The sequence below is a fragment of the Beta vulgaris genome, chromosome 4, assembly GCF_026745355.1.
Source record: "Beta vulgaris subsp. vulgaris cultivar EL10 chromosome 4, EL10.2, whole genome shotgun sequence".
Lineage (NCBI taxonomy): Eukaryota > Viridiplantae > Streptophyta > Magnoliopsida > Caryophyllales > Amaranthaceae > Beta > Beta vulgaris.
In genome coordinates this window covers 31964147-32036235 of record NC_079205.1, presented here as the reverse complement: position 1 = coordinate 32036235, position 72089 = coordinate 31964147, and the positions used below count along the sequence as shown (strand labels likewise).

The 72089-nt window shown below is 37.1% G+C and overlaps 1 protein-coding gene and 1 pseudogene across 1 annotated transcript; one reads left to right on the top strand and one right to left on the bottom strand.

The window, feature by feature from the left end:
- The first annotated feature begins 17435 nt into the window (after positions 1-17435).
- LOC130591115 (uncharacterized) lies at positions 17436-23970 on the top strand (annotated as a pseudogene).
- A 17443-nt stretch (positions 23971-41413) lies between these two features.
- On the bottom strand, positions 41414-49000 carry LOC104907805 (vacuolar protein sorting-associated protein 60.2). Its single transcript, XM_010696801.4, has 7 exons — positions 48657-49000; positions 46014-46165; positions 43627-43720; positions 42658-42729; positions 42449-42560; positions 42200-42348; positions 41414-41737 (listed from the first exon to the last, which is right to left on the bottom strand). Exons 1-7 carry the CDS (start codon positions 48723-48725, stop codon positions 41684-41686), a joined length of 702 nt encoding a protein of 233 aa, XP_010695103.1. The 5' UTR covers positions 48726-49000; the 3' UTR covers positions 41414-41683.
- Positions 49001-72089: the final 23089 nt, after the last annotated feature.

Sequence of the window (72089 nt, the reverse complement as noted above, 5' to 3'; positions counted from 1 at the left end):
ATACTTATGAATTAGCAAAGAACCACAATCACAATCATTCATGTAAAGACATCATTTGACCTTCTAAAATCCACCAGGGAGACTTTTAACTTATGAAGGAGATCAAATCATTAACACCTCAAGGCACAATGCCGAGCAAATCATTGACTCACTTCAAGTTATTGGTGAGTCCTTCATCATATGGATTAGGGAGTGATTTAAAAAACAGGAGGACTCAATATAGAACAACAAACCAATGAACAACAAAAGTGCTTTCTCTATTCATAAGTCATCATTCATCAATTTGACATCACCCTTAAACTCTAGGTCAAGCTCAACAGAACCAATAATCAACCAACACAACCAACAACTCCCAAGAACACAAGCATCAAACACAATCCAAGCTTATCCAACAGCAAGCCAAACATTGAACATCACCAACAGAAACATTCAACATCACCAATCAGATTCAAGATCACCAACACAAGCGGAATATACATAAGCATTAAAACAGAAGAACACAAACTAACAACAGCAAATATTAACATGCGAAAAAACGCAAGTAAATAAGGATAACAAAGGGACAGTAGTCAAACCTCCCTTACAAGAGTTTTTGTTCAAATCAGTACCACCAATCACTATCCCCCTCCTCTTTGAACCAGATTTCATGACCGATTTACTCCACTTTCTTTAAAAGAACCCACCTTAGCCTTTCCTTTTCGGCTGTATGAATAGTAATTCATCTCAGAGTCCATACAAGGAAGAGCACAAACAGTAATGCGTTCATAATTAGGTTTTTTTGAGACAGAGAGTGGGGGTAAAGTGGGAGTTTTGAAAACCACTTTTTCTTTTACATCTTCCTCGGAACTCACCAGATCTATAACTTCGTCTTTCACAATTTCATCTTCTTCAGAGGACTCACTTGGTAAACTATCAGGAAACCAAGGTTCCTTCATGTCCTTGATATTTTCAAGAACAGCACCCAAAGCTTTGCAAGCAGTTGGACCCATACACTTCTCAGCAGCCCCTGATTCGTAAAGTCTACGGGGCCAAGGAGAACCATTTTCAATTGATTTCATGACGTCATAGATGAACATCGCCTCTCCCTCATCCGTAGTTTCAAAATGTGCATCAATCAAAGGTTCTAAATTGATTGAATAAACCATTTTTAAGGACAGAGAAAATGATTTTGAAGGAAGATTTCGAAGAACAGAAAGAAAAACGAAGATGAGGAGAGAGAGAGAGAGCGAAAATCTGAAGAGTTGGTGTTTCAGGAGAGAGAGTAGTACTGAAAAACTTAGAGAGAGAACAGAGGGAGAAGAGCAGTTATGAGGGAGATGAGCAGTTACGAGGGAGATTAATGATGATGAAGAACCCTAGGTTAGATGGAGTTGGTGGGGTGGGAATTTAAGTGGGCTAGTTGGGGGGTCATAAAAATGGGTGGGAATCATTAGTTTTAGGTTAGATTATGTTACGATTAATCAGATTATTAGAAGTAGATTAATCTACATAACACAAGTTAGTAAGGGTAAAATGGTAAAAGTGTAAGGCAAAAGTTACTAAATAAGGAAAAAAAACAATGTTGCATCTATTTTGAAACACCCATAAATAGACAATGTAGCATCTATTTTGAAACGGAGGAAGTATAATTTTCAAAAACAAAACTTGAATAGAACTTGAATCTTTGAAGATATTGCAAGAAGAAGAACTAGTGTTTGAGAGAGGAAGAAACCCTTCTTACTCCTTTTTGAAGAAGGTGGCTAGTAAAAATGATGGAGAAGGATGGGGAAACTAGGGTTTCCTTTTTTATAGTGGTAGTTATTTGGTCAAAAGACTAAAATACCCTTACTCATCAAATTGCCAAAATACATTTGATGATAAAATTGCCAAAATAATCTTCCTATTAATATTACTAAAATACTTGCTAAAATACTTCTTTGTGAAAATAATCAAATATATTTTTGGTGAAATGACCAAAATAATCTTCTGCTCTCAAATACTTAGATTAAAGAGCTTTAATAATTCAAAAATGATTAAAACTATTTAATTAAATATCTTTAAAATATGGGGATTACAGATGTTCATTAGCAATCAAGATTACTGAGTTCCTAGCAGGTTGTCCATGTAATATGATTTAGTTAGAACATTTATTTAGGTCTTGATTAACAAAAATAACATCTGGGTGATAAATATTATAATCAGTCATAAAAGAATAATGTTCATGGAAAAGAAAGAAAAATAAGAAAAGAACATATCGCAGGGAGTTAGTATAATATACAATTATTACAACCGCACGAATGAATTAACAATCTACATCACACATAGAATGTTAGTAACTTTAAGAAAAATAGCAATAATAAAAACGAATTAGTTCCTCCGTTTCAAAGTAGTTGTGACACTTTTACTTTTCACGCATGCTAAGGCAAAACTTTTGATGAAATATATCTCTATTTTAGTATTTGTAAAAAATATAGAAGGTACATAATAAAAAATAGACATGTTAGGATGAATCGAACAAGATCCCACATGACTATATTTTTATTCACGTATAAATTACAAACGGTGGTCAAAGTGGAATTTGTGAATAGTGTAAAATTTCAAAGTGTCATGTTTAATTTGAAATAGGTGAAGTAAATAAAATAAAGGTTGTTAATTTAGTTGACCCTCATAAAATATACCATCGTCTAGGGTCATTGATTTGTACGGATCTTGGATCGAAATGGTTGAACGAGCCTTGGAAATGGTTGGTTTGATTAAATGTACGTCTTTATTATCGCCTTTGTACAGTTGTACTAGGCGTAAAGTATTAGTTATGTATTAGGTTATGCTGGTGATGGTGATGCATGTGATAATGATCATCAATTGTAGAGTATTAGTTATGAGGTAGTATATGAATTTATGTACGAGTGCCGAAAGAATTTTGAGGGGAGCAGTAGGTTTTTGTTGCAGGTCCCGAACGGGCTCCTTTTGTCCGTTCGTAATTCGTTGTTCAATCCCGATCGGGTGGGTCGGGCCGATTTCATCAAGCGTGCTTGTGTGTGTTATTGTGCTCGCTGATGAAAGATGTTGGGCAACCTGATTGCATCGGACGTGTTGCATTTTTGGGCGGAGATAAATCGTTTAGCCTTATTCCATCGGGCTTGTGTGGCATGATCGGGCGACTGACCCGACACGCGTGTTTTAATGATTTGCGGGCTATTTTTGTATTACTTTTTCTTTATGTTTTAGGTTTAGTGTAAATAGGAGAATTAGAACATTACTAAGAGATCTTTGATTCTTATTTTGTTTAGCACTTGTTTTTAATAGTTTTTTGTAGAGATTTATTTAAGAATCCTAGTTTATTGCTTTTCTCTTTGGATTGAAGATCAAACGTTTGGATTATTCGCAAGTTTAATATAGTTCTTCAGTTTGGTAATCTTCTTAATTATTTTCTCTATTATTGATTAGATTCATCTCTTAGTTATTTGTAGCTATTTGAAGTATGAATTATTACATTGACTTTATTATTGTTTTCATAAACATGAGTGAGTAGTTTTATCTATAGGATTGTGGTGATCGATGTATGCAATGAATGATTGATGGATTAGTCTGATTACTTTATATTTCAATTGTTTCCTGTCGTTGCATCGTTCATACTAGATTTATGAATTAGGCCTGATTTGTATTTCTACTATCGGAATACTGAATCTGCTTTAAGAGGAGAGATCTCATATAGGCTCTCAATCATTAGGCAGAGTGATGCTTGACTATGCGAGAGCGACTAGGTGATCTTTGAGGAAGATAATGTTCGGATAAATTACATGGGACCTAGATAAATTGGATTGTCAGGTAGTTGTCATTCATCCCTGATTTTCAGAATTGTATGCATAGTGATCCATAATCCTAGTTCTTTATCAATTGATCCATTCCCTCGTATTTAATTCTGTTATTCGTTTAGTTCTGTAAATCAACCATTTTCATCTGATTTAGTTAGTATAATATTAGAGTTCAGAAAAAAATAGTATAACTTTCTCCCTCTAAATTCGATCCTGACTTCCCTGACTACTAGTTAGTGGACTTTAGGTTATTTTTTATAAGGTGATACGATATTAGCCTGTCAACCGGGATGGCAGTCCGACATGGATTTTTTTTCAAAATTATTGAATAATTGAAATTATTCATTATTGCTACATAAAACCTTTGAAACTAATTAAAACATACATCCTCCGTTTCAAAATAAGTGAAAACACTTTTCTCTTTTATGTGAGAACTTTATGAGAGAAATGTTTCACTTATTTCGGAACAGAGTAAGTATATATTTATTAATATTAATGTCTAATTTCATTATTTTTGAATTTGATTGAATTATAATATATTTAATTTGATTAAATATATATAATTTGATTAAAATATACATAATTTGGTTGAATAATTAGTTGGGCTGGGCTTGTCCAGTTCATGGGCAGGGTTGGACCAATTCTGTTGATCGGGGTGGGGGTTTTATAGCAGACATTCGTGGGTTGGGCTCAAAGAACTCGACCCAGGAGATGGACTAGGCTAGATTGGCCCGTACTGCTGGCCATCTCTAGAATTAGATGTGTCATTCTGCTGGCTCATCCTATGCGGTATGTACAATAGTTTACATATCATACCTTGCAAGTTGCATCTTCTTCTCGTCGTCCTTTAATGGCTGCTATCCTCTTTCCACCATCTACCACTCTTTTCTCACTCTCCCATCTGTGAGCTTCTGCTTGTATGCTCTGTAAATTATGATCAAAGAAAAATTTGGCAACATAAAATTAAAAGGTCATAAGTGGCCGAATTTAGTATCATAAATTATATATTAATTGACTTTAAAGCTCAATCTTACTTTACAAAATTCTGTCATTTGGATTTTTTAATTTATGAAAGAGCAAGTTTTACCTCATTGATCTTTCAATGTGTTTCTATGGTACTTGAATGTAGTTGTTAACTGAAAAGATTGTTGTAAAACTTGAAATTTCGAAGTTTGGAAAATATAACGAACTGGGTTATGAAAATTATTAATAATGAGTAACCTGGAAAATATCAATTTTGTTGTGTGTGATAGTGCTACTGTCAATTGGTGCTATCTGAATTATTCTTCTACAATCTTTTACCTAGGTGTCATCTAGTACCAATCATTAGCTAATCATGAGCTGTCTATTTATTACTGTTATTTTGTCCTTATTAGTCCTGAGTAACTTGTCCTGTAGTAGCTCTATATATAAGGGAAGGTGTAATCAATATTCTGCAAGGATATTATACAATCTATCTATCATTCCCCCATATTATTCTCTATTCTTCTTTTCCTCTTCAACGATTCTTTTCTCTCTTCTCTAGCTATTCATTTAATCACTGATGGTGCATCTGTGTTGATCCTGCATTACTAAAGAATTTATTATGGTATCAGAGCCACAGATGCAAACCACAGCAAGAGAACAACCATAAAAAACATGAGTTAACATCCTTCAAAATCCCAAAAAAAAAAACTTCAAAGACCAAACCTTTCATTATTCTATTCTTCTTCCTTCTCTCTTCTGTCTTCTTTTCATATTCAAATCTGATATCCTCCTTCAAAAATGTCTAGACTTACATTCGTAGACATCCGAAACCCTCTATTTCTACATCCTTCAGACGGAGCTACTTCCATTTCAGTTGACAAACTGGAGGGAGAAACAGATTATCGGTCCTGGAGGAGAAGCATGGATATTAACCTTGCATCCAAAAGAAAAATGGGGTTTGTCACTGGGTCTACACTCAAGGACACTCAAGATGAGGTAAAGGCTGAACTTTAGGAAATCTATAATAACATGGTTGTTGCCTGGATACATAACAATGTCTCATCTACTATAAAGAAATAAATCTTGTATGTGAATTAATTCTGCTAGAGATATATGGAATCAGCTAGAATTAAGGTTTTCTTTCACAAATGGATCTAGAAAATATAAGCTAAACAAAGACTTATATGAAACTAAGCAAAAGACTTTCACTGTGAATGAATATTACCCAAATCTAACTAGGATTTGGGAAGAGTTAAAGTGTATGCATTCATTATTTGTTATCAACAACCCCGCTGAAGAGATGAAGAAGTATATTGAAGCCATAAACCTTCAAAAAGAAGAGTCAAGGCTGTTCTAGTTTCTAAATGGACTGGATGCCAAATATGGAGCTCGGAGGAGCCAACTTTTGATGATGACACCACTGCCAATAGTAGAAAAAGCATGCTCTTTCCTACAGCAGGAAGAATCTTAAAGAGAGGTTTTGAAAACTCCTAGGGTAGAGGTTGAAATGTCTGCTATGTTTAGCAAACAGGTGAATGATAGAAATGTAGTGGTATGCAAGGTGTGTAACAAGAAGGGTTATGCACCTGAAAAATGTTGGTATGTTACTGGGAACATTCCAAAATGGCATCCAAAAAGTGGTAAGCAGGTGCAATTTGGTGCTCATAAAGAATAAGGTGGACCTTTTGCTCCTAAATGGACTGGAGAAGAATGAACTATCCTAAATTGGCTTCAAATGCTGCACAGGGGGAGCAGGGATTGTTGTTTAGTCAACAACAAATAGAGCAGTTGACAAAGCTGCTACCTGTGTTGGCAAATCAAATGCAAGTGAAGGGATCAGAGACTGATGAAGAAATATACCTCACTTGTCTAGTATGATAGCTTGTCATCAATTGATGAAAGCCAATGATGAATGGATCATTGACTCAGGAGCCACTAACCACATGATATCATAATCACACAAACTGTGTGAAGTTGAGAGAGCATGTAACTCACCGAAAATCACTCTACCTATAGGAGCAACAACTGAGTTTACACACACTGGAAGTGTAGAAGTGATGCCAGGATTGGTAATAAAAGAAGTTATGTATGTACCTAATTTTCAGCATAACTTATTATCTGTGGAAAAGTTGATTAAAGATAAGAAATGTGAAGTTCAATTCCTACTTGGTCAATGTGTCATCAAAAATAGAACTATGCAACAGGTGTGGGGAATTGGGTGTGAAGGAAATGGTCTATACTACCTGAATTCTAACAACCAAACTACACACAAAACCACTCTTCTAGCCTCTCAAACTCTTGAAACTCCTCAAAATAAGCATGACCAGTATGCTCTATGGCACCATAGATTGGGGCATGCCTCCTTCTCTAAACTACAACACATAGATGTGATGAAACCCTTTCTGAAAATAAAACATAAAATCTGTGTCACCTGTCCCATGGCTAAATTTACCAACCAACCATTCCCTTTAAGCTCTTCTCATGCTCTTGCTCCTTTTGAACTGATACATATGGACATATGGGGCCCATATAGGGTGTGCACAAAGGGGAAATACAGGTATTTCCTCACCATTGTGGATGACAATACAAGATCTACTTGGATCTACTTGCTTGAGTATAAGTCTGAAGCATTAATTAATCTAGAGTCATTCATGCATTATGCTCGAAATCACTTCATGAAATCCATCAAATTTGTGAGATCAGATAATGCTTTAGAGTTTGATGATGAACCATGTAGGGAATTTTTCTCAAAACATGGCATCATACACCAAACTTCCTGTGTGAAAAGACTTGAGCAAAATGCCAGGGTTGAGAGGAAGTACAAGCACATATTGGAAATCTTTAGAGCTTTGAGATTCCAAGGTGCCTTGCCTCTCATCTATTTGGGAGAATGTGTGTTGACTGCAACACACATAATTAACAGACTGCTTATTATTATGCTGAAAAATAAGACTCCCTATGAAATGTTGTGCAAGAAAAAGCCTACTTACAGCCATTTGAAAGTCATGGGATGCCTAGCTTTTGCATCCAACCCCCCCGAACTCCAGTGACAAATTCAACCCTATGGGTGTACATACCTTGGGTTTTTATGGGTATCCACCCACCCAAAAGCGGTACAATCTCATGAATCTTCTCACAAAAAAACATGTTTGTATCAAGAGATGTAATATTCCATGAGAATGTCTTCCCATTTCAAGAAAAAGATGAGCAAACATACATGAAACCCATACCAAATCCCAGCCCACAAAACTCCCATCCTAACTTTGACACTAACTGGTTTGTCCAAGAAGAGCTCACAGAACCTGAATTCTCTCAACATCACCCATCACCACAAACACCAACCCCTCCTAACACCAACCCCAACACTCCTACCCAAACACCAACACCTACAACTGCTACTCCACTTGTTGTTCCTATACCTAGAAGAACTAGAAGACAACTACACCAACCCATTGGATGCAAGACTACCAAATTCACCTTCCTAAAGCTAACCTAGCTGCTATATCTAGTGTGACCACCACAAAAATACAACCTAAATTTCTCTGCCTTATGACAACCTTGAGTGCAACTCATGAACCTACCACCTTCAAGCAAGATGTGACATCCCATCACTTGGTTACAATGAATCATGAGTTAGAAGCGTTAAAAAATAACAACACATGGGAAGTAACAAATCTTCCACCTGGAAAGAGTGTCATTGGCTGTAAATGGCTATAAAAGGTGAAATACAACCCTGATGGGAGTATTGAAACATATAAAGCAAGATTGGTCATCTTAGGATGCAATCAAAAGCTGGGAGTCGACTACAGTGAAACCTTTGCACCAGTAGCAAATATGATAACTGTAAGAACAATGCTAGCTGTAGTAGCAATGGAAGAGTGGTACACTTTTCAGATGGATGTCACTAATGCGTTCCTTCATGGGGAATTGCATGAAAGTGTTTACATGAAGCTCCTTCAAGGATACAGAAAGAAAGGAAGTCGAGTATGCTTGAATGATGAACACAACACTAGCCACTCCTCACAAGTGTGCAAGCTAAAGAAATCTTTATATGGCCTAAAACGTACCCCTAGACAGTGGTTCTCAAAGCTATCTTTGACCCTCCTAGACTTTGGCTTTACTCAGTCCAAAGCTGATTACAAGTTTTTCACTAAAGTGACACAGAACACCATTACTCTGGTGCTTGTATATGTTGATGATTTTCTCATCTCAGGAAATTGCATTGAGCAACTCAACCAATTGAAAGAGATGATGTGTCTCTCTTTTCACATGAAGGATCTAGGTGCAGTGAGCTATTTTCTTAGCCTAGAAATACACAGATCTTCAGCTGCCTTCTTTCTTTCTCAAAAGAAATACACCATGGATCTCATAAAGGAATATGGTATGTTAGATGCGAAACCATTACAATTACATATGGATCCTAATCTGAAACTTACTCCAATTCTTGGTGATCTCTTGCCATCCCCTACTTCATACCAAAGGTTGCTATGTAAATTAATTTACCTCACAATTACAAGGCCTGATATTCCCTTCACAGTACAACTTCTAAGCCAACATATGCAACACCCAACAACCATTCACATGCAATGTGCAAAAAGACTCCTAAGATACCTACTTGGCACTTCATCTCAGGGTATCCTGCTTGCATCTACTTCATCTATTGAGCTCACTGCCTTATGTGACAGTGACTGGGCCAGCTGCCCCATGTCTAGGAGGTCTACATCTGGTTACAGCATTCTTCTTGGTCATTCACCCATATCATGAAAGGCTAAAAAGCAAAGTGTTGTGGCCAGATCTACTGCTGAAGCAGAATACAGATCTATGGCCATCACAACATGAGAAGTAACATGGTTAATTACCCTTCTCAAAGACCTGGGCCTCACAAAATTAACCCCTACCATCCTCACAGACAGTATTTTGGTTAGGACATCAACTAGCTTATCAATCACTAGTACCAATTACCTAGGTGTCATCTAGTACCAATCACTAGTGGAAAAATAAGGAAGGGTTGCGGTCAAAACAACCCTAAGGGTTACGTTTTTGGCCAACAGCCCTTTCCGTAGCAGCCCTTCAATAGAAAAGAAGGGTTGCGGTCAAAAACTGCAGCCCTTCACAATAAAGGGCTGCGGTTTTGGGCCCAAATCGCAGCCCTTCCAATATGGAAGGGTTGGGCTGCGGTTTTAGCCCAAAACCGCAACCCTTTTGAACCCCAAAAAAAATAAATTTTTTTTTTTTTTGCATTTTTATGTCAAATTGACACAAAATCAATTCCAAACTGATAAAATTATAACAAAATCACAAACTGACATTTATATATAAGCATCACAGACACCCTCTTCCAATCAAGTCACTCTCCATTAGAACACATAACAGCAACACCTACACCCATTGCAACAGCAATGAGAACCATGGCTTTCAAACAGCCATGGCTACTTGTCAGCATCCTTGATATTCACAGACTTAATGAACAATATAAGGTCCTCAAAGATCATATGATGTTATGCTTCCCAACACAAAAATAACAAATTTCATAAATATATAAATTGAAATTGCTGGCATGCTTTGGTTCGACCACCATTAAGAGAAGCAAATTTCAACCGTTTTCTCCTTCATATTTACCAGTCAATTACAGCTCCAGGCTCATATCGAGGCAGTGACACGATAATACAAATAACCCTCGAAAATATATAAAAAAAATGGGTCACTCTAGCATAGCTTCATGGTTCGGCTTCAAGGAGCACAGATAAAGCAAAGCATGCCAAACAGAAAACCACCATTTCCACTTAGTCGGTATACTATTAAGTGTCCTCTAACCCAAACAGAAAACCAACATTCCCACTCGAAAAACTCAGAAAGTTCATAAATCAACCCTAAAACCATATAAGGAACACAAAATTACAAAATTACAAAATAAAAAACTTAGAGCAGCGCTTATCCTTTGGTTTCATATAATAACAGATGCAATTATTCAAATCAAACAGCGAAAATTAACAAGAATTTCATATCTAACAAAAACAAATAAATCATTCGCAAAATGTACAAACAATGTTATCTGAAATAAAAATCACAGGAAAATAAAAACTATAAGATTACGAAACAGTTAAACTCAAACGAGAAAACGCACCATTTTGGTGCCATATTCGATGGCTTGTTTAGTGTGGAAGGTGCCATTTTTACCGGTGATACCTTGGCAAATGACGCGAGTGTGCTTATCGACGAAAACAGCCGGTGGAGGGTGACGAGCGACGGTACCAAAATCCCTGATTTTAGGCGAAGATGATGAAATCGACGACGAAGTTGAAGATTTAGGGGAGAGAGAGAGACGCAGGGCGTGCAGCGTGCGGCGGCTTTGGTGCAGCCTATTGTTGCTTGTTGGCAACAAAGGCTGGAAGCAACGACAAGGATTGAGAGAAGGGTAGGAATGCAGGATCGAGATTGGGTGTTCGAAAGGAGAGTGGTGGTGGCGGTGCTTTCAGAAGCAAAGTGGAAAGAGACGATCCAAGAGTGAAGAAAGAGGTTGTTTTTGAGAAGCGAAGAGTGAAGAAAGAGGAGTTAGGGTTAGGTGTTAAGTAGAGTGAGGGGAATGAGGGTTTGTTCGTTGGTTATTCCCTTCATACACGAAGGGCTGCGGTTTTTGGGATAATCGCAGCCCTTCACTAATAGGGCTGCAATTAGTCCAAAAACCGCAACCCTTCTTACAGTACGAAGGGCTGCGTTTTCTTGTTAACCACATCCCTTCATACAAGAAGGGCTGCGTATTAAAGAAAACACAGCCCTTCCTTTTTTTCCCCCTATTGAACAATCTATCTCTATCTCTCTCCCATGACATGGGTCCTAATTTTTCTTTCTCTATATCTCTCTCCAATTCAAAAAAAATTGCCTAGAAAAGCGCGTTTTCGAAATTATAACTTCTATTTTGTTACGGAGAATCATTAGCTAATCATGAGCTGTCTATTTATTACTGTTATTTTGTCCTTGTTAGTCCTGAGTAACTTGTCCTATAGTAGCTCTATATATAAGGAATGGTGTAATCAATATTCTGCAAGGATATTAATACAATCTATCTATCATTCCCCCATATTATTCTCTATTCTTCCTTTCCCTTTCTATGATTCATTGCACTTCGCTAGCTATTCATTCAATCACTGATGGTGCATCTGTGTTGATCCTGCATTACTAAAGAAGTTATTAATTAATAAATATGCTCTAAATTTAGTTTGATTATTAAGCTGAAGTATCGTACGTGAATTTTTATCTGGGTTTTAGTTTTACTATTCCATTGTCATGATGGTTTGATCTTTTATTGATGTGGCTTTTGTTTGGGCTTATTCCCAATGCTAAACCAATTAAAGGAAGATCAAGGCCCAGCAGGCTCCTAAGGCCTCCAGGGGCCCATCTAGGGGGATTTCTTCCAGTTGTCAGTGCCCTCCAGTTGGCTTACAGCTGGGAATCCCAAAGCACTATAAATACCCAGCACCCTCATCAATGAGAAGGTATTGAATTCTTACCTAACAAACCAGAGCATCTCTCTCTAGACTTTATCTCTCTAGCTTGATCACTGACTTGAGCGTCGGAGAGGCGATCCCTGAACCACCTCCGGGGCAGTCAAACCTTACCTTTTGCAGGATTCCGGCGTACGGACTCTTGACTCAGGACATTCAGATCTGACTCGGTATTTCCTTGACAAGGCAGTTAGCATCCTTAATTTATAGACATAAACAGTTTGGCGCTGTCTGTGGGGATAGTACAAAAAGTTACTTCGCCACCACTTATTGAGACTTACCTCAGTAGCTACTCAGCTTCGATCACCAATCTCGAACACTAGTCAGCAATGGCACCAACCAAAAACACCCGCGGCAAGCAAGCCTCCGACCAAATTCCTCGGCCTGAGAGAGGCCACTCACCCCCGCATAATAGGGAGGCTGAACAGGTCCTCTCACCGGGTCGGCGGTCACCCACCGTTCAAACTTTAGACCCCCGGTTAGCCTCTCAGCTGATACAGAATGTTGACCCTCAACCGGTCTTCGTGGCCGACATTTCTCTTATCACTGCCCAGCTCCAAGAAACCTTCCAGAAAGGTATGATGGACATGATCGCCATGCTTCAGCAGAGGCAACACCAGCTCATCCCACTCAATCAACCTGAGCCCAAAGAGCGCACTGTAGCCCGCTCTCAAAGGGATGTCCACTCTCGTTCCAATCGGGATCAGCAGTCTAGCCGGCCACGATTCGAGGCGCGAGAACCCAGTCATCGTGACAAAGAGAAGTCGGCTCGTCAAGGGTCGACCCGTCAGCACGCAGAGACCCACGTATCAAAATCCCCAAGAAGGGGCGTGGGTCGGAATCCCGAGGACGCCCGACACTTTCTTAACAAGAAGCGCCTCAGCCACGGCTACGACACCCGGGAGCTCCTCAACAAAAAGGCGCACCATCGAGAAGGGCAGGGCGAATCGGCCCATTCTCAACCACCTAAGCTAGCTGGAGGAGGGCTCAAGTTCCTGATCCCCTTCAGCTAGGAAATCCTAGGGACCCCAACCCCGGGAAAAATCAAAACCCCACTGATCGAACCATTCGCGGGCCTAACCGACCCCGATGATCATATGGCCAGCTACAAAGCTCAGATGAGCGTTCAGACTAGCTGTGAGGCCACCTGGTGTCGTTTCTTTCCCACCACCCTCAAAGGCCTTGCCCTCAATTGGTTCCAAGAACTCCCAGCCGAAGTCATCACGGACTTCGCCATACTTGAACACCTCTTCATCCACCAGTTCGTAGCTGGAAAGATGCAAAGGAAGACCAGCCTCCACCTCATGGGGGTGAAGCAGGACAAGAATGAACCCCTGGTGGACTACATCAAAAGGTTTAATGAGGAGTCCCTCAAAATCACCAACTTGCTAGATGCGGTGGCTTTTGCTGCCCTCATGTCCGGTCTCCAACCGGGTCGGCTCAGATGGTCCTTGGCTGAGAATGAAGTAAAAACCTTCTCGGAAGCCATGACTAGAGCCCAAAGAAATCTATTTCGACATCAGGAACAAAGCTTGGCTTCCTAAGCCAGCACCCATTCGGACATCATCCTCTCGGAGGGACAAGAGCCTATGGTGTGATTACCACAAAGAATGTGGGCACACCACCAAAGAGTGCAGGGAACTCAAAAAATCCTTGGGCGGTTTAGCCGACCAAGGAAAGCTCAATCACTACCTAAAGCACTCAAGCGAGGAAAAGGGGAAGCAAAAGGTGGGTCAGTCGAACAGCGGAAACACTGAAGGGTTCATTGGTGTCATCGCCGGAGGATTCCCGTCGAGGGGCCTAACCGGCCGGGCCCGCAAAGCCCACCTCCAAAATCTCAAGCATCAGGTGCTTGATGTCCAGCTACCCCGAGCCAGCTGCCCAGTCATGACCTTTGGGGAACCCAGTCGGACGTTGCATACTCCACACGACGACCCCCTGGTTATCGAACTCAAGGTAGCGAATACAAGGGTAAAGAGAGTGTTGGTAGATAGTGGGTCATCCGCTGACATCATTACCCTTGATTGCCTCAAGAAGCTGAAGTACAGCAAGCGGGACGTTACCCCCCTTAATCAGTCGCTCATAGGCTTCGGGAGCAACTCTGTTCACCCGGTCGGTTCAATAAAGCTACCCACTCGGATGGGTGAAAAAGGTAAGGGGAGAAGCCTACCAATCGACTTCTTGGTGGTGGACATCCCTTTGCCATATAACATAATAATGGGAAGACCCACGCTGAACAAGGCTAAGGCCGCCATATCCACCTATCAGCTCCTCATGCAGTTCGAAACTGATGACGGAAAGGTGGGAAAGATACAAGGCGACCCGCAAACAGCAAGAGAGTGCTACGTGAATAGCCTCAAGAATTACGACGTCCAAAAGGACTCGAATAACGACGTCCAAAAGGACTCGAAAAAACGGAAACATGAAGAGGGTCAACCCTCAACCGGCCTCGGGGTATATATAACTCACAACCCCAAACAATACGAACGACCTCAACCAGCTGAGGATGACGAAGAGGTCGCGATCGGACAGGACCCCAGTCGGACTGTGAGGGTAGGCAAAGCCATGGATCTTCAAACAAAGCAAGATATCATCCAAGTGCTCGCAGAGTACCAAGACGTCTTCGCCTACGAGGCCATAGAAATGTCTGGCCTCGACCCGAAAATCATGTGCAATGAGCTTAACATCAAAGAGGTGTTCAGACCGATTAAGCAAAAGCTCAGGCATCAAGGTCTTGAAAGAAATGCTGCAGCGGCCACGGAGGTCAAGAAGCTACTGGAAGCTGGGTTCATTCAAGAGTGTCAGTACTCGAAATTGTTGGCCAACGTGATGTTGGTCAAAAAGCCGAGCGAGGCATGGCGGATGTCCGTAGATATCACAGACCTAAACAAAGCCTGCCTGAAGGACAATCACCCTTTGTCGAAAATCGATAGGCTGGTCGATTCGACGGCGGGGCAGGCCCTTCTCAGCTTCATGGACGCAAATGCCGACTATCATCAAATTCCCATGGCCGAGAAGGATAGGGTTCACACGGCATTCATCACGCCTCAGGGAGTCTACTACTATAAAATGATGCCATTCGGCCTCAAAAACGCGGGAGCTACATATCAACGAACCGTCAACAAAATCTTCAACGACAAACTGGGTCGGAACATCGAGGTATATGTTGATGATATGATAGTCAAAAGAAAAGCTCAGTCGGATCATCCAGTCGATCTGAGGGAAACACTAAGCACCCTGAGAAAGTACCGAATGATGCTTAACCCCAAAAAATGCGTCTTCGGAGTCAAAGGGGAAAAGTGCCTCGAATTCCTAGTGGATGAGAGAGGAATCGAAGCCAATCCGGACAAGATCAAAGCAGTCCTAGAGATGAAGTCCCCTCGAAATGTGAGAGAAGTACAACGCCTAACCGGCTGCCTAGCCGCACTCGGGCGTTTTCTCTCTAGGTCGGCTGATAAAAGCTTGTCATTATTCAAAGCTTTAAAGCGAAAAGAATTCACTAGGGATGACGAGGCTGAACAAGCCTTCACCTCCCTCAAACACCACTTGGCAACCCTGCCTAAACTCATCTCCCCCTTGCCGGGGGAGCCCTGACTATGCTGTTAGCGCAGTTCTTGTAGCCGAGTGAGAAGGAAAGCAACATCCAATCTACTTCATCAGCCACGCCTATAGAGGGGCTGAAGCAAAGTACAGCGATGTCGAGAATATGGTTTTTGCCTTAGTGATGGCGAGTCGGAAGCTCAAGCCTTACTTTCAAGCGCACCCCATCAAAGTCCTAACCGGACAGCCGCTTCGAAAGATCATTGAGAGCAGGAACCATTCGAGTCGAATGACTGATTGGGCGGATCAGTTAACTGACTTCGGGCTAGAATTCGAGCCACGAAGAGTGATCAAGGCCCAAGCCCTTGCCGATTTCATCACCGAATGTGCAACCTGACATCCGGTCGGTTCACAAGAAGAATGGGAATTACTGGTCGATGGGTCCTCCACGAAAAATGGTTGTGGAGCAGGCCTGGTCATAAAACCCCCGGTCGGGGATAAAATTGAATACGCTGTCAAGTTCGAGTTCCTCGGATTAAACAACGAAGCTGAATATGAAGCCCTTATCCTCGGGGTACAACTTTGCATCCTGGCCGGAGCCACGTCGATCAAAGCGAAATCCGACTCACAACTCATTGTGGGCCAGGTTTCAAGAGAATATGAGGCCAAGGAAGATAACATGAGAATGTACTTGGCCAAAGCTCGAGCTGTCATTGGAAAGTTGTCCAGATCCCGGATTATCCATATACCCCGCTCGGAAAATAAGCCTAGGCCCTAAGGAAGCTGGGTTGAAGGGTCAGCATCAAGCTGCTCGGTCACGGCCTCGGCATCAGGCTACTCGGTGCTTCCACCTTCCAGGGCGTTCTCATCATCATCATCATCAGTACCGGCCTCCTGTGCCGTCTTGGCACGAATCTCAGTGGCCTCGGCCTCGGCGAGCTCCTGATAGCGAGACCAAACAGAGTTCCAGTCCGCCTATGGGCACGAGTCGGCCAGAGCGACCTTGAGCTTAAGCAGCGCCTCGTCCTCACCCATCTTGTGAGATACTTGGCCGACATCGGCGCAAAATTTAGGGGGAATTCTTCCAACTGTCAGTGCCCTCCAGTTGGCTTACGGCTGGGAATCCCAAAGCATTATTAATACCCAGCACCCTCATCAATGAGAAGGTATTGAATTCTTACCTAACAAACCAGAGCATCTCTCTCTAGACTTTATCTCTCTAGCTTGATCACTGACTTGAGCGTCGGAGAGGCGATCCCGGAACCACCTCCGAGGCAGTCTAACCTTACATTTTGCAGGATTACGGTGTACGGACTATTGACTTAGGACATTCAGATCTGACCCGGTATTTCCTTGACAAGGCAGTTAGCATCCTTAATTTCTAGACAGAAACAGCTTTTATTTGCATTACTAATTGTTGAACTGTAATAATTGTAAACAGTAAATTTGCTTCAACTATTCGAGATATAGGGTATTATTTCTGCTGAATATGGTTATAATCACATTGTTAGTTCTACCTGACAATCAGGGATTTTGTCATAGTGGGTTTTGGTAACAATTTTATTTTGTTTTGACCTTTCTGTTCTTTACTCAATACCTGAATCTTTGTTATTAATAATCGATTTGATTTTTTTTCTTTCCTAATAATCCTAATTGAATTTATGTTGCTTATGTCATGCCAAATTGCCAAGTAAGTTGTATAAGCTTGCCATAGTTGAGTGTCTTTTTTGAAGAAAATTTATAAAGAAATATAAAATTATAAACCAAAAAAGTAAGGCAGTTATATATACTGATTATTGCCTATTGTTTGTTGTATTGATTACACTGGAGATCCCTTGTGACAGTAAACCCTGAATAATCTGCTGAGTGTTTAATAATTTCATAATGTCGCGAGCTTCCAAACTTCCTCCTCGTTGCCCGTTGCAAAAAAAGAGCTTTTGTACGTCAGACTCTCGAACCTGGCTCGATTAATCATCGTGGAGTTAGTAATTCTAGTACTAGCCGTCATAGATCGTTACCTCAAAGTTCCATGTTTGAGGACAAGCCAGCATGGCTTGATGATTTGCTTAGTGATTCGGACTCAATTCCCAGAGTGATCCATTACTGTCGGTCTGCTAGTGATTCATTTGCCTTTTTTGATGGCCTTGTCACATAAAGCTTTCCTTTTCATAGAAAGCTTTCCTTTTGTATGCAGACCTGTGGAGACTAGAAATTGATCAATCATGGATGAAATTTCTATTTTGAATTGTGACAAATAAATTTTGTATGCATGACACATTATAATTTCAAATGTGATTCTTGTGTCCCCATGCACGTGACTTTGGGAGTTGGTAGCAGATCACTCTGGTTATAGTCAGGTATTTCGAGTCTGTAATGCCTGATTCGTTGCTCGACATAGTACAGCCTACAGCTAATCCTAGATGAACAGATGAAACAAAGAAGCGTGGCATTAGTCTTGACTCCTGCCTATTAGTCCATCTATCTTGACCTTCAGGAATTTGAATTTATTTGTCTAATAGTTGCCTGCTCAGCCCCTCAAAAAACAACAGTTAGTTGCCTGCTTTCTAAGAATCATACTTCTGCTGTATAAAACCTTGTTACTTGAAAGTTAACTCTAAATGATACCCTGCATTCTGGTTCAAATTATAAGCAATTCAGCTGACATTGGATGGTGTCCCTCTGTGTCCAGGCCCACGAGTATCTACCTTGTCTAATGATGGTTCTCTGGTGCAGACATTGGAATCAGAGTTAGAATTTAGGGTTTCTGCTTTGCTTCAGCAAAAAGCTGTTCTGTCTCTGGAGAATAACAAGTTGAAGCAGCAGATGGCGAAGCTACAACAACAGAAGCTGGTAATGGATGGTAAGCCTCTCTTTTATCATATTAGCTTACTGTATCAATTCTCAAGTGCCTTTTTCACTCGAGGCTTTCTTGTACATTGGGGTTCCAATATACAATTGGTTCGGTCTCAAGATAAATGCTTCACATTATGTTTTATGATCCATCATATTTGACAACCAGTTTGTCTTCTAAACTAATGCTATAACAGTCAATCTTGCAAACCCTCAAAATAACGGCCTGATTTGCTGATATAGTAATGATTGGCTTCTCAAATGATCCCTCTTCAATGGTCCAATTAAATACTAGGCTCAACTAGTGATAAAAAAGTAACTGTAATTCTGGCTAAATTTAATAAATCCAAGGACCTAATATAAAGATTCCAACACAATGGTACTTCTCTGACCGACTTTTGTTCAACAAGTTGCTATATTACCACTTGCTTTCCGAATCAAAATAAAATATATATAAGAAAAAGATCCACTTATCTTCACAACAATATGCAGGCATTAAGAAACACAACTGGAACAAGTTGTTATATTTGTAATCTAGTCATCATCTGCTAGTTAAGGTAGTGATGTATGCTTTAGTTAGCATCGCATTGGTTAGAGTTCAACGAATTCGTTATAGAATTGTTGTGAAAGTGCAGGAAGAGTGATCATCTCATCTAGGAGAGTACCACTATTACCTTATTATAATGTCATTGATGGACATGAGAATAGTACTGCTTCTTTATATATGATATCAAGATAAGAAGTAAGAATGCTTTCAAATCTTCAACTCTTCAGCTGTGGCTGATGAAATCATGTAACATTGTGGCTTTAGATATAAGCTTGTCAATAGGTTCATATATTGAAACACAAATTATGACTTGTATACATTGCACCATCATATGTTACTTTCAATCTATGAATAATCTCAATTTTTACTCATCTTCTCACAATAATCTCAACTTTGTAATGGGTTTGTTGGGCAATACTACCTGAAATGTAGCTGAAACTGATAAGGTAGCTGAAACTGATAAGGTATAGCTGAAACTGATAAGGTAACTAATTAGTTTAACTGTTTGGCAGAACTAGTCGCATAAGTTAATTAATTATTTAGATTTTTTAATTCTTTTTTATATATATCTCAACACTAATTTATTTCAATGTATTTAAATAATAAAAAATAATATAAATATTTGAAATCGTAACTCACTTGGACAAAATATATTTCGCTACTACTCCATAAGCAATTATGAAACATATTTCTCTAAATTTATACTATCATATTATGCATAAAAATCGCCATAATACAAAAAAATACGATACTTGCAAAATATAATAACAAATTATTTTCCACTCCATATTTGATTAGCAATACCGTCACGAACCAAATCCATCTCTTTAGTAGTCTCTCTTGATGTTTCGCTACTTCTGTAATTAGCAACATCCGGGATTTCGTCATTTGGCATATAATCCGGATAATTATCAAGCATACTAAACATAAGGTCATTTGTTGAACTTTTTCGTATGTAGTTGTGTAAGGCAAAGGTGGCCATGATGACATCAATTTGAGTATTGATACTAAATTATGGCATTTGCTGTAATATTTTCCATCTTTTTAAAAAAAACTCCAAATGATCTCTCGATACAACTTCGAAGGGAAGAATGAGAACGATTGAAAGCTTCTTTTTCATTAGTTGGTGGCTCATGTTCATATTCATCCTTATGATACCTTGTCTTTGGATAGGGTACCAAATAGCCTTTTCTATCTGGATATCCTTTATCAACCAAATAATACTTACCTGTAATAAATTAATAAAACAATGGGTTCAAAAATATAAAACTTCAAGTAATTATCAGAAGAAGATCCTATATACCTTCGGGTGGTTTTGGAAAGTTTAATTCTGGTGTGTGAAGCGCATGAAGAAAAACATGTGTGTCATGAGTAGATCCTTCCCATCCAACAGAAATGAAAGTGAAACACATATCAAAATCACATGTAGCCATGACATTGAAAGTAGGGATCCCTTTCCGTCCCTATAACGCAGTTGCTCTGCCTCAGGAATGCATGCATCGATATGAGTGTCATCAATGCACCCAATAGCATCCTATTATATTTAGAAATAATGAAAGATAAATAAGCTTAAGTGATTATAATAAAGGGTGTAATATTATTCCAATATTTAATTACATTGTATAATTATAAAATCTCAATCTGAGTTTATGAAGTCATACCATAAAATATGGCATGTATCTTGAGTCATGTTCAATTTGGGATGGTATATCTAGAAAGCTTCTATCCTTTGGTTTTATTATATCACGTGCAAGACTCATATAACCCCTACTTCGGCCACTAATTGCTTCTAGAACTTCTTGAAATGCTCTACTAATAGTCTCACCAGAACGTTGGAATCGTTCTGCTACCTCTCCATTAGATATACCCAATGCAAAAGTATAGATAAATATACCGACTTTTTGAACAACAGTCATTTTCTTACTCTGGTTCCAGTCCATATGTAAGATGTACTTCTTCACACAATTTTCTAAACACACTTGATTCCATCCAAAAAGCATTGATGCATCGTATCTAATGTCCGTTTAAAATGTCATTCATCGAGTCTTCTCCTGTTTGGTTGGAAGTCATGCATGGTTCTTTGTAAATATACTTACAAAAATAGCACATGTATTACATGTCATTAGCACCTAAAATAATTTCTGTCTTTTCTTCTTTCTCCTTTCAATGTCCATCGTGTATACCTAATAACCATATAATAAGACTGCAAAACATTAATCAAACTTAAATATGATTTTATAACACGCAAAAACATAATTCAATTTTTGTCATTCAAATGGCCAATAAAAAAACATATCATACAAACTATCATTTTTACCCTTTAGGTTGGAGGGCTCACTACCCATAGTAGTATCTGAGAATCAACATTTGGAATGTGAGTGTGGGAACCACCACTAACTCCTAAATCAGATGTTTGCGTACCCCAATCCCACTAATAGAATAACTAGGTACTTGGGATGAGACATCTTTCAGTAAATTGCTATAAAAGTTTGGCCCTTGACTATCCACATTATCTAAGTCAGATCCTGAATGCTCTTATCATTTTCATCAACACCCTCATCGTTATCGACCACTTCTTTCATCTTCCACATTAACCACAATCACACTCGACGGGTCAATACTTGTTGACACAACATGTTCACCAGTAGCATATCCATCTTGATACACTCTATTCCATAAATCTTCTATCTCGGGAGTATATATTCCTTTATTTAGGAACTTTTTTACTTCAGGTTTCTCCTACAAAATGCAAAGATAGTATTATAAATTTAACTTATACAAAATAAGTCTATACAAAAAATTAATATGATGTAGTAATATGATACTCACCATAATTTTCTTTTCCCACCATTCAATTGAAGCTTTGATCTTTCCCATAGTAGGGTCCCACCCAAGCCCAATTTCCCCTATTTTTTAGAATTTCCAAAGTTGCCAATCTCGCCTCATCCAATCATACTTATTCTTCATACTTTTTATTGGACATTTCCGCTTAATTCTTTTCTCAAACTCATCATGAACAAATACCCACTTTATTGCACGTCCTTTTACTTTTTCATCAAATGAGGCGATCAAAATGTCACAAAAAGTTATCATGTCATCATCTGTCCATATGAAATTTCCCTCTTTTTTATCATTTGTTGGCGTCATGTCATCTATATATATAAAAAAAAAAACTAAGAACAAAAAATAAAAATTCAAATCTTCCGAAGTAAAGACAATTACATGTAAGGTTCCCAAGTTACAAGCATCGCAAACCACAAAACATTGTATTATATTCACAATGCTTATATATATTGGAAGTCAATTCTTTCTCCCCTTCAAATAGATATTCAAACAATCATACACAAGTGTTATATACTCATACACAGATGACGTGATCAGATGAATAACATAATACCAGTTGAGAAGTCAAAATAAGAACATGAAGGTTGACAACAAAAATAGGAAGATGACACCTTGCAAAGTCATTACTCACACAATCATACGTCACCCTCACCCATGAAACAACTATGGATATAATTTTGATTTTACCAATCTTAGCATCATTGCACTTAATTTAATTATAACATAATGATTTTTTAATTAATAGAATGAAGGATTCCTTCAAATAACATGGCCGGAAGCAGCAGATAACACGCAAATCTGTACATTCAATTGAATGTTGTCTCCTCTCTACATCAAATACATGAGATACAAAGGGAAAATAAAACCAAAATCATTAAAAAAAACCCAGAGAAATAACAACGAGATTTGCATAAAATTGCAAGTAAATTCATCTGGAGATTCAAGGAGATGAAGAAGGAAATTGGATGTACTTGCTACAGAAATTGAGAAGAGATGCAGTAGAATCGAAGACAACGCAGTAGAGAAGACAAGAGAGAATGAGAGAGAATTTGGTTGTGAGTGTAATATTTTCTCTAATAACGTTATATTCCAAGATTTTAGGTACCTGATTTTAGGTACCTGATTTTCAAACGTTATATTTTTTACCTTGTCAAAATTAGTCATCTTAGGAACTGAAATTTTATTTTAGTTATTTCCCAAACACACCTAATTCATTTTAGCCCCTAAAATTTTTAGCAACTTATCATTTTAGGCACCTAAAATGCCTCCCCAAACAGAGCCTGGTAATAAGTTTGCCTTACTATTATATACAAATCATTTCGAGTTTTGGGGGGACCTTCTCATAGTAATCCAAATTGATATTTTCTTGTCTCCTATAATCCTTTTGGGCCAATATTATAATTAAGAGTTGAGTTATTAGGTCATCCCAAACGTGGAATTATTCCAAAAAATAAAAGTTGACATTGTTTAAGGAAGTTGATATTATTTACGTCAACTTTTCCTATATATTATCATTTTTGTGCATTAGTTTTAATGAATTCCAACTAATGGAACTATACACTGATTAGGAAGTCTTGTGTAAGTTTGCCTTACTATTAGTGTAAGACCACCTCACTTTTTGCTCAAAAATGGTGATTGTTTGGTTATAATGTCCACTCACTTTAATATAAGAGGTTAAGGTGATCTCGTCTTACCATAAATCATAAGAGTTTGTATATATAAATATAGTGTTTCATCTCATCACAGTTTGATATTTCCATATCTTGTGACAGGAGAATATTGGACCCTGAGGGAGGAAGCTAAGAGGCTAAAAATCGGCTTGGCAAATTCATCAAGTAGCAAGATTTCCTCATATGTTGGTTCGAACGACTCTGATTCTACAGAATTTACTTGGCAGACTTTGGATTGGACAAAACTTCATATGTGAAGCTAATCTTGAAGGCCAAGTCGTTCCCTTCTAAACGCTGGTCATTTATCCTTCATCAAATATTTGTGATCGAAGATAAATGGATTTATTTTGCACTGCAGCTTCATAAATGAGGACTTGTGCGAATTATTTTCTATTTTTGCTGTTGGGACTCATTTCTTTGTAATCCACCCCCCCCCCCAACCCCCCCCCCCCCAACCCCCCCCCCCCCCCCACCAATGAAGAATCAAAACTAGTAAACACTGGGTAAAGTGTTGGATGAAAGTGTAGGATTGTAAGTACTATAAGCGGAATTTGATGAATCATATTCATAAGCACTTAAAATCGGATCTCATGCATATATATTCAAGGATCACATAATAGTTAAGAATTAACCTTTGATGCGTTATTTCCACAAGACTCTTCGAAATCCGGAGATAGAACCGCAATTGAGATTTCTCTACTAGGTCAACCAATCCAGATTAACGCTCCACCAATGCTAGTTGGAAGTAAGAGAAACTCTTCTATTTCTTTGAGTAGTATTTCGTAGCAGAGAAAATAATGAGAGAAACTGACTGCTTAATTTTCTAATCCCCCCACCTAATTATAGGAACATATTAGGTTAGGAATCCTCTCCTTTTCTTTCTCTTTGGCTGGCCACCCCTAGAGTATTTCACGGGCTCTAGGTCTTTCTTTTGTTGATCCAGATTGTGTAAGTATGACCTTGTAAGATTCATCTAATTGGGCTTCGGGTTTATTAATTACTAAACTTGAAGTTCTATAGCATTCTCTATCAAGACGTATAGACGATCCAATTTAATGAATTTATTATGTCCATAATATGACTCATGTTATATTTAGTAATTGCATTAAAGTCGATAACATAATTCCTTCAATCTCCCACTTGTCTGAGACGAGTGCGGAACATTCAAATTCCTTAAGGGGGTGTTTGGTTCACTAGTTTTAGGTATGAGGTATGGGTTTGGAATGAACAAAACCCATACCTAGTGTTTGTTTAACTTATTTCTAAATTTTAAACCCATACCTCAAACCCATAAGGTATGGGGTTTAGAAACCCATGGGGAGAGGTGGGTATGGCTCATACCTTACCTCTAGGTATCAAATAAAAGAAATTTACACAAGGTATTAAGTATCAAGTTCCAAACCCATACCACCTTGGTTTCATTCCTGATTCCAAACCCATACCATAATATGAACCAAACGCCCCCTAAGTCTCTTAGTGTCTAATTTGATAGTATGACCATATATCTATGTCATCAATACTAGTCTTTAAATTAATCCTTGAAATTTGAGTTGTGAATTGACAAACAAATGATCATCAAATAATTCATTTGAGCACAACCATGCATTTTTCAATTTTTACTCTACAAGGGGCCAAGACACCTATCCCATTTAATATAAGAGGACTTTTCAATCTTGTGTCAACAAAAACTTCCACTCAACTTTTAGCACAACCCAAATGCTGCCTTTGTAGTCCTCTTCTATCGCATGAGGTTTAACAGCATCAAAGTTATACCAATCATTAAGCTAAGTAGTGTTCCACTCATGTCTTAGGAATCTACTAATATAATTATGAAGCTATAAAACTTAAGTAGGTCTTGTTCGATTATGCATCAAGCATACATATCCATATGATTGATTAAATATCTCTATGTTCCTATAGCCCATGAAATGACACTATCAATCAATCTTATATGGTAATTCTTTAATAAGTCATTTATGTCCAATTTAATGACTTAGATTAGGAACTCTAATATTCTATTAATTCTGTTCACTTATGGTGTTTCATTCATCAAATCACATATTTGACAAAACCATTGAATTCAAGATATAATTTCGACATTTTATTTAATACCAAACCAAGATCAAAGAAGACAAGAAATTTATTTCTCATAAACATAAAATAGCAAAACCATATCTCTACATTGTAATAACTTTCTCTAAACCTAGTACAATATAAAGCCACTCCATCATTTGCTGCAAGCCTATAGCCCTAACACGACACTCATGCTTGGCTTGAGGTAGTGGTTTAGTTAGTGGATCAACCACATTCTCATCCATGTGAACTTTGCAGATCCTGACATCCTTCCTGTCAACTATCTCTCGAATGAGGTGAAACTTCCTCATTATATGTTTGGACTTGTTATGTGATGTTGGCTCTTTTGCTTGTACAATAGCACCATTGTTGTCACAGAATAACTCAATCCCTATCTAAACTGCTTTCTTAGCTGCTTCATCCGCTGTAAAATATTCTGATTATGTCGTAGAGTCTGTTACAGTGCTTTGCTTTGAGCTCTTCCAGCTCACTGCTCCTCCATTTAGATGAAAGACATACCCTGATTGAGAATTATAATCATCTCTGTGTTTGGAAGCTCGCATCAGTACAACCTTCAACAACCAACTCATTTTGTCCTCCATAGGATAAGAACAAGCCTTTATTCCTCCTTAAGTACTTAAGGATGCTCTTAGTTACATTCCAGTGTGCTTCTCCTGGGTTTGCTTGGAACCTGCTACACATGCTCAAGGCATATGCAACATCTGGTCAAGTACTAATCATGGCATACATGATAGATCCTATAACCGAAGCATAAGGGATGCTACTCATTCTCTTTAACTCATCAGGCTCAATGGGGCACTGACTTTTGCTAAGCGATATGCCATGTGACATGAGAACGACTCCTATCTTCGAGTTTTCCATGTTGAATATTGTAAGGACTTTATCAATATAAGTTTCTTGACTTACCCCAATAATCCTTAGAGACCTATCTCTATGGATTTTAATTCCCAGTATGTACTCACCTTCTCCAAGGTCATTCATAAAACTTTTCAACCATTTCTTGACTGACTCAAGCATTGGTATGTCATTTTCCCTGAGTAGTATGTAATCTACATACAAAACCAAGAAGATCACTACGCTGCTCCAACTAAACTTTATGTAAACACAAGATTCTTCTTCGCTTTTGAGGAAACCAAATTGTTTGATTGCCTCATCAAATCTAATATTCCAACTCTGAGATGCTTGCTTCAATTCATAAATGGATATCTGAAGCTTGCAAACCAATTTAGAATTTTTTGGATCCTCAAAACCCTCAGGTTGTGTCATGTACACATTTTCATTCAAGAACCCATTCAAGATTGCAGTTTTGACATCCATTTGCCAAATTTTCGTAATCGTAAATTGTACCAATCGCTAAAAGTATCTGAATTGAGTTAAGCATTGCCACTGGAGAAAAGGTCTCATCATACTCTATACCATGAATTTTCCTGAATCCTTTTGCAACCAATCTTCCTTTGTAGACATAGACATTTCCATCTTTATCTGTTTTCAATTTGAACACCCACTTGCATCCAATAGGATTAACCCCATCAGGCAAGTCGACCATGGTCTAGACTTCATTCTCAGACATGGAGTCTAACTCGGACTTCATGGCCTCAAGCCATTTCTCAGAGTCTGGGATCTTCAAAGCTTGTTTGTAAGTAGTCGGTTCTGAATTCTCCAAAATCATAATTTTAGAGATTGCAGTTAACAGGAAATCAACCAACCTTTTGTTTGGAATCCTTAGTCTACTTGGCCTACGCGGGGGCCTGAGCATCAAGAGAAATGTTTTCTTCAACTTCTTGAAGTTTTTCGCTTGAATTAGATTCAAGTAGGATTGTAGGAGGTTCACGCGTTGAATACATCATCTCCTGACCATGACTTTCATCTTGTCGAGCCGTCTCTGACATGGTGTGAACCCCAGTTGTTGCTCATCTCGAATTTCTTCGAGTAATATTTTACTCCCACTTTTCTAGAAACAAATTCCTTCTCAAGAAAGACACCATCACGAGTAACAAACACTTTTTTCTCTTGACAGTTATAGAAATAATAACCCATTGTCTCTTTTGGCTATCCCACAAAGAGACATTTATCTGACTTGGGTGCAAGTTTGTCTGATAGTAACCGCTTTACATAGACCTCACATCCCCATATCTTAAGAAAAGACAAGTTTGGAGTTTTTCCATTCCATAACTCATATGGAGTCTTTTCTATAGCCTTTGACGGGCTCTTATTCAGTGTACGTCCAGCTATTTCGAGAGCATGTACCCAAAAGGAAATCGGAAAATCAGCAAGACTCATTATTAATCGAACCATATCTAGCAAGGTTCGATTCCTCCTTTCGGATGCACCATTTAACTGAGGTGTTCCTGGTGGAGTCAATTGTGAAATAATTTCACAATCCTTTAAATGATCATCAAATTCTTGGCTCAAATACTCGTCACCACGATCGGATCGCAGTGTTTTTATCGTCTTACCAAGTTGATTATGTACTTCATTTTTGAACTCTTTGAATTTGTCAAAAGATTTCGACTTATATTTCATTAAGCAGACATATCCATATCTACTCAAATCGTCAGTAAAGGTAATGAAGTAATACCCTCCCCTTGCCTTTGTGCTCATATCACCACAAACATCTATATGTATGAGGCCCAAGAGATCGCTACCTTTTCACCCTTTCCAGTAAATGGTGTTTTTGTCATCTTACCCATTAAGCATGATTCACATGCATCAAGTGATGGAAGAATACCATCCTTTTATAACTTCTGGATACGCTTTTGGTTTATATGAAGCATTCGACAATGCCAAATGTAGGTTAGGTTTGAATCATTTGATTTTTGTTTCTTACTATCTATGTTATAGACTTGTACCGACCTATCAAGCACATATAAGCCATTTATCAATTTAACACTGGCATAGAACATATTATTGTAGGAAATGGATCAACACTTGTTCTTAATTTCAAAACAAAACCCTTCAGAATCCAAGACAGAAACAGAAATTATGTTCGAAGGAACAAAATAACAATTATTGTGTTCTAAAACAAAGCCATATGGCAAATGCAGACTATAGCTTTCTATGGCAAGTGCAGCAACTCGTGCTCCATTTCCAATGCATAGCTAGGGCTCGCCCTTTTCCAGCTTCCTACTTATTTTTAGTCCCTGCACATCATTAACTATGTGAGAACCACAACCGGTATCAAATACCCACAAAGAAGTAGAAGTAAAATTAATTTTTATAACAAATATACCTGAAGTGGAAGCCCTAGACTTCTTTTCCTCCAAGTATACAGGGTAGTTCCTCTTCCAGTGTCCTATCTTGTGATAGTGGAAGCACTTGTTTTTCGCGGCGACCTTTGGCTTGGCGGTTTGTAATACCCTTGTTTTAAAGAGTTTTCTATTAACTGCCAAGTACAATTTTTAGCTAGATTATATATTAATAGTCCTCAAATATATTTAAAGGAAATGGATTTGATTATAGAATTATTGAAAAGTTAATTGTATTTGTTTAGTTAATTATTTTGTAACGTTTTAATGGAATGACTTAAAGAGATATTGAGTTTAATTCTTTTAATGAGTATCAGTTATTATTGTTTTATAGGAAGTTGTATCAGTATTTAAATTATATTTTGAAAAGGTAAATAGATGTATTTAGATATATGTAAAAGGAGGGGGATTTGTGGTAATTGGACTAAATAGATTACAAGGGGGGATTAGAGAAAATTAGATGGAGGGGAAAAAATGGAAAAAAAATTAATAGAAAGAGACGTGGAAGGAAGATGGAAGAATAGGAGTAATTAATCATTTTAAGTGGGGAAAAAAAGTAAAAAAACAAACAAAAAGAAAGAAAACGAAAGGGAAAGATGAAGCGTGATATTGATTTCTTCAGCAAAGGGAAAACAAAGAAAGAGAGATGAAAGGAGGAAAGGGTGCAGAGGGAGTTCGAAGGAGAGAAGAGAAATTGGAGGATGGCGGGCTCCGACGAGCCATTCACGACGTCGATGGCGCCGATACAGATGCACATATGCACAAGAAGGAAGAGAGAACGAAAACACATGAAGAGAAGGGAGTAAGAGCACATTTTTTTTTCGTTTGGGGGCGTTTAGTGCGCGTTTTATGATCAAATTTACAGGCTTACTTCATCCTTAATCTTCCATAGTAGTGGGTAAGTTAAGTTCTTAATTTAATTTCTGTTTTTCACAAGTTCAAGAAGTTAGGGGTTGTGATTGAAATTGAATTGGGGTTTTTGATTTGAAGGTTGTGAGCATGAATTGATTGAGTATAATAGTTAGTTTGGATTGGTAAAATGATGATTAAACTTGTTAGTGTGAGGTGGATGGCTTGAGGTTTGATTGAATGGAAGGTCTGTATCTTAATGCTATGTAGAGCGATAAGGTGTTGTAATTCGTAAGCAAAACAGGTTAATTTTGTAAATTGTGTGTTTCTATAGTTTTTGGGTATTTTTAGCAAAAATACTATTTCACAAAAGTTGTCCGTATCGAAATTTTACTCAAGATAGGCTCAAGAAACAGTTGATTGGGATATTGTATGAGAAAGTTATGCTCATTTAAAGTTTCTGTCCAAAACTTATATTTTGTATAGTTCATTTTAAAACTCTACTTTTTCATATAATTGTTTTGTAATGAATTCATAATTATCCAACACTAGTAGAAAAATAAGAAAGGGATGCGCTAAAAAAGGCCTTTAGGGCTGCGCTTTTTGACAGCAGCCCTTTCAATAGCAGCCCTTCACTTTTTAAGTAGGGTTGCGCTTTTCAAACGTAGCCCTTCTAAGCTTGAAGGGCTGCGCTTTTTAGGTAAAAGTGCAGCCCTTCCTACCAAAAAAAAAATTTGACATTTTTTTACTCATATATTAGTATGGAGCTTGGTCATAACAAGGTTCTTTGTGTTTTTGAATGATATTCGTTTATTGTACAACTGAATCCTGCATTCTTCTCAACACTTCAAATTCTCTGTTTCTGGTTAACACTAGACACTTACATGGTTGTCTCACAAGTCACAAATCAAATAAAAAGCACAAAGCCATCATAATTTGTAACAATAATCTCTATCATTTAGTTGTAAATATACTAGGAATGTCGTAAATTATAACAATACAGAAGAACTAAAATGAACGAAAATGAAAAAAAGGAACAAAAACTAAAACTAAAACTAAAACGCAGAAGAACGAAAATGAAAAAAAAAAAGAACAAAAACTAAAACTAAAATATAGAAGAACGAAAATGAAAAAAAAAGGAACAAAAACTAAAATACAGAAGAGAAAAAATTATAGATCTGAAAATACAAGAACATTAATCAAAACAAAGATTAAGAAACTATAGATCTGAAAAACGAAAAATCTATAACTTGTGGTTAATCAGAAATTGGGGTTTCGCCATTTACATCTTGTTACTGTTACCTCATCGTCTTCTTCATCATCTTGTTCTTCTTCTCTTGTTGCGGCTGCCTCATCTTCGAACGATGTTGTTAAAGCCGGATGCGCCTCCGATAGCGAGGTGGGATCCGGTGGATCTTCGTCGTTGTCGGATTTGACGTTTGGTGATGCTGATGATACTCCTGATGAGCATCGTTACATTCCATTTTTCTTCGGTAACCAAATATATTTTGTATTCTGAAAGAGATCTAAGAAAAAATGGTATAAGATGATACAAATAGGGGTGGCGCTTTTGTTTGTCTGGGAGGGTGAGAGAGAAGAGAGAGAAGAGGGAGGGTGAGAGAGAGAGAGGCGTGAGAGAGAGAGAAGAGAGAGAAGAGGGAGGGTGAGAGAGAGAGAGGCGTGAGAATTTATTGTGAGGGCTGCTCTTTTAAAAAAAAAAGCCCATAAAAGGGCTGCGCTTTTCTATTAAAACGCAGCCCTACTTTAACGAAGGGCTGCGTTTTATTTAAAAGCGCAGCCCTACTGTATAGAAGGGTTGCGTAATAAAGAAAGCGCAGTCCTTCCAGCGCAACCCTTCCTTTTTTTTCCCTAGTGCAAATATATATTATGACTGTTAGATGTTTATATATAAAGTAAGGTGATTTGAATTAATTTGGTAAAAGGTTTTAGTTAGACACTTAAATGGAAGTTCAAGTTAGAATAGTGAAGTCATTTGTATGGCTTATGATGTTTAATGTTTTATGTGCAACTAGGAAAGGTTGATTGATTTATACAACTGAGTTAGTTAAAGTCAAGTCTTCTATTATTTAGGAAGTACACATGTTATGTTTTAGCTTTTGGTTTAACTAAGAAGCCGTTTGGACAGAAGTAGTTGCCTTGCTATGATTCATAAAAGGTAAGATTTCTTACTTAAATGTTTTATAAGTTTACAAGAAAAGTTTAAAAGGTAATATTTCTTACTAAATCTTTTATAGTTACGAGAAGAATTTTATAAGGGTTTTAAACTTATTTTGGTCGAGTTTGTTTGAAAAGATAGAAGTTTAGTTTTAAAAGAATCTTTTATAGTTTACAAGAAGAGTTTTAAAAGAGTTCTCATGTAAATTTTGTTGAGATTCCTTTGAATTGGAGGATGTTTCTCCAAAGATATAAAGTTTGGTTTCCGAACCACATTACAGAAAGTTATTGAAAATTTGCAAGATTCCAGAAAGGTTATAGATATTCATGTTTGCAAAGTTATTGGATTGCCTAAGTGGTATCTCAAGAAATTGAAACTTCGTCGGGTTCGTCTTGACTTTACAGATAGGTGGTAAAAATAAAATAAAAATCCTTAATATCCAAACATTATAATTTTTACTAATATGTAGTGAAAGATATTTAAGAGCAAAGAAGTGCATTAGCAGACGAGCACAATGAAAGTATGAAAGACAAAAAACAATATAGAGAAAGTTCTCCCTTTATCTTCAATTAATTTTCCATTTAGGTTCAGAGATATTAGTGGGTGATGCACTCTACCCGGATCTGTGAATCCAAATCCATTTTTAGTGGATATGGATCCTTAAATTTTGGATCCGACGGATCCGTGTAGGATATGCATCGTAGTTTAAAAAATAGATCTGGACCGGGTCCTAAATTATACCTAAACCCAGATTTGTTTACCCGTTTTATAAAAATTTATTTATAAAATATAATTAATCTTAAAACTTAAAATCCAAAAAGTCCTCAAAACCTAATTCTCTTAGCTCAAGTCATGCCAAGTCCCCAACTCTCCTATATTCTCTCTCTTCACTCCCTCTCTTCTTTAATTATTGTCAAAATTAGGATCATTGAAAAAAGGATCCGTAATCCATTTTGGATCCGGATTCGCAGGATACATTGAATCTAGATTTGGGTCCTCCATTTTATTACCTGGCGGACCATAGGATCTGGATCCTAAACTGAAAAAAAAGAATCTGGATCTGGAGCATAGAGGATCCGCTCCAGATTCTAGAGCATCCGCTCAAGATCCTACCCCTTGACATCACTAGTTAGGTTTCACCATGCATATACAGTAAAGATAGGGGAGGTGTGTAGGCTTTTTAGGTAGATAGAATAAAGAAAAGAGTCGACTATTCTACAAATTTCTCAGTGCTAAACAGGAGAAGAAAAGCCTCTTTTACCCTTAACAATATACTATCGTCAATCTATTTTTTTTAAGTTGGTAAGATGAAGGACTCTGCCGAAGTGACACTACCTCGCATAGGTATAACCAGCCAGGTTTGTACATAACCTGCTGAAGGCTCGACACCTCGCATAGGTATAACCAGCCAGGTTTGTACATAACCTGCTGAAGGCTCCTTGGAGGGAGGGAGGGGGTATTAAGGGAAATCTCACCCCCAAAGAGTCCCTAGTGGGATTTGATCTCATAACCTTAAAGTCATGATGTCAAACCTTTATCATTAGGCCAAGCCTTGCTTGGTATATACTATCGTCAATCTCTAGCTAGTTAGTATTTTTATAGTATATTGGTAGCTATTCTATAAACAAAATACTATGTTTGTACATCAAAAATTAATTGTTTTACATCGATAATATATGTTTATACATTTCAAACTATGTTTGTAAATTTAAACAATATGTTTGTACATCCAAAAATCACGTTATAATATAATCCAAAAAGTATGTCTTATATCCAAAAATTATGTTTGCACATCGATAATCTAATTATTTTTTTGTACATCTATAAGTCTTTTTGTACATCCAAAATATTTAATTATATGTCCAAAAACTATGTTCGTACATCAAAATTTTATACATCTTTGCACATCAATAGTCAATTTGTATCTTGTACATTAATTAGTCTTTTGTACATCCAAAATATATATTTGTACATTTAAAAACTATTTTTCGCATCCCTTATCTATGTTTGCACATCCATATTCGATAATCTATTTTGTATTCATTGCATCCATAAGTTCTTTTGTATATTCATAAACAATATTTTCGCACCCATCTATATAAATATATTAAAGGCGTGCTTACTTGACAACGCATATGCGCCATGTGACACCCTCAATCTACCACTAGAATTTTGCCATGTGTCTTTATCAACAATAAGTCAAGTGATCATTATTTCAAAAAGTATATATGCCGAAACCTGGGCTCGAACCCCTGACCTCAAGTAAGATTTTCAAATATTTACCATCTAATCTAACATCTTTTTCTGATTCATGTTTTCACAAAACTATAGATATGTGTTGTAATTAGTAATGTGGCAGTTAATGCCCACTTCTAGCCATCAAGTTTATTTTTTTTATTTGATTTCTTTTTTACAGTCATCCCCTTGCTCCATCTCTCCTTTCAAAATTCACCATGATCGTTAGAGTCCTCTAGCATTACAAATTATTCTTGATGCTAATCAAATCTTATTGTTGTTCTTCGAGAATACGAATTAGGGGATGAAGTTCAAAGGACCAAATGACCTAATAATTAATAATAATTAAGATACATTTAACACTGCACCAAGTGATAATATGGTGTAATCATTTTAAAATTAAATTATTAATAGATGAAAAATATAAGTACCCGGAGCATAGCCCGGGCCTACAAACTAGTTGTTTTCTTGTTAAACATCCAAAATTTTGTATATTGTTCATAATTACACATAACTAACCATGGTATATTTTTTAAGGGAAAACAAATATCTACCTCCTATTCGGCACCCAACACTTTGGACAACAACCTTTTTTCTAAAAGTAAAGATAATAAACTATTTGAGCAAGAGAAGGGACGGTCTCACATCATATTAATATGAAGAAGAGAGTGTGATACATTGGTAGTGTGATATTTAGTCAAGGGACCCACTTCACATGAGTTGGATTATTGGGTGGGGTAAACTATTAATCGAAGGTAAAATAACCATTATTAAAGGACTAACTAGAATGATATATAGAGCTACCTGAGGACAAAATAAATTTACATAGAAAATTTTATATAAAATCGATTTATAGTAATTACGGATCAATAATGATTGTTTTTATTTTGACCATAAAAGGGTCACTTGTAATAGAAGTGATCCTTTTAGAGTAAAAAGTTACCTCTTTTACATTAAAAAATGAACTCTTTAAGCTCTAACTTAAAAAGTGATATATCTAACAATAATTTAATTATGAGGCGGTCCTGCACAAGACTTACTACTTATAGCATATGACACGTATACTGTGTATTAGATGTATATTTCTTCAATTATTTTGTTAATCACTACATTTACTTTTTATGGACATTTATTTTTAATCATTAGATGGTATTGGAAACCCAATTGTCTCTCATTAGAGATGGCAATGGGTCCTGAGCCCGATCCAGACTCGCGAGAACCCGAACCATTTATAAGGGTTTGGGTCCAGAATTTTAGACCCATTGGGTCCGGGGTCGGGTCTAGTTCCAGGTTCATACATGCTAAACCCAGACCCGACTTGCAGACCCATCTACATTTTAGAAAAAAAATTTTACCTAAATTCTAAGGTTTTATGAGTTGTGATTTTGTGAACTCGTTAGTGTTGTAACTCCATCTAAGTCTTGTAAGTTGTAACATTTTAAGATTTCATGATTTATTTTTAAAAAATCTGTTTAGATAATGTTTTAAGCGTGGATGCAAGAACTATGTATATTAGGACGAAATTTTTTTAATTACATATATTCAAAAATATGATGAATACTTAAAATTAAGAAAAACCTATTTAAGACCAAGTTGGGACCTGTGAACTCGCTAGATCCAACAAATCTGGGTCTGGATCTGAAAAATCTACACCCAACGGATCTAGGGCGGGTCGGGTCTGTAAAAAATAAACGGGTCCGAGTCTAGGTCCAAAAGAACCTGATCTCAGCCCCATCCCATTGCCATCCCTATCTCTCATACATCATTACTTTTTCAATTGTCTCAAAATGGTGCCCATATTAATGAACAAAGGAATTTGATATACTTCCTCCGTTTCAAAATAGATGCCACATTGTCTATTTTTGGATGTTTCAAAATAGATGCAACAATGTTTTTTTTCCTTATTTAGTAACTTTTGCCTTATACTTTTACCATTTTACCCTTACTAACTTGTTTTAAGTACATTAATCTACTTTTAATCTGATCAATCCTAACAAAATCTAACCTAAAACTAATGATTCCCACCAATTTTTCTGACCTCCCAACTACCCCAATTAAATTCCCACCCATACATATTCATCTAACCTAGGGTTCTGCATCATCATTCATCATAACTGCTCATCTTCTCATCTCCCTCATCTCTCTTAACGTCCCTCTTTTCTGTTCATCTCCCTCATTTTTCCAGATCTACTCTCTCTCCTTAAACACGAATTCTTCAGATCTTTGCTCTCTCTCCTCTTCTTCGTTTTTGTCTCTGTTCTTTGAAATTTTGCAAAACCCTTCTTTAGAAATGGTTTTCGCAATCAATTTGGAACCTTTGATTGATGCACATTTTAAAACTACAGATGATTGAGAGGCGATGTTCATCTATGACGTCATGAAATCTATTAAAAATGGTTCTCCTTGGCCCCGTAGGCTTTACGAATCAGGGGTTGCTGAGAAGTGTATGGGTCCGCAAGGTTGCAAAGCTTTGGGTGTTGTCCTTGATGGTATCAAGGACATGAAGCAACCTTGGTTTCCTGATGATTTACCAAGTGAGTCCTCATCCTCTGAAGAAGATGAAATTGTGAAAGACGAAGTGATAGATCTGGTGAGTTCGGCTGAAAGAAGTAAAAGAAAAAGTGGTTTTCAAAACTCCCATGAAACCCCCACTCTCTGTCTCTAAAAACCCTAGTTCTGAATGCATTACTGTTTGTGCTCTTCCTTGTATGGACTCTGAGATGAATTATTATTCATATAGCCGAAATGAAAGGCTAAGGTGGGTTCTTTTAAGGAAAGTGGTGGAAGTGGGACAAAATCCTACCTCAAATCTGGTTCAAAGAGGAGGGGGATAGTGATTGGTGGTGGTGAATTTAACAAAAATTCTTGTAAGGGAGGTTTGCCTACTGTCCCTTTGTTATCTTTATTTAATTTGGTTTTTTTGCATGTCAATATTTGCTGCTGGTTTGTGTTGGATAAGCTTGGTTTATGTTGGATTAGGCTGGATTATGTTCTTCTGTTTTAATGCTTATGGATTTTGTGTTCTTCTGTCTGTTTGTGTTCTTCTGTTTTAATGCTAATGTTGGTTTGTGTTCTTCTATTTTAATGCTTATGGATTTTATGCTTCTGTGGGTGATGTTCAATCTTTTGGTGATGTTAAATCTTTCTGTTGGTGATGTTCAATCTTTGGGTTGCTGTTGGATAAGCTTGGATTATGTTGGATTATGTTGAGTCCTTATGATTCTAATACATTGGTTGGATGCTTGTGTTGTTGGAAGTTGTTGGTTGTATTGGTTGATTATGGGTTCTATTGAGCTTGACTTAGAGTTTAAGGGTGATGTCAATTTTGATTAATGATGAGTTATGAATAGAGAAAGCACTTTTGTTGTTCATTGGTTTGTTGTTATATATTGAGTCCCCCTTTTTTTTTAAATCACTTCCTAATCCATATGATGAAGGACTCACCAATAACTTCAAGTGAGTCAATGATTTGCTCGGTATTGTGCCTTGAGGTGTGAATGAATTGATCTCCTTTATAAGTTAAAAGTTTCCCTGATGGATTTTAGAAGGTCAAATGATGTCTTAACATGATTGATTGTGAATGTGGTTCTTTGCTACTTCATACATGCCTCAGTCCCTAAAACTTAAAGAAACAATTAAAATGATGTAAATAAGAAACACAACTGTAAATAGAATAAGCCTAAAACTTACAAACCTACATTCCTCCACTACATTTAGACAGCTTTAGGCTTGGTTTGTTGTTTAACAAAAGTTCCTACTTCAATGTGATGACTATGTATTTACCTAAAAAAAAAAACATCTTTCAAACAATGTAACCATCAATTGCTTTTCAAAAACCTGCATACAAAATTCACCCACATTGATCTTCTTCCAAAAAACTGTTTTCTTCACAAAAAAAGCAAACATACCTTTCACTTTTCTCTTCATCAATAACCCCCTCATTATTGTCAAAGTACTCAAGTTCTTCAATTTCATTTGGTAACTTATCATTCAAATATTGCACAGCTTCATCCACAATAACTTGATCACATTGGACATTTTTGGGGAGAAGATCCAACTTTCTAATCTTGCTTTTCCATGATGAGGGTTCTTGTAATTATTACCTCCTTTAACCTTTAGGATCTCAACCATAATCCACTGTAATTGTAACCATGTGTATTTCATAACACTAGGATCAAATTTGTCATATGCATCTTGCACATTTTCAATGAGCTCATCTATGTTCTTAGGAAAAGTTTGATACATTAAAGCTTGTATGGCTCTAAAAAAACCCTAATTAAATCAAGAACATTTAAATCTGGGGACTGAGCTGGCTGTTGAATGAGCTTGATGTTGAACCCATTCTGAGTGGCTGCTGCCTTGAATGCCTCATCATTTCCTTGTATGTGAGGCCTAGCATTGTCCTGTTGGATGAATATTTCCTTGGACAGACCAACAGGCCATTTACTCATTATAGCTGGGAGTACATGTTGTATAATCATGTCCCTGATGACCTTCGAAGTGATCTTCTCTATAGCCTTGGTTTCTATAGTGTCCTTATCTCTATTTTTGCTATTCCTTTTTGCTGCCACCCTCTCTACAAAAGGAAAGATACCAAACTTGCCATCATGAATCAGATTACCTTGAGCATCATAAATTGGTTTTGATGTCACCCCCATAAGCATGGCTTTAATCTTGAATCTCTTTTATTGGCAACATCTATATGCATCATCTTCCCTTGGAAATAAATAAAATCTCCTTGTATCTGGGTTCAAGTAGAACCATTTCTCATTAATGTGTATTATGTTCTCCATGTCTATAAACTGTGCTTGTTCAGTGGGTGTGCCAGGCAGAATGTGGGATAGCACCCACTTCATTCTCTCCAATTTGTGAGTCTCTGTCAAACTTGGACGGTTACTACTTATATGTCTTCTAAGCTTCCCCTTTTTGAGCAGTCTATAAACTGCTGAAGGAGACACTTTCAGTACCCCTGCAAAGCATCTAACTGAAGTGCATAAATTTAGGGGCACTGATTGGAGGAACTCCCCAGTATATTCCTTTGCTCTCCTCCCCACAGTTCCCTTTTTTCTTGACCTGACATCAATGACATCACCCTTAGCTCTTTGTTTGCATGCTCTTTTCCATAATCTCTCTATTGTGTATCTTGAAACACTGTACTTCTGTGCTGTCTTCTTCATAGCACCATATGGTAATGTTCCTTTCTTTTCCATAGCTAACAATTCATCTATAGCTTTACTTTTGTGCTGTCTTCTTTTGTTTTGTTGTTGTGTATCAGATTCTGGTTCAGAGGAGATTTGAGAGTCGAAGTTGGGCACCATCTCTTCAAGTAGTTGTAGGTAGTACTCATCCAAGTCCTCTTCATCAACAACATGATTGTAGATTTCCTGTGCTGAATCCATTTTGTCCAGATGCAGCAAATGATGATGAGATTGACAAACATTTTTTTTTTTTTGCCTTAGTGTTTGGTTGGTTTATATAGTGCTGCGTGTGTGCAGTGAAGATGTTTTTGGGAGAATGTTATCTGCCTTATGTAAGCATTATGGTTGGTAGGAAGAACTGATTTTTTTGGGGAATGTCTGTAACCCTTAAATAGGGAAAACATGGATTTGGTGGTAATTTTAACATAAGTTTAAGTGCTTTCAAATTTTAGAGGGAAGCCAAAATTTTAAGTTATGTTGAAAAGGTGAATGTTTAAAAGGTGAATGTTGAAAAGGTGGTTGTACTTCCAAAAATGGAGGGGGAAAAAATTTCGTCCCCTTTTTTTCCCCAAACCTGGCGGGCTATTTACATGTGGTCTCCAACTCTTTTTTTTTCCCTCCTTTTCACATGGGGACCACTACAATTAATCAACCTAACTTTATACTACTTAAACATGCTTAGGAAATTTTGCCTATGAGTCCGTTTTAATAACAATGTGGCATCTATTTTGAAATGGAGGAAGTATATAAAAATTAGGACACATGCTAAAGAGATGATAAATGTCAATTCCTTGGTAAGTATATTTAACTTGATATTCTCCCCCCTTCTTGAAAAACTTGAACCGCTAATGTCAGACTAAGAAACTGTGAGACTTAAAATTTGGACATAATTCTTCTCTTTATCAGTATAAAAATTTTTTTAGCTTAATATAAAGTTTGTAATTAGATGAGGATAAAGATCAACGAATTGGATCAAACTGAAATATTTACAGTCCAGCTCACTTTATTTTACCCTGGATTTGGATTTTTTTTTCCAAATTAGGTCAAATTTCAACTACATTAAGGTAGTGTTTCGAAAGTTGTATTTTATTTCAAATAATGGAATTGAAATATGAAATTTAAAGTTTGTATTTCAATTTCTAATCACTGTTTTGTAAAAGGGGTTTGATAGAGGAGATATAAATGGGGGTTTGATGGAGGAGAGAGAAATGAGTGATGTTGGGATTAGATACTCATGGAGTTGGATATGTATGAGTAGAGAATTTCAAATGACAAGATAATAGTTTGAATTTCAAATTCTACTAATATACGCTTTTGATAAGGATTTGGACAAATTCCATAATTTCAAATTCCATGCCATCCAAACAATTAATTTCATCCAAATCCAGAATTTGAAATGAAATCTTGCTATCCAAACATATCATAACATTATTACTCATCACTAGACAAGCTCTTACTGCCATAAGTGTAGGAGCTCACATGCACAGAAGCACATTTATCACAACTTCCGCTACAACTTGGCCTTATTTGTTTGAACTTTTTTAAGACTTGAAAACGGATTTAATAATCTGAATCCATTACTCTTTGTTAGGTTTGGATAATGGGTAAACCATTACCCTTACTTGATGGTAACCCAAATCCTCAACATGTTATCTTCCAAATTAGAATAACAAAATCATTTCCATTCCTTTACAAGTGATTCATTTCCATTGTTAAACCAAACACCTATTAAAAGAAACAATTATTATTACCATTTCTCCCCTCTACTTGATTCCATCCTTTCCACTCCTCTATTTGAACAAACGCCCCCTTTAGAGTTAAAAGGATTCTCAAGTTGCAGATAAAATATAGTTGCAGGTACAACGTAAATGCACTACGCATTTGAGCACGAAAAACAGTCGAATTACATCAAGAATAATTTTCATTCTCTATATATTCCTTTTCAAGTGTGAAATTGTAGACTGGTACAACTTATTACCAACCAAACCGTAAAATACATCTCCATACATTTCAACACCCCCATCCCCCAACAGTCCTCCCAAAAGACAAAGACCCCAGAAAAATTAGAGCGCAACAGAATTTTTAAATTAATAATATCCTGCACAATGAGTTATGAAGACTGAATCAAGCCAGCTCAGTAAATCGACAAGCCACTTCAAACTAGCTACATCCCTCAACTACGAAGGGATGCACGGGGTACAGCAGGCAAGCCCAGATCATCCTCCGACTGTATAAGAAAGAGACAAATATGATTGATTTTTTTTAAACAAATAAAATTCCAAACTAACATTCTAGTAAACGAGCAAGATTGACTAATTTCTCTTTGGAGAATTTTATGGCAATCTAGCAGTACAGAATTATTCTGGATCTACAATTCTCATTATAAGTCCATTTTGGACCACTAGATTTTCATGCGCATTGCTCACATACAACATGAGCAACTGAGAATTTTTTTTGAATTTCTATTCTGTAAATATAACAAGACCTGTGATCAACTCACATGCAAAGCAAATCTAGAATTTAGTGGACTTAAGTTTCCAATAAGCCCAGACAGCAGCAACATTCAAATGCAGAAGTAGATAACAACTATGAGAGCGAAAATATTCAGCCCAAAAAACTTTCTTAATAACATTCTCACGCACTGAAAAAATCCTTCACAGAACCAGATGCAGACTATTGAGTACTATACCTGAACATTGGCTCTTCCTGGTGGCACTGCTGTAGGCCTAGTAGGTGCTGGTGGCAAGTTGAGCTCTTCCTCCACATCAGGTTCAGACTGAAGATATGAAGGAACACCCTGACTCTCTGATTCCATGTCTAATTCCAGAGCATCGAGCTCTGCTTATAATGAAACAGTACAAAAGACGAGATGATCAGCATAGAAAATTCCTATAATAGCATTTCTAAACGTATATTGTTGTAAAACTTAAGAGCCTACCACCCATCAGGTCATCCTCATCAATGTCATCAGGCACATTATAGCTTCTTCCAAGGGACTCTTGAATCTCATTACTCATATCCATCAAGTCCATCATTTCATCTTGCATATTCTACATAAAATTAAATCAATCAGCAGCCATGCAGCACTGGAACTACCAGTATAACTTCATAGGTGAAGGGAGAGATACAGATATATAATCGACTAACATCTATTTCTTGAATTTTTACTGTTTTCATCATTCCTTTTAAGTCCTTATTTGCAGCTTTCATCGCCGACATCTGAAGAGAAACAAAGGAAAAATACATCAGATGTAATTCAACGAGACAAATCTTCAGTCGCACTCAGCAAAAATAATATACTGTCATGAACCAACAAAAAAACAATGTCAGAGCCTTTAACATATACTGTCATGCCAAAAAATAATAAAAAGAAATGTTCCAAACGCATACAGCATACAACCACATATGGACATAGATAAAAACAAATATGGGATTCATCGACGATAGTGATCTACCTCCGATGAGGTAGGCAGAATAATCCAAACATGGTACACTTCAACTGACTTGAACCAGGCCCTGTAAAATGCTACCAAGACAAGCAAATATTTCCATGGTAAATAGTCTAAACGCAGCTTGCCAATACAGTAAAAAGTAGTTGACTTAATGAAGCATGAGATGCCATTCTCAACGAATCTTAAACGCCAAAATGTATAACGGATCCTGAAAAAAACCAGGCTTGATTGGCCAAAGATTCCTAATAGACAAGAAAATATTTTTAAAGTCCATGCAGAATAATCTGCTACTACTATCATCGTAATAGATAGTTGAGACAAAAAAAACCATTGACAATGACACTCAAACTTCATGTTCGATGTTATTGGCAACCTTCTTTGGCATATGCCACCATGTCCAATCAGCAACAATTTTTTAATAACGGATTAAAAAGGTCTTCAAGAAACAGGGCCACATGTATGGAGTGACATGTAACTGTAACTTCCAAGTTCAACACAAAGTGCAACTTCCATAAGCTTCAGACTTAAGTAGCTTGTGTCAAAGCAGTCAACTTCACTAAGAAAGTAGACTTACATCAAATTGGACTTTGGTAGCAAACAAACATAGACAGGATGCAAAAAGCGAGACCACTATGATCGATCATGTCAAGTTTTTAATACTCACAGTTTGCTGAGCATCCTTGATACCCTCTGCAGCAAATGAAACTTGGTCAAGATTGAATGTTTGGTTATAGAGCATATCACGCTGCCCTTCATACCTGTCCACAATACAGAAAACAAGATCAGACATACATCAGTGACTAAACACCATAATATGCACGTGCAATAGAATGCAAAACTTAAAGTATCTAACTTAGCATCATCAGTTTTTACAAATCGAAGAGTCACATTGGATGATAGGTAGGGGTATAAGTGAACTGCGAAAAGTACAAAGTCCAATCCAGTCCACTCCAAATTTTTCGGACGTAAAATGTTTGGACTGGACTCGAACTCAAATTTTCGAGTCCAAATATTTTTGGGCTGGATTGGACTCACCCCTTGAGAGTCCAATAAGTCAATCCAGTCCACAAAATATTTTAGCGTACAATATATTAAATATTCTTAATATTCAATGACTCAAAAAATATTCTTCTTCATCTTTCTTTTGAAATTTTGGACTTCTTAAGTTCTTAACATTCCCGCTAATTTTTTTATCTGGGCCAAAAATTTTCACTTACCTGCCAAAAGTCCAAAGTGAGGTGAAAATTGAAAAGGCAAAAATTACTTTCACTTTTTAAGACCTTTTGTATTTTTGCAATTTGCATTTTCTTAAACTTTAAAGATGTATGTAACTTACTTTATGGAATAGATGTAATGAGTCCAATTTTTCAAATTTCAATCATTCAATCATGAGAAAATATTGTGAATCTCAATCGGCAAAATAATTAATATATCATACAGTAAGAAGACTTGACTGGACTGGGTCCGGACTCAAGAAAAAGAATTCGTACTGGATTTGGCTCAAAAAAGTTTGGATTAGATTTGGATTCAATTTCTCGAGTACAAAAACTTTGGATTGGATTTGGATTTGGCAAAGTCTAATCCAATCCAATCCACTTACACCCCTAATGGTTGGTCCAAAGGAGAATTTCAGGGTTGACTTTGGCAAAACTATAAATCATAACAAGAATTGACAACAAAACAGGTGTGCAAATACTTCCAGACAAGTTTCCTTTTCCTTCTTCTTTGGTAGGGAATAATTGTATACAATGTACACCAGACAGAAAAGATCACAGAAAACACACCAGAAACAATCTTAATTAAAGGCAACCAAGATTGGCCGACTCGACCCGCAGACTGCCATTAATCATGTAAAGCAATCGCCAGGACGCAAAACTGCATGAGAGATGCTAGACTCCTAGACCTTTTAAAACCAAGAGCATGCAAACAAACGGATCTTTTTATGCTTATAACAGAAGGCAAAATATGCCACCTAACACAGGAACTCAGCCTAAACCTGAATCAAGAGCACCACCCTTAAGAACAAAAGGAACCAAAACAAGCCTTTAACCAGATTTGATGACCGATTACATCCTAGTAAGCAGCAATGTTAAACCAAGGTCTAGCCTTACACATAATCCACCTAATGCGGGCCTCAGGACCATGTCACCTCTGATCTCAGTCATCTCACACATCTTAGAACAATCTCAGAAGCAGACAACAAATTTATCACAGCCTCAACATAACACAAGTTACTGTTAACACCAATCTTTATATTGCTGTTATGATTAAAGATCATCAAAGCTCGCTATGTTTAAAGTAGGCTAACCTTAAGAAGATAAATTATTCACATATGTAACACTATGCGATAAAGACATCAATACAATGTCATAACTTCTGGATTTTTGCTGGCAACATACCCTCTTTCAATAAAAATTCGAAAACAAAATCACAACTATTATCTTGAAAAAAGCCTACCCTGAGTCCTGACTAGCTACTAGCTAGAACTTCTGGGGGGCAGAAGGAGGGCACCACAAACTTTCTACATTCCATTATTAATACTTATAGATTAAAATACTTTTTGTAAGCATGGATAGGAAATTGGCACAATGGTGGTATCCTTTTTATTATAATCAAGTGTCAAAAGTTCAAACCTTGCCCCTCTCCCCCTGATATCTACAAGCTCCCCCACAGCTAGCTAAAGGTTAGGCTGAGTGCATCTTGAACTCTCTAAATTTCGTCAACATTAATATACATGCTCGTCATCACTGTTAATGTTATTGAACTAAATAGAGACAAAGAGTTCAATCCAGGTTTCAAATTGACAGAAGTTGGAAGTGTCCTTGATGAGGAAAAATTATACTTTCGTTCACCCATAAGTCAAAAAAATGACATTGCACTGTAGCATGGCAAAAAAGACTCTTAACACAAGGAAAAACAAGATGATGAGCCCAAATTCGATAAATCACAAGTAGTTTAGCTTCAGACAAGTGAGACAACTAAGTGTGACTGAAAAAAATAGCAAAAAAAAAGTTGCATCAAAATGCAAAATTGACAAGAAGAAAGACATACATCCTTTTTTGTTTGAGGACCCTCATCGCTCGAGCCTTAACAGCCTCCTGAGCAGGACCAGGCCGTGTCTTTTTAATTTGCTCTTTATATCTAGCTAGTTCGGCATCAAGCTTTTTAATCTTCTCATCAACATTTTCTCCTCTTTGGTTGATCTAGCACCAGGTAAGTGAAACACATCAAGGTGGCAATATAGAAACCCATAACAGTTAAGCACCCATTCAAATAGGTTAATCACATTATAACCACAAAAAGATTGTCCTAGGAGGCTAGGACATATGCTCATGAGACATTGCAAACGGATGAAGACATGAACAAAATCTAACCAACATGCAAACCAGCAAAACTAGATACAGAAATATGGGTTTCAGTAATTATGAAGCATAAATAACTTTTACATACAGTAGGTTTATATTTCATCAAAAAAGGGGTTTTATAAGTTATTTATGATTTTGTGATGCAAGATCCATCCTGCTGCTAATGCAGCTACTTTTTTGTAGGGAACGTACTGCGGCTTTGCACTTCTCAGTTTTAAATCTAACAGAAACATTATTGATTACTAAGATAGAGAAAGTTCATTTGTATCTTCAAATTACTCCCCAAGTGTAGCGATTCCCAGCAAATGCTTGATAGTTAAATGGTAACTCTTAATATACTGAAATTTCTATTAACCATATTAAGTTTAGTTCTGTTTTCTCATAATTTTGCTGAATTTTATTTTTACGAACAAAAGTCCAAGTGTAAACCAACTTCTTCTTATGCTCAGTTAAGTTAAAAACAAAAATCGAAGTGTATATATGGAAAGGTCCTCATATCCTCATTTATTAATTCTGTTTGACGGGGATGACACTCTTTCAAAATAAAAATTGGCTTATATAATAGGGGTTTACTATTTACGACCCGTATTTACTAAACACCGCCGTATTTTTATACGTAATTTGTACCTTTTTACCTCAAACATATAAAAATTTTAGAATTTATTTAGCAAGATCATAACCAATTTTTCGTCTCGGTGGAAACGAAAAACAGATTCGGTTCCACCATGGAGGAAGTGAAATCTTTTTTTGGTTCTACCATGGTGAAAATGAAAAAATTAGTCGGTTCCACTGGAAACCGAAAAAACTTTTAAAGTACCATGAATAGTAATTTTTTTTTTGAGTTTGCAGTGGAGGAAGAAGGGAGAAAAAGGAGGAAGAAGAAGGGGTGGGGGCCTGCACAAGGGGGAGAAGGGTGCTGCCTGGGGAAGCACGCGGAGGCGGGGGGTTGCGTAGGGTTGGGCTGCGCTTTATGGGGGACTTTGAAGGGGGGGGGGGGGGGGGGTTGGAGCTGGGAAGGTGGGTGGTGGCAAGGGTAGAGACGAAGGAGAGGAGATGAGGGAGGGCGAGGGGGCAGGGGGGAAGGGTGGAGAGAGGCGATTGGTGGGGTGGGGTGAGCTGGGGGGTTGGAGGCCTGCGGGGAGTGGGGTTGGGGGGGACTGCATGGGGGGGTTGCTGTGGGATGGGGTGGGGGGCAGTTGGGGTCGTGGGGTGGTGGTAGTGGTGGCTAGATGGTGGTGGTTATGGAAAAAGAAGTAGAGGAGGGAGTAAAAAGAAAAAAAATACCGTATAAATTAGGGCTGTATACAGTAAATACGGGGGGCAAATAGCAAGTAGGCTATAATATCAGAGAAATAGGCACGGGCTCAAAAGCAAGGGTTTATCTTCTCATAATTTTCTTATAATTTTGGGTTGGGGTTACCATATGAAGGATATAACTTATAAGAAGCACATTATCTTATAAGATTCTTTCAACTGCTCCATAAGTCAGGACGAGGAATACTAAGTCACTAACAGTTTTTGGTACTACCAGAGTTTCATTGAAATATGAATGAAATACTTCCTTTCTCCTAGTACCCATCATGCACATCAGTTCTATTATAAAAAATTTGGTACTTCAAAATTCTCAGATTTACTATGAAATTCGTATTGATACTACAGCTTAAATGGCTCGTCTTGCCGTGACCTTCTCTTCAATCCTCGAAACTTCTGTCGCTTCATCACTGTAGGGACAGAGAACCCGTCGCTGCCTCGGCTGTGCTACCCTCAGCTCTGGGCAAGTCGGAATAGGAGAGCATTGATACTACGCCTTTTTATTGGTACTCAAAAATGAAATTTGGTACCATCAAAAAGGGCTAGGATCCAAAATTTGACAAGACAGTTTTAGCAGCTCAACACAGCTGACAGCACAAAATCTCATTCTACTAAGATCACTAATTTTAGGCCAAATCCTTCAGTTGAAAAGCACACATAACACAGCGTTTACAAAATTTCTAAGACTAACACCGAATTTGCTACTCTAAATTTCTAACCTCACAACAGCAATAGCATTAGAATTTTACACTTCTGCAACAAAATCATTCATAATTCACATCAAGCTTCGATTATTCAAAGATAACTAAATTCAGACTAAACGATGTTCTCTAAGCATCAAAAGTTTTCAACCACATCAATTCAGAAAAGCATGTTACCAGAAATTAAACAGTAGAATCTCCAATCCTAACTAAATCTTAACAGAATATACATATTCCAAAAATCAAAACCCAAATTCAAATTGAATTCAGAAAAATAAGCAATGAATCGAAATGAAAAGGGAAGAAAGTGCAATTACCCGATCAGAAGCATCTTGAACTGAAGGAGGAGGCTCTTTGGACTTCTTAGCACCGAAAATTCGCTGCATCGTTTGATCTCTGCCTCTCTTTCGTGCGCTGCTGATGATGATGTTTGCGCTTTGTCGATGATCTTACGCTGTTTTGCTCAAATCTGAATCGGAAATTCGAAACGATGAGCTTTTGCGTATGGAAGTATAGGATTATAGATTAAGGAAAAGAAAATATCAAGCCGTATGAGGATTGAGGAGTAGTCAGCGGAGGTTGGGGACCCGGAGGGAAAGACGACGGAGAAAGAAAGTTCTTAGAAATTTTCCTTTTGTTGTGCATCCAGCCCAAGTGGTAAAATATGATAGTATTAACTTTGGTTTTATTTGAGTCTTTTGAAGTCGACGTTATTTAGCTATTATTTAATCCATTTAGAGTTTTAGACTTTGTGTGTTGGCTTTCAAAAGAAGCTTCTTGAAATCAGTGGCGAATCCCGAATTTGACTCACGTAGTCACGTGAGTTTGGAGTCCTTTAAAAAAATCCGAGATAAATAAAATTAAAATGGTTTATGCATTAGCCATCGTTTAACAATTGTTAGACATTAAAAAATATAAGAGATGAGAGAGAAAGCTAGAAAGAGAAAGGGAGAAAAGGAAAAGCCCCCAAAGTCCCATCGAGAAACCCTAGAATTTTCGCCCAAATTGATTAATCTTCCATATCTTTATGGTAATCTCTATTCTTCCTTCAGAAATTTCAAATTAATAGCCTTCTGCTTCTTTCCCCCAAGATTAATTATCTTTTCGTGTTGGATTAACTCTATTTTAGCCTGTGTTATGGCTATAATAGGGGTGATTATTAGTTGTCATAATTGGCTTTTACCCTACTTTGATAGGGTTAGTTCTCCTCTAAAGCTACTGTTAGTAGCGTTTGATGATGATTTACAGCCTGGGTACCACCATTCGGTGTCCTTTAAGCTTGAACTAGGGTTTTCTCCGAGATTGGGGGCTTCCTATTGGCTCTTGAGGGTTTGTGTATTTATTGTGAGTCAGAGAGTTTGTGTGCTAAGAGAAAGGTTTTTTTTCATTTGTTGTGTGGCCATTCAATTCTGGAGGGATTTTGTTTTTTTCTCTTGCAATTTTTTGGCGTGTTGTTCTTCATTTACTCAGACGAATTTTGCAGAAAGATACTTTAGCATTTATGGCGATGGTAAGTTACATTTTTTCAAAGGTATTCAAGGTTGGCATTTCTATTGTTTGTGTGATCTTCAGACCCTATATAAAGGTACTCCGGGTTAGTTTTTCTCTCACACTTTTCATCTCTTCCCTTTCTGAGTTTGTGAACTTCAGTATCTTTCATTCTTCTCTCTATTTGCTTATTAATTGTTCCATCCTTATAAGTTTTCTAATGAACTTTAAAGAAGCTGTGCTTGGCTCTAATGTTGCCCATGTGAAGGAGGTTTCTACTCCTGAACCTGGGTTAGCTCCTGTTATTGGTGAGAGTAGTGTGGGGATGCAGGTACCCACCTCTGATGGGGCTGGTGATCAGGATCCCCCTTTTGATGCGGCCTTCCCTGAAGCTGTCATTGTGGATGAGCTCTCTCAGGTTCAGCGCGATATCCAGGAGCTTTCTAAATCATGCTTGATTGGTAAGATGTTGGGTGAGCCTCTTGACGTGCGTACTATAATTTCTAGAACTAAGGCTGAATGGAAATTTGTGAAGGGGGATATTGAATTTCTTGATATGGGTAATCATTGGATTTTGCTAAAATTTGCTAATCCTAATGATTTGTATCTTGTGTGGTCGGAGAGACCATGGCATGTTCAAGGTGATTTGTTTGTTTTGCAAGCTTGGAGACCAAATTTTGACCCTTTTCTTGAGGAAATAAAATGGGTGGATCTTTGGGTTCGTATACCAAGATTTCCTACTGAGTTGCTTAATTTTGAATCAATTGCTAATTTGTTTGCTGCTAACAACGTGGGGGTTCTTATTAATCTGGATTCTAATTCTTTGTTAAGAAATAAGATTCGTTTTACCCGTGCTTGTATCCGGGTTGATATTTCTGCCCCCCTTCTTGAGTATGCTGAGTTGGTTCGTGCTGGTGGGCATGTTTGTGGGTATGTTATCTGGTATGAGGACTTTAGTTCTAGATGTTCTTTCTGTGGTTGTGAAGATGATACTATTGATGCGTGTCCTTTATTGCATGCTCCTAAGAAGGAGGTTACTGCTTCGCTTCTAAAAAGTCCTAAACAAAAGCATTTGGCTGAGCTCCTCTCGCTGGCTACAAGGCATGAACAACTTGCTACCAGGGCTGTGGAAGCCAATGTGGTGCAAGCTAAGCCTAAGTCAGTTTTTAGAAATCTGGAAATAAGAATGCTTTTCCTAAATCTGCTGTGCATTTGTCTAAGTCTGCGTCTGTTATTGGTAAGCGTAAGGATCATGGTGTTGTTATTCGTGAGCCTTCTCAGTTTATTCCTAGGCCTGCTGCTGTTCCTGCTTATGGGCAAGGTAAAGGTAAGGCTGTGTTGTGTGTTGTTCCCCCTGTTTATGAATGCGTGAGTGACTCTGATGATGATTCTGCTAGCAATGCTGCCCCCCTCCAGTTGCCCTCTTCTGCTTGCTTTCAAGCTGCTATGCTTGATTACTCTCACTGTGAGAATGGTGAGGGTGCAAGGCCTGTCTTTGCTCCACCGATGGCTGGTGATGTTGAGCTCTCTCCTTTGCCTCTTCAGGTGATCTACCCGAATAACTATTGTCAAGGTAATTCTTTTGGTCATTTGGCTCAATTGTCTGATCAGAATTATGGTGGGGTTTCTATTTATGGCTCTGGAGTTGAGAATGATACGATGGTTCTTGCTCATGATGAAAAAACTATAAGTGATATTCAGCCTATTCTAGAAACGTCTTTTCAATCTATTGATTCGGAGAGCTCAATTGTTAGACACATCAATGCCATGGGTGTTGAGCAGGAGCTTCCCAAGGCACCCTCTTCTCTATCTAGTGCTGCCAAGAGAAGGAAGGGCAACAATGAGGACGATTCAGCTTCTTCAGATCTGAAGAGGTCTAAACCGTAAGTTTATAATGGTTAGAATCGGATGGGTGATGGTTTTTTGAGATGCTAATTAATGGAAGTTTTTTTTAATGTGATGGGAAGGTTGTGTAGCTGGAGACTTAGGGATAAGTATGCATTAGAAGACTCTTTGTTATTTTGGTTTGTAAATAGGAAAGTTTTTGTAATGCTGTGGGAAGCTTGGTTGTTCCTGCCTTCGTCTTTTGAGTGGAGAAGGAGGATTAGCTTCTCATATGTTTTCTCTCCCTCCTTCCCCAGCTGTTCTCTTAGCGTCTGGTTGATGTTATCAATGAATATTTCTATTTTAGTCCTATATATTTCTGTTTCTTTTCAGTTGTCTTGGTTTTGGCCTGGAATGCTAAGCTATTTGGTTGGGCATGTGGCTGGGACTAATCGGATTCTAGTGATCTGTATTAGCGCATGTTCGTGGTTGGTTTTTGTAAATTTCCAGCCTTATGTTTATATTAGACAGTTCCTGTTAGTGATCTTTTTTTAGGCTCTGGGATATAATTCTTATCTTTGTTATTTTATGATTGTGGGTTTTTGGAATATTAGAGGTGCTTTGAAGAAAAATGCATGTTCGGATGTTAAGGACTTTTGTGCTAGTAATCATATTAGTATCTTTATGGTTTGTGAAGTTAAGTCAAAGGCTCCCCCTACTCAATTAACGACCAATCAATGTGGCTTTGCATATTTTGACTATGTTCCTACAATAGGATTAGCTGGTGGTCTTTGGCTTTTTTGGAAGGAAAGTGTTCAATCCCCTTATAATCTTGTTGTTTTAACTAAAGGCTCTCGATTTATGGCTTGTTCAGTTACTCTGCTTAATGAGAATTTAAATTTTGTTATTATCTTCGGGTATGCCCCGCCTCAGAATGGTCATAAGGCCGAGTTCTGGGAGGAAGTCATTCATTTTGCCAATTCATTATCTATCCCATTTGTTATTCTAGGTGATTTTAATGATATAGGATGTGAGCAAGATAAGCTAGGGGGGCTCCTTTTTCTATGTGTCGGGCTTCTAATATGAATTATTTATTAGCATCGCTTCCCTGCATTGATCTCCCCTTCCATGGCTCGCGATTTACTTGGAGAAAAAAACGAGCAGGTCCAAATAATATTTTAGAACGGTTAGATAGAGGTATTGCGAGCCCGTTATGGCTTAGTTGGTTCCCCCAGGCAAAACTCGTTCACCACCCATTTACATCATCAGACCATTGCCAAGTCTCGTTAGATCTTTCTAATCATCAGGTTTTTAAGGCGCCCCCATTTCGGTTCGAAAAAATGTGGTGTCAACGTAAGGGTTTTGATACGTTAGTCAAAAAAACCTGGTGTACTCAATTTCAAGGGTCACATATGTTTATTTTAACAAAGAAATGCAAATTATTGAAAGACAAATCTAAAATATGGAATAAATCGCAAGTTGGAAACGTTTTTAGGCAAATTCGAGTTGTTGATGGTCAACTCCAACGGATTCAAAATCAATTACTTGCCTCGCCATCATGTCCCGCTTTATCCCGTCAACAGGACCGAATTTTGCAGAAAAGAGAAAAATTGCTTTCTTTTAGTCATGATTATTGGAAACAAAAGAGCAAGACCAACTATTTGCATCTGGGGGATGCTAATACTAGTTATTACCATACCCATGCAACGATTCGCAGAAACATAAACCAAATTAAAAGTTTTAAAACCGCACTTGATCAAGTTGTCTCTGCCCGAAATGAGATTTCAAATGCGATTTCCCACGAATTTGAGCAACGATTTGTCTCCAATCCTTACTGTGGTTTCGATGAGGAGGTGGATTTCCAGCTTCTTACTCCGATTATTTCTGATAATGATAATGTGGCTCTTGTAGTCGAAGTCTCAGCTGAAGAAATTAAGTCAGCAGTTTTTTATCTTGCTCCGGATAAATCGCCTGGTCCTGATGGCTATCCTCCTTTTTTCTTTCAGAAATATTGAACTTTAGTTGGAAACTCTGTAATTCGAGCTGTGCGTGCTTTCTTTCACTCAGGTCATATCCTGAAGGAAATTAATCATACTTTTCTTGCTCTGATCCCAAAAATTGAAAACCCTTCTTCTGCGAATCATTTTAGGCCGATTAGTCTTTGTTCCACTATCTATAAAGTCATCTCTAAAGTTTTGACCAATCGTCTTAAATCTGTGCTTGGGAAGATTATCCACCCTCTCCAGGGGGCCTTTGTCCCAGATCGTTTTATCCAGGATAATATATTAATAGCTCATGAAGTTTTTCACTCCTTCCAGAAGAAAACGGGTGTAGAGGGCTGGATTGCAATTAAACTTGACATGGAAAAAGCGTATGATCGACTAGAGTGGAGGTATATATTAACTTCTTTAAAGAAGTTAGGATTTTGTTCCAAGTGGGTGGATTCGATTAGGAGTTGTATCTCTACCCCGTCTTTTTCGGTGTTAGTCAATGGCCTCCCGGGTGAGAGGTTTAGCCCATCTAGAGGCATTCGTCAAGGAGACCCTTTGTCTCCTTATCTTTTTATTTTGTGTGCGGAGCTTCTTGCCAGACAACTTTCTGCAGCTAATGTTCATCGGGATAAACTTATTGGAGTTTCAATTGGAAAATCGGGTGTCCGTGTTCCATTTCTCACTTTTGCTGATGATACAATGATTTTTGCAAAAGCTTCGGATCCTAGTTGTGTCGTGATTAAGCAGATTCTTAATAAATATTGCTCTATGTCTGGTCGGTGAATTTTCATAAATCTGTGTTCCAATTAATGTTCTCCAAATGGTCCTCCGTTAGCAAAAGGTAACTTTGCTGCTTTATTAGGAATGACAGAGGTCAGCACTTTGGGTGAGTATTTGGGGTGTCCTATTATTGACTCTCGAGTAACTAAGGAGACGTTTGGAGCGGTTAGCACCAAGGTGGTGAACCAGCTCCCTAAATGGAAAGCTAACTCTCTTTCACAAGCTGGAAGAACGGTTCTGATTCAGGCTAATTTGGCAACTAAAGCTAATTATCAAATGCAAAGTTTTTATCTTCCTCAAACTGTGTTGTCAGGTTTAGACAAATCTTATCGTAATTTCTTCTGGAACAAAGATATCATGAATAAGACAGCTAACTTGATTGGGTGGGATAGGATATGCCTCCCTAAAGACTATGGCGGACTGGGCATCCGAAAAGCTAATGTTAATAATGTTGCTCTTCAGATGAAACTTCTTTTGCATCTTCTAAAGGTTCATGATCATCTGTGGGTAAGTCTGGCTAAAAGAAAATATTTTAAGACTCAAGATGTTTTGGCTCACAGGGTGTCTCCTGTTGCATCGTGGCAATGGAGGAGACTTATGTCTCTTCGGCCGCTATTCAAGAAAAGGCTTCGCTGGCAACTAGGGAATGGTAGAGATATTAGCTTTTGGAATGATAATTGGGTTTTTCAATACCCAATTAGCCAAATTGTCAGTCCTCCTCCTGGGAGTGAGGTGTTAAAAGTCAGTGATGTTCTGAATGAGTTTGGGAGGTGGGATAGAGCTCTTCTTGATCGTTTGGTCCCAGCTCATGTTGGGGATAAGATCTGTTCCCTTTTTCTTCCTTCTTCCCCTCAAGAGGATACTTGATTTGGGGTTTGACTGCTGATGGGCAGTACTCAGTTAAAACAGGTGCAATGCTTGCTCAGGGTCTCCTTAATCCTAATTTTGAGAAAGTTGAGTTCAACTAGATTTGGAAACTCAATGTCCCTCCTAAGATAAAATTATTTTTGTGGAAAGCGTGCCATGATGGGTTGCCCTCAAAGGATAGACTTGAAAAGTGTAAAGTGTTTGTTTCTCAACAATGTGTTCTTTGCTGTCATGATTCGGAATCAGTTGCTCATCTTTGTTTTGCTTGTCCGTTCACTCAGCAGGTGATTGCTTGTTTGCAACCTTCTGAAGCTTGGCCCGGCATTCCGGATTTTATCAATCTTTCGACTTCGTCTTCTTTTAGGTATTGGATTGAGGAGTGTCATTCAGTTCTTGATAAGGCTGCCATTGCGAAGTTAGCTTGTGTTTGGTGGTTCATTTGGTTTTGTCGAAACAAAATAATTTTTAATGAGGAAGGGTTTTTCTCCTAGGAAAGTGAGTGCTTTGATTAGTCATTTCTTTGCGCAATGGGTTGTTGACCCCATTAAGTCAGTGGAGAGTCCTATGAGTTGCACTGTGCGTACTCCTTCTCAGCGAAAGGTTGCGAGATCGGGTCCGCGGTTAATTTGGAACCCCCCCCCCCCTGAGGGCTTCTGCAAGCTAAATTTTGATGGCTTCAAATTGAGTAATGGTGATGCTACCTTGGGGTTCGTGATTCGAAATAGTAGGGGGGAAATGCTGCTGGCTGGGGCTAAGTCCCTCGGGCCGCATGTTTCCATTGTCCAAGTGGAAGCTTGGGCCCTTTATGAGGGTATTAAAGGAGCTCACTCGCTGAATATTTCTCAACTGGTTGTGGAAGGAGATAATTTGGTAGTTATTAACTCTATGAGGAAGGTTTGGCGTATTCCATAGGAAATTTCTAACATTTTGGTTGATGCAGGGTTGGATGCTGCTTTATTTTCGGAGTGCCACTTCTGTCACTGCTTCCGCGAGGCAAACCGGGCGACAGATTTTATGGCTAAAAAGGCGCATTTTTACTCCTCTCTGTTGTATTGTTTTCCCCCGTACTGTATGGATTTTTCCCTTATCATCCGAAAGGATGTTTTAGGTTGGCCTCCTGATTAGTGGGTGGGTTGCCTAAGTCTTTTTTCCTTATCAAAAAAAAAAAGACATTAAAAAATATAGATGTACAAAAGGATAACTAAATACTTAATTTTTTTTTGCTATCTTCCTTTTACTATCAATCATCTAGTTTCGCCTTTCCACTTTCATTGGTTACAAAACCTTCCAAACAATAAATAAAAAATACAAGAAAAATTGAAAAAAATGGTTAAGGTGGCTAAGTTCGAAAATCCCTTTTTTTTTTCTTTTTCTTCCAAAAAATGTGTGAAAACGAGTAGTCATGGTACAAAAAGAAGTAGTTTAAATCCAAATATATATTAACTATCTACAAACTGAAAATTGAAAGCAAAAATTACAAAGTAATTTGTAAAACAACTGACAAACATGAGTTTGAGTCCTAAGAAAAATTAAGTAAGACATATTTGATATGAATAATCCATATATATATATATATAATTAATATTAATTATAATATATAATATATATATTATATATATATATATATATATATAGGGTTGGGTTCTAGTGAGAACCCTCTTATGGTGAGAACCGTGAGAACCACTTAAAATGAACAAAAACTTCATGACATGAGCAAAAAAAGTAACAAATGAGTAAAAATATAAAATGAGTAGAAAACATTAAGTTATCAAAAACGTAAAATGTACAAAAATGTAAAAGAAGAAAAACGTAAAATGAGCATAAAAAAGTTCAATGAGAAAAAAAAGTAAAATGACCAAAACGTAAAATGAGCAAAAACGTTGATAAATGAGTACAAAGTTGTTAAATGAGCAAAACCATAAAATAAGTGAAACAAAAATTGAGCAAAAATGTTATGAAGTGATCAAAATCTTCGTAAAATGAGGAAAAATGAGTGGTTCTCACGGTTCTCACCATAAGGGTGGTTCTCATATGAACCCAATTCTATATATATATATATATATATATATAATAATTATATATATATAATATATATACATATATATATATATATATAATATATATAATATAACACATACATATATATACATATATATCATATATGAACCCAATTCTATATATATATATATATATATATATATATATATATATATATATATATATATATATACATATATATATATATATATACATATATATACATATATATACATATATATATATATATAACCCAATTCTATATATATATATATTATAATATATATATACTATATATATATACATATATATACATATATATACATATATATACATATATATATATATATATATATATATATATATATATATGTAATTTCAAGTGTTGGGATGTTACTCATAATACTTCAAACTCAATATTTTTTTCTCATCACTAATACATTCTAGATTTATTGAATATCGAAAATGAATAGTTCATATTATTTCTATAAGATAGCACTCAAATTTGGGTATTTGCCAAAATAATAAATAGTTGAAAGAAATTATCAAAAGATGGGTAAAAATTAGTGTTATTTGGGTAAATTTTTCCACCAAAGAAGTGAACAAATGTTCCATAAAATGAAAAGAATACAAAACAAAATAAAAAAAGTGGCGAGATGTATTTCAATCAAAAAAGAAAAAGGGCAAAGTTGTATGGAAATATAAAGAAAAATAAAAAAATAAAAAGCAAACCTTTAGTCAAGATATTGCCAAGAAAATGTGGGGAAAAAACAAAACAAAACAATAAAAAGAAGGGAAAGGAGACGCATAAATTCCTATGTATGACTCGAACCCGCGTCAGAAGAAAACAAGGGTAATCAACTCACACTGCAGCTGAGCCATTAAACCAATTATCTGTAATTGATTCAACATCGTGCGGAGTTGAATATCAAGTAGTTTCTTGTTTCCGATTTTTCTGATTTATTCTCCGTAATTTTGTGGACTAAACCGAAGCTAGATCAGCCCCTGCTTGTAATATAAGTGTGATGTATACTTAATGAAACAAAGAGCAGCATTTTCAGAATAAAAGACACACACAAAAAAAAGAGAAAAAAACAAGGGTTTGTTAATCTATACATATATATTATAAGGCGTGCGTAACAACGTTGATGCGCCACGTGGCACTCTCCTCCTCCTGCCACCAGAATTTTGCCACGTGTCTGTTAACCAACAAAGTCAAGTGGTCATTATTTAAAAAATAAAATATGCTAAAGCCTGGGCTCGAACCCCTGACATTATGTAAGGGTTTTCAAATAATCACCATCTCATCTAACATCTCTTAGTGATCCATGTTTCCACAAAATTAAAAATATGTGTTGTAATTAGTTAATGCTATTAAACATATTCATTGTATCTTTAAAAGTAAATAAATTTGCATGTTCATTAAAATTAATTATGTATGCATGATACCATTTGAAGAGCAGTGTTGACCATTATAGTACTACTCCTAGGGAGTTTTAGTTCATGTAATCTATGTACAATTAAAAAATTTAGAAATTGCGTAGTTTAGGGTTTGATCCCGAGACCTCAAGTACATATACTAAAGTCTTAACCACTAGACTAAGTTGTATTTATTGTTATTACCATAAAGTATTATATTAATAAATGAAATTTTTTCTTACCCGGGGCATAGCCCGGGCCTAATAACTAGTTTGAAACTGAAAGGTGGGAAGTCTGCTTTAGAGCATCTTTATGATTTTCAGGATATTATTAACAAGTTGACTACTATGAAGATTTATTATCATGATGAGTTGCAGGCTTTGTTCTTATTGAGTTCTTTGCCAGATAGTTGGGAGACTTTGGTTGTGACCATTAGTAACTCTGCTCCAGATGGTGTGTTATCTTTGGATGCGATAAAAAAAAAAGCATGTTTAATAAAGAAATCAAAAGAAAGGAGATAGGAGTTGAAAATTCACAAGCTCTTACTGTTGAGAACAAAGGAAGAAGCAAGAGTAAGTGTAACACCCCTAAAATCCATACACGTCTAAACTACATCGCATCGACTTTGGGAGTGTTACCGTTGCGGTGAAACGCAAGGCTTAGCTTATTGAAAGGAAACATTTAACTTAAATCATTATTAAAAACTAAACTGCAGCGGAAATAAAAATGTAAACTACAACTCGGGAATCATCAACGACCCCTTTTTATTTAAACCACAAACTAAATAAATCATAATACTTCTATAATGTTTAACCAAAATGTTTTAAAGTTTAAAGATTAGAGAATATCCCCCGTATGCTCAATCTCATGCAGCAACCACTAGTGGAATAAATGCTATTTGTTGCGGTGGTATTGCTGCGGTTTTACCTATACGCAGCAATATATCACGTAAAAAGAAAAAATAAAATATAAAAAAACGATATTGCTGCGGTTTCGACCTAAAACCGCAGCAATATGTTGTTAACATAAATTTTTTTGAAAATAGTTGACTATATGACAAGATATATTGCTGCGGTTTTGGACAAAAACCGCAGCAATATATTAAAATAATATAAAAAATAATATTTTAATATATTGCTGCGGTTTTTGACAAAAACCGCAGCAATATCTTAAAAAATATATATATAAGGCGTGTTAGGTTTTCTCTATCCTCTTTTCATCTCTCCTAAACTTGCGCCTCTCTCCTCCTCTTTCCTCTCAACCGTTCTCTCACCCTCTCTCTTCTCTCTCATCCTCTCTCTCCTCTCATTTGTTCTCTCATCTTACTCTCTTCCTCTCGAACAACGTTCGCCCGCCAGAGTTCAACCACGACAAACGTTCAGAGCTTCAACCACGACCAACGTTAGTCCGGCGCCAAAGCTTCAACCACCACCAACGTTCGTCCGCCAAAGCTTCAACCGTGGTTCGTTGCTCGCAAACCGATCTTTGTGGCTCGCAGACCCTTCGTCGTTCGCAAACTCTTCGTCGTCGCTTGAAGACCGTTCGACAGCCGATGGGTTGTTCATCTTCGTCGGCCCTTCGATCTCTTTGTTCCTTTTTTTCATTTCCTTTTTTTTCGTTTTTAAGCTCTGTATATAAAAAAAAAAATTAAACTCTTCGTCGTTGAAGACTGTTTTGGTTTCCATTATTTTGGTTTTAGGATTTCCATTATTTTGGTTTTAGGATTTCTGTTTGATTATTTTCGTTTTTAGATGTGTAGATTTTTTGTTTTAGTGTTTGTAGATCAGTTTCTCATTTATTTCCATTATTTTGGTTTTATGATTTCTGTTTTGATTATTTTTGTTTTTAGATGTGTAGATTTTTTATTTTAGTGTTTGTAGATCAGTTTCTCATTTCTCTTTAATATATTTTTTGTTTTTATTATATTTATATTTGTAATGAATTAGTTGTTTTTTTTATTATACTTTTGATTTTTATACTATACCTTACCTATATTGTAATAATATATTTCAATTTATATTGTTTATATTTTTGAATGTTATATAATAATTTTTGTCATTAGTTTTAATCAGTAGTGTTTTCTTTCTTTTAGCCTTTCTGTCTTTCAAATTTGATGACAAAATACCAAAAAAAAAAAAAAAATTTACCTGTACTACTACCTATTGCTGCTGTTTTCCCAAGAAACCGCAGCAATATCCCTTATAAATCTGATTAAAAAAATAATATATTGCTGCGGTTTTATGGGTAAAACCGCAACAATATGTTCAAATATTGCTGCGCTTTTAAACCGCAGCAAAATATTTATTACCTATTGCTGGTCCTCTTAATTGCTGCGCGGCCAAAACTGCCGCAATATGGCACTTTTTAACCGCAGCAAATAGCATTTATTCTACTAGTGAACACCAACACACCTAGTCTGCTCCCCATTGTAGCATCAATGGTTCATCACAAGTCAACAAACAGCACAATAACAAACAATCAGCTATGCTGAGTACGTAATAAAACATTGAGATAATATATTAATCTTAATCAGGACAATAAGAACCGCTCCTAGACATGATACTCGATGGTATTACATTCATTAGTTTTATAACTTAGTTGGCAGCGAACGGGCACCGTCATCTTACTAGAATCATATGGGCAACTTAATCCTTAATAAACAACTTGGTCTATTCACTAGTGGAAAAATGAAGAAAGGTTGCGCTAAAAAAGGCATGTAGGGCTGCGCTTTTTGACAGCAGCCCTTTCAATAGCAGCCCTTCACTTTTTAAGTAGGGCTGCGCTACACAAGCGCATCCCTTCACAAGGAAGGGCTGCGCTTTTTAGGTAAAAGCGCAGCCCTTCTTACCAAAAAAAAATCTTTTTTTTTTTTGACATTTTTTTACTCACATATTAATCTCACATTTTCTGAATTTTAACATTTGCATTAAACTTTAAAGTAAACCATCCAAATCCAGAAGAGAAGAAATTATAGATCTACAATGCAACTAAACCCAAATATATAGAAGAGAAGAAATTATAGATCTACAATGCAACTAAACCCAAAACAAAAAAAAAGAACGAAACGAAAAGGAACAAAAACTAATATACAGAAGAGAAGAAATTATAGATCTGAAAATACAAGAACATTAATCAAAACAAAGATTAAGAAATTATAGATCTGAAAATACAAGAACATTAATCAAAACAAAGATTAAGAAATTATAGATCTGAAAATACAAGAACTACCTCCAAACATTAACCTAATAATGTTTAAATCATAACACAAAACCCTAATACATAATTAAGGAAAAAAAATTCGAAAAAACTTAAAATGCCTATTTGGAGCCTTAAATGAACTTGGATGGCTTAGAGAGCCTATACGTCACGGCGTAGTGGTGTGTTTGACTCGTTGGGCCGTTCCTTTTCCGAAAAGGTATCACAATAGGCAATCGGACTCCGTCGGCATGATTAGTGCAAATTATTTCAGGCTTTTTGTCGCAACGTTTCTGGGAGTTTTTGTGAGAGAAGAGAGGATGAGAGAGAAGGAGGAAAGGGAGGAGGGACGTGAGAGAAGGAGGAAAAGGGAGGAGGGACGTGAGAGAGGTGAGAGAATGAGGGATAATATATTTGAAGCCCGCTTAATATTTGAAGCCCGCGAATTTTTCATTTCAAATTTTTTTAAGAAGGGCTGCGCTTTTCTTCAAAAGCGCAGCCCTACATAACAGAAGGGCTGCGCCTTTGAAGAAAAGCACAGCCCTTCACTTAGTAAGGCTTCGCTTGTAGAAAAGCGCAGCCCTTATGAGTGTGAGAAGGGCTGCGCTTTTCCTAAAAGCATAGCCCTACTAAGTGAAGGGCTGCGCTTTTTTTAAAAAGCGCAACCCTTCTGTTATGTAAAAAAAGCACATCCCTTCACTAGTAGGGCTACGCTTTTAGGAAAAGCGCAGCCCTTGATGCGCAACCCTTCCTTTTTTTCCCCTAGTGATTAGATGAAATGCAAATATGGTTTCGTTCCGTTCCACATCCATCATCTTAGTATGCATACCGCCAAGATCGTACGGAACCTTCCGCCTACTTGACTTCTAAAAATTCATAAGGACACTACTGTCGTCATGGTAGGCATGCATGTGTAGGAGTGTAGAACAAGTCCCACACTCCCCTCATTGTTCATCACTTGTAAGGAATCCAACTACAAGTTTATTACCGAAATTCCTTCTTAGTATTGTCCATTCACACCACATTAAACATATAACAATCATTTAATGGTCTTTCTTAGATCAGATACATTGCCCAATTCTTTAATTCTTGTAACATCCTTGTTACACCATAATTCAAAGGATACAAATCCAATACTTTTCATGCTTATGATACGATAGAATTACACATTTAAATAACAACGCAATCCAATTCACAAGTCATACAATCTGGAAATACATATCGATTTCCAAATCATTTCATGCTACCAAACAATCTCATCAATCACAATCACACAATTGTTCCCTATCATAATTCTAGGTTCCAATGAAAGAATTCGTTACATAACATGATACTAGCATATGCAACTGAACTGGTACGCGTATGTACCTTGTAACGAAGAATCTTCGCTGACTATTTAAACGCTTCGATTATGAAATTGGGACCTAATCAAATAAGGAAATATTCAGTGCTACGTCCTTGATATTATCAACATAAAACAACGTGACTAACTATATAAGACTTAGTAATTAGGAATATAAACCCCTCAGGTGAATAATGTGAAACCACAGGGGTACCTGGTGAAAAAACCGTTGAAACTAACATCTTTTAAGAACCAATAAGAATGTGCAAATCTGATTTTAGTTAGCTTATAAAATATTACTTTTACAAACTCCACCTAAACCATTATATCCAAGTACTACCAAAATCAGATTTGAATAATAAGATTATTATAACATTACAACTATAAATAATAATCTGATTTCTTTTACTAACTTTATACATTACTTATAATTACAAAACTTAACCAGATTTACAACTCAAATAAACTTACAAACTTAATTAATTTACAACTTACTCTAATTACAACTTAATACTATAAAAAATCAGATTTACAATAATGACTAATAATAGAGAAAATTATATCATAATCATATTATAATTTTTTATACCACTCAGTCTCCCCGGCGTCAAACACCGGCAACAGAATTCCGACAGCGACGCAACCGCTTGAGCCTCGCGCGCGACACTTTGCACGCCACACACCCACACACGGTCGCGAACACGGCTCGTAGCCTCGCCTCGAGTTTTGCACACCCTCTTTTTGCACAGTAGCAGCGACAATTCGTCGCACAAACCCAGCGCGCGACTTCGCACCACCCCTTGTATGACTCGCACCAATTGGCCCAACACTCGAACCCCTCCTCGATTCGTACTCACAGCAGCAGCGCACTACAAGTCTCGCTCGCCGCACCACTCGCACAACTCGCACAAACCCTTTCTCGCACACTGCACACACATGATGCGACCTCGTCGAAGGCCAACGAGATTCAGGGGGAGATAGTGGTGAGGGAGAAGGAGAGAGGAGAGAGAATTTGAGGGAGAAAAGAAAGCGGTTGACTATATGTTTGGATCCTCTAGAGTTGTAAAATAACTCTACAAGGTAGAGTTTGAGCAATATCAACCACTGAATAAAAAATCAATGGCTCATATATTCTCTTTCCAAAATCCCCCCTATTTTATTTCATCAAAATCCATCCCTAAATCTTTCCATTCCACCAATATGAGCCCTTGATTTAAAAATGTATGGCTCAGATACAACTCTACCTTGTAGAGTTTCACGAAAACTCTAGAGGATCCGAACTCGCTGAACATAGAGTTAGGGTTTCTGATTTTTTTCTCATCTTTCCAATTTATAGGGTGACAAACCTAAGTCTAATAGGATTTGTTCCCAAATCAACTTCCTATTTCCTATTTTATTTATTTCGAAAATGAAATAAAACCAAACCCTAATATAATTAGGTATACTAAATAGGTTGCTTAATTAAGTTATAATTGTAGGTTTACCAAAAATGTATTATTTTTGTAAATAATATTAAAATACTTTCGATTATATTCTTTATATTTTCTATTTATAAAGAATAACTCCTAAAAATACGGAGTATTACAGTAAGGGTTCTAAAGGTCGTGATAACTTAAGGAATAAGTCCAAATCAAGTGATGGGAGAAATGTGTCTACATGTAACTACTGCAAGAAGCCTGGGTCATATCAAGAAATATTGTTTTCGCTTGAAAAGAGAACAAAGAAAAAGAATGATTCACTAAAGAGGGAGATGACAAAAATACTGCAGCAACTGATTCTAAGAGTGATGAGGAAGTCACTTTGATTTATGCAACTAGTGAGCATCATCATGTTGATAGTTCAGGAACTGAGTGGTTAGTAGATACATGTGCTTCATATTATTGTGTTCCTAGAAGGGAGTACTTCATCAACTACCAAGTTGGTGATTTTGATATTGTAAATATGGGTAGCCAAAGCTCAACAAGCATTGTTGGGTTAGGTAATATTTTGAGAATTATAAATTACATATAAAATTAATTTTACCTTAAGTACAAATATGAAATTAGTTTTGTTCTATTGAAATAAGTTGAGTTGAGTATTTTAAAGCAAAAGAAAGAAAAACAAATCTCTCATTTATCTCTTCATTTACTCGTGTCAATTGTTGTCAAAGACAACACAACCATATCTTCATCTTTTCTCATGGTGTCAAAAGGAGATAAGTTCCAATTTTTCAGTTTTTCAACTTCATCAAAACTCCATAAATGGAGACTAATTCTCTTACTTCTCTGAGGAGTTTTAGAAAGAGGAAAACCCCAAAATCTCTTCTTTCCTCTCACCTCTGTTTTGTTTGTCGATTTCAAGCAACATGAAGTCATATTTCAGTCTTTCTTCCTTTATCAAAGTTGTAGTACTTTTTGAGTTATTGAATTTAGACCCAAAAATCATCCAATTCGGAGTTCGAAGCTAAGTTGTAGCATTTACAAGTTTGGTGTTGCTACCTTCATTTCTCTCTGCTTCTCTGTGTTCGTCAATCTCTTTATGCAATTTTCTCCAACATGTAATCCAAATTTGCTCCTTGTTTCTGCATCAAAGTTTTATATCTCTTCGAGTTATTAAATTTAGGCACAAAAATCGTCCAATTCAGAGTTCTGAGCTGTGAGTTATACTCTTTGCAAATTTGGTGTTGCTGCTGATTTTCTTGATGCGTCGCTGCTACTGTTAATCAGTACCATTGTTGTTGCTGAGTTTTTAATCAATTTTGAATTCCTTTGGCGAGGTATAAATTTTGAATTAGGTTATGACCCTTATTTCATCAATTGTACAAATTTATATGTTCTTAATAATTCTGATTTTCACAAGTATAATTGAAATTATAATTGATTTGCAAAATTAGATTATGGGATTGAAATTGGTATTATTTGGATTGTTGAGATTAAAGATTAGAACTTTTGTTCAATTACTTAGATTGAAACTCATGTTGAATTATGTTATAATCTTCTATTTTGTTAAGTAAACTATAAACTCAGCTTGTTGATTTGGTTTAAGTAATTAAGTATATTCTGAACTGGGTCTTGTTTTGTAAAATCTTATGTCAAACTAGAGTTGGATTGGAGAAATTGAACTTGCAATGATATTATGTGATTAAGAGGAATGAGTTGATTAGAGTTAGCTTATGACGTTAATGTTGAGTATAATGGAAGGAAATGGATTAGTTCATAAATGGTTATTGGAATGGTAATTGAGTGGAATTCGGGAATGAGATTAGTCAAAGCGGAATGGACTAGTTTTCAAGTATAAGAGTGTATAAGTATATTCTGATTTTTATTTTGTTTTATTGATATGATCATGGACATAATTTATGGAGTTCAAGATGGAGATCAAGTTTCGATCCTTGGAGGTTGTATATAGTTGTTCTTGAGGAAAGGTACACACTTGTCCTTCCACCTTCGAAATATGAATTGATATTTTGTATAATTACATGAATTTCTTATGTTGAGCTCGATAATTTTATGTATGTATATATTTTACAACCGTGGACACCTAAAAGTATAATTATTTTAGTACAAGTATTTAAGTATAAGTATTACGAATAAGTATTTAAGTACAAGTGTTGAGTATAAATATTTTTGTATGATTACAAGTTTTATTTTATAAGGGGAAGTGAACAACATTTGTAGAGCAGGTTTGCTCATTATGTGTTTGGAGCGGGTATTGCTCCATTATGTAGGGTCATGACCTAGAAAGTCTTGCAAGCAGTACAAAGTTGATAGGGGAGACGTCCCCATGAGTTTTAGAGATGGTGTAGCCTCTCTATTCGTATAAGTTCCCCGATTATGGAAACTATAAAGTATTCTTGGAATATGATTTGAGTATGATGATGAGGAAATGATTTCGAAATTATTTTAGCTGGCTTAGTTTATGAACTAAAATGAATGGTGGGCAAGGTACAGGTGGAGGAAAATGACTCAGATATGAGTTAAGACCAGATAAGGTCGAATATTGTGTTATGTTATATTATGATAAGTTTTTGCCCGTACTTGCAAATGATTTCTATTACGTGATTAAGCTATGCCAGCGATATATTTAAAAGATGAATTATTTTTCGAACAATTACCAAGTTAGTTTCTTATATGAAAAACGTTTTGGTTGCTGCAACGACTTAGGGGTTTATCTAGAAATTTTGAGATATTGTACAAATGATTTTATATTGAGAGATACACTCTCAATAAAGTGTTCTGAAATATTGATTATTGGATTTAGAAAAATATCTTCGAAAGGATTTATCTATAAAATAGGTGACGAAGAACTGCTTTATGGAATTGAAATATATAGTTGTCTGTTTCATTTGGAAGATCTATGGTTTTGTTAAAGTAGTATAGATTATCATCTCATCTTATTTCTAATGTGTATGGTTTTATTTGAATACATGGAGTAATCTTATGAAAATTGATTAACGATACGAGTATATTTTAAGCCACTAAAATGGGTTTCTGGTTGAACAGTGTGTACTCAGTTTTTCTGATTTTGTTCTTGGAACCTGTCTTGGTGGGTGCAGAGTTCATTGTTAGTGATCTTGCAGGTCCGTGTGTGGAAAGCTCGGAATGGAGTAAAAGGAAGATTTTGGGTATCAAGGTTATGGTTCAGAGGTTGTATTTAGGAGCATATATCCTTAATTGTGAATAAAATATTTTGCTTTGGGAATCGAGTAAGGTATTATGTAATATGTTATTTGGTTATTTAGGATGATTTGTTGTGGGCCCTGACCCACAGGTCCAGGATCGTTTTATAGCTTATGATTCCGCTGCGAGTAAATATTTAATTCGAGGATTATTAAGCATTGATTGAGATTTATGAATGTTAAGTGTAATTAGCTAGCAGCTCTGAAGTGCGGGCTGTTACAGTTATCATGGAGGTAACCGAGTTTAAAGTAACTACACGGCACATGTGAACAAACCTCATGAGTGTGCCAAGTGTTGAAGGAGGAACCATTCAGAGAGTGAATGTCGTGTTGGGTCAAATGCTTGATATAGATGCGGGAGTCGTGATCATTATGTCAGGGATTGTCCTAAGCCACCAGGAGAAAATAATAGCATTAGAGGAACATCTTCATCTGGTACTAATCGCAACCGAAACAATAACACCGCCGGAGCATATCGTAATCCACCACGACAAGCACTGACAGGAAGCATCTATGTCATGAGGCAAACACTTTTATTACCGGTACCTTCTCTATACATTCTTTGCCTGTCCATGTTTTATTTGATTTTGGAGCTTCACATTCCTTTATTTCCCCATTGTTTACCAAAAGCCTGAAATTGCAACCATCATGTGACTTTTCCTCTCTAAATGTTGCTCTACCTACGGGAGAAACTGTGAGATGTAGAGTCATGTATAGAAATTGTCCAACTGTATTGGGGAAAGTTGAGTTCGTAGTTGACCTTGTAGAATTTGAGTTATCTGAGTTTGATGTGATTTTGGGGATGAATTGGTTGCGTAAATATGAGGCTGACATCAATTATGTTAAGCAGAGTATGACCCTTAAAGCACCTGATGGGCGTAGAATTTCATACCAAAAGTTTGTGACAAAACCTCAAATCCAAATTGTTTATGGGTTGAGAGCTCAAAAGATGCTTCAGTTTGACTATTTTAGGTACCTTTGTAGTGTCATAGACTTCAATTCCCCTAAATCTTCCATAGCTGATATACCTGTGGTTTGTGAATACCCAAATGTGTTTCTCCGATGAGATATCCTGGTATGCCTCCCCAAAGGGAATTAGATTTTAGCATCGAGATAATCCCAGGAGCAGCCCCTATTTTCAAGGCACCCTATAGGATGGCCCCAACGAGTTACAAGAATTGAAGAAACAATTGATGAGTTACTTGAAAAGGATAATTCGACCAGTGTGTACTTGGGGAGCCCCATTTTGTTTGGAAGAAAAAGATGGAAGTTTGAGGTTATGATTGATTATCGGGAGTTAAACAAGATCACCATTAAAAATAAGTACCCATTACCCCGCTAAGATGATTTATTTGATCAATTTCGAGGTGCAATAGTCTTTTCGAAAATAGATTTAAGGTCTGGCTACCATCAACTTCGTATCAATCCCGAGTATGAGTATATTCCAAAAACTGCCTTTAGAACCCGATATGGTCATTATGAGTTTGTTGTTATGCCTTTTAGGTTAACCAATTGCACCAGCTGTATTTATGGATTTAATGAACCCTGTCTTCAAGCCATACCTAGACAAGTTTGTGGTTATTTTCATTGATGATATTTTGGTATACTCTAAGAACCCGGAGGAACATGAGGAGTATTTGTGGAAGGTAATGGATATGTTAGCTGAAAATCAGTTATATGCTAAGCTGTCAAAGTGTGAATTCTAGCTTAAGGATATATCATATTTGGGTCATATAATCTCTGAAGAAGGTGTGTCTGTGGATTGCGAGAAAATAAAACAATACTGGAGTGGCCTAGACCAACTCATGTTCCTGAAGTTTGGAGTTTTACGGGATTAGCTAGCTATTACAACAGATTTGTGAAATATTTCTCTAGAATTGCCTTGCCTATAACCAAACTTGTAAGGAAGAATGTCAAATATAAGTGGACTGAGGAGTGTGAAACTGCCTTCCAAGAACTTAAAAGAAGACTCACCACAGCCCCTGTTCTTACCCTTCCATTTGGAACCGAGGGATTTGTTATTTATAGTGATGCCTCTAAACACGGGTTAGTTTGTGTCTTAATGCAAAATGGGAAAGTGATAGCCTATGCCTCTCGCCAACTCAAAACACGTGAACAAAATTATCCCACCCATGACCTCACTAGTGGAAAAATAAGGAAGGGTTGCGCTAAAAAAGGCCCTTAGGGTTGTGCTTTTTGACAGCAGCCCTTTCAATAGCAGCCCTTCACTTTTTAAGTAGGGATGCGCTTGAAAAGCGCAGCCCTTTGTTTCCAAAAGCGCATCCCTACTAAGTGAATGGTTGCGCTTTTCTTCAAAAGCGTAGCCCTTCTGTTATGTAGGGCTGCGCTTTTGGAAACGAAGGGCTGCCCTTCCTTTTTTTTCCCCTAGTGCCTTGAACTTGCTGCTTTTATCTTTGCCTTCAAAATTTGGAGACGTTACTTGTATGGAGCCTCGTGTCAAATTTTCACTGATCACAAAAGCCTGAAATACATCTTCACCCAAAAAGAGCTCAACATGAGACAACGTAGGTGGCTAGAACTCCTGAAAGACTATGATCTTGATATCCAATACCATCCTGGAAAAGCTAATGTAGTTGCTGATGCCCTAAGTCGTAAATCTCACCCGAAAACAATCTTGTCTATTCCTCGAGCCATTCATGATGATTTGATGAGGATGGACGTAGAACTCATTAAGAAGAAAAAGGGTGTTTGTTTGAATGCAATGGAGGTAAGGCCATGCTTAATGAAGAAATAAAGGGAGCTCAGGGAAAGGATTCACAATTGAACGAATAAAGGTTGGATGTGAAGAATGGGAATCACCTGGTTTTGTGATCCAAGAAGATGGAACTTTGAGGTTTCAAGGAAGATTATTGTTTCCAAATGATGAAAATTTGAAGAAAAGAATTTGACTGAGTCTCACAAGCACCATATTCATTCACCCTGGAGGAAATAAGTTGTACAAGGATTAAGGCAGGTGTATGGTGGAGCAATATGAAACAGGAAGTAGCAGACTTTGTGGTAAATGCTTAACATGAGAGGATTAAAATAGAACACCAGAGGCCAACTGGTTTGTTGCGGCCTTTGAATGTGCCAGAGTGGAAATGGGATTCCATATCGATGGATTTCATCTTAGGTTTGCCTATGTCAACCAAGGGAATGAATGCCATTTGGGTTATTGTGGATCGATGACGAAGTCGGCACATTTCCTAGCAGTGAAGAGTGATTGGAGTTTGGATCGAATTGCTGAATTATATATGAACATGATAGTACGATTACATGGAGTGCCTAGCTCGATTGTTTCTGATCGTGATTCAAGATTTCAAGCAAAATTCTTGAAAGAGTTACAGAAAGCTCTGGGAACAAGGCTTAACTTTAGTACTCCTTTTTATCCGACAATAGACGGAAAGACAGAAAGGACAAATCAGATTGTGTTGGATATGCTTAGAGCTTGTGTTTTGGATTTTCAAGGAACTTGGGAGAAATTCTTACCTATGGTGGAGTTCTCGTACAATAAAGTTATCAAGCCACCATTGGGATGGCTCCCTATGAAGCACTTTATGGAAGGAAATGTCGCACCTTTGTGTGGAGCATATTGATGAAGCACGTGTCATAGGCCAGAATTGATTCAGGAAACCAAGATAAGATCGATTGATACAATCAAGAATGAAAAGACTCAGAGTAGACAAAAGAGTTATGCGAATCAGACGAAGACCGTTGGAGTTTATGGTAGGAGATCACGTATTCTTGAAAATATCACCCACAAAAGGAATCATGAGATTTGGCCAATCAAGGAAGCTAAGTCCAAGGTATATTGGACCATATGAGATCTTAGAACGGGTTGATGAGGTAGCATATCGGTTAGCATTACCGACTAACTTGGACAAGGTCCATAATGTATGCCATGTGGCGATGTTGCACAAATATGTCATAGATATGAGCCACATAATTAGACACGAGCCCTTACAGCTACGAATTGACTTAACCTATGAGGAGAAACCAATTGAAATACTTGATCGTAGGGAAAAGCAACTGAGAAGTAAGGTGATCCAAATGGTGAAAGTTGTATGGGATAACCACTTGACCTCTGAGGCTACTTGGGAAGTGGAAGAACAAATGAGAGAGAAATACCCCCACCTTTTCTCTTAGGGTG

Coding starts and splice junctions, on each gene's coding strand:
- LOC104907805 (XM_010696801.4), bottom strand. CDS start 48,725: ATGCAGCGAATTTTCGGTGCTAAGAAGTCCAAAGAGCCTCCTCCTTCA. Junction 43,721..46,013: donor GTCCTCAAACAAAAAAGGAT/GTATGTCTTTCT, acceptor TATTGTGGACAG/GTATGAAGGGCAGCGTGATA. Junction 41,738..42,199: donor CAGGAAGAGCCAATGTTCAG/GTATAGTACTCA, acceptor TTTCTTATACAG/TCGGAGGATGATCTGGGCTT.